Source organism: Rhinoderma darwinii, chromosome 5, assembly GCF_050947455.1.
Source record: "Rhinoderma darwinii isolate aRhiDar2 chromosome 5, aRhiDar2.hap1, whole genome shotgun sequence".
Lineage (NCBI taxonomy): Eukaryota > Metazoa > Chordata > Amphibia > Anura > Rhinodermatidae > Rhinoderma > Rhinoderma darwinii.
In genome coordinates this window covers 50,148,402-50,220,490 of record NC_134691.1, presented here as the reverse complement: position 1 = coordinate 50,220,490, position 72,089 = coordinate 50,148,402, and the positions used below count along the sequence as shown (strand labels likewise).

At 43.3% G+C, this 72,089-nt stretch overlaps 1 protein-coding gene across 1 annotated transcript; it reads left to right on the top strand.

The window, feature by feature from the left end:
- Nucleotides 1–12,541: 12,541 nt before the first annotated feature.
- On the top strand, nucleotides 12,542–70,871 carry SPAG1 (sperm associated antigen 1). The gene is made up of 19 exons (XM_075825949.1): nucleotides 12,542–12,674; nucleotides 15,228–15,351; nucleotides 19,765–19,924; nucleotides 22,467–22,574; nucleotides 25,637–25,701; nucleotides 27,516–27,628; nucleotides 29,240–29,345; nucleotides 30,778–30,908; nucleotides 32,681–32,787; nucleotides 34,921–35,053; nucleotides 46,663–47,055; nucleotides 47,342–47,441; nucleotides 52,625–52,777; nucleotides 59,426–59,571; nucleotides 61,216–61,357; nucleotides 63,812–63,938; nucleotides 65,331–65,477; nucleotides 68,905–69,237; nucleotides 70,603–70,871. Exons 2-19 carry the CDS (start codon nucleotides 15,230–15,232, stop codon nucleotides 70,732–70,734), a joined length of 2,718 nt encoding a protein of 905 aa, XP_075682064.1. The 5' UTR covers nucleotides 12,542–12,674; nucleotides 15,228–15,229; the 3' UTR covers nucleotides 70,735–70,871.
- Nucleotides 70,872–72,089: the final 1,218 nt, after the last annotated feature.

Sequence of the window (72,089 nt, the reverse complement as noted above, 5' to 3'; positions counted from 1 at the left end):
TGGCAGCCCCCATAGAGAAGAAAAAGTGTAAAAATAAGAAAAAGTAAAACACAAACACACAAATAAATATAAACGTTTTTAATAAAGCACTAACATCTTTAACATATTAAAAAAAAAATTGTGATGACACTGTTCCTTTAATGTCGTGGATATCGACAAACTCCAGCCTGTTGCACGGCATTTTCGCGAGTTCCACTCCTGTAATCCTAAGGGTTTTGAGGTACGTGGAATTGACAAGATCTCTCTGGGCTGTAGAGGTGGGGATGTACGTGTGGCGTTATTGAGAAAAGAGATGAAGTGGATCACGTTACTTAATACTGTAGCTCCATCTGGCTTAAATGAAGCCACTAGTTTTAGGCCTTTCTTGTAATTTTTTAACCATGCGTGAATTTTATTTTCTCTAGGGTTTTTTTCATGTGTTTTATATCTACTTTTGTATATTGCAGTTTATCTTGTCCAGTGAGTGGGTCTACTTCTCTATATATCTACGAGGATCGCATATGGCCTTTATTGCAAACCAGAAGTGGAGAAGTTATACACATGTTGTGAATATAATTTTGATGTATTTTGTATTTTTTGTATTATTATTTCTGTCAATATGTGTATTTTTCTAAATTTTTGGAGCGATTGCTGCGTTTTTCAACTAATTATATAGGAATATATTTCTATTTATATATATATATATGTATTTTGTAATATACACTATGTAGTATTTTATATCTATTTCTTGTATATTTGATTTTGCAGCATTTTGTACATCCACCAATGTATCTATATGTGTGTATTTATTGCCGATACTATGGATTCCATTTTATTATTATATTTTGGGTTTCACATTATCGGCTTTCCATTTGTTGTATATAATGGGATATATGGGATGGAGTATATTGATTTATTTTAAACATATATCTTGATGTATTTCACTTTTTTGTTTCATGTATATTTATTTATATATATATATGCATTCACTTGTCACTATTTTATTTTTATATATATTTTTCTGTATTATATATATTTATTTTTATAGGGTGTTTAGGTTTTGCCCATTCACATTAATGTATGTCCATTATTATTCTCAGTTTACCAATAATTCACTTTTCACATTATGTATTATATTTATTATTATATAAACATGCCCCTTTTTTTCACCTGTTTCACATATTTACTGGATTACAGTTTATTTATTTTTTCACTTTTTCCTATTGTGCACAGTCCTGTCATGTGTGCACTTCCCCCCGTTTTTCTCATTATATTCTATTATTTTTATATTTTTTATAAACATCCTGCTTTATCTGCATTTATCCTTTATCATTAGATTCCGTTGGATGTATTCCAATCTCGTAGTTACTTCCCACTCCTAACTGCCATTGTGTTAGTCCTGTCTTCTGTTGTCTCCCCTGTGGTGTCCGCACAGACGCTCGGTTGCGCATGCGCAGTGTGGCCTACATCCGGGAGTGCCGCTCAGCGTCCTACGTCGCCATGGTGATTTTTCATCATGCGGCGTCTCTCCATCTGACGCGCGGCGCGTCCCGTGATGTGGGCGTCACTGGGCGTGTGTTCCGAGCGCCGATTTGCGCTCATCACAGGTGAGCCTAACTTTATGTTCTCTATTTATAACCCTGGAGTACCATTTTAAATTAGTCTCCTGACGAAGCCGGTCTATCGGGCGAAACGCGCGTCGAGGCGTTTGTTCACCCAGATCTTCTGATCCTCCACGCTCTCTCAACATGTCTCAGGGTATGTGTATGTGCTTTTGCTAAACCTGTACTTACTTTTGGGCTATTCTGTTTAACTATGGCAGCTGTACTTTTCTATGGCTATCTGAGCTACAATATTTCTTGATATACGTCAACAGCTGCACTCTTTACTTGTGCTGACTCTAACCTAGCAGTATACGTATATCTATTTAGCTATACTGTGCTGACCTTTTACGCATTATCATATGCATATCTATTTAGCTGCACCTTTTTATACATTGTGCTGGCTTTGACGTATTATCATCATATGTATGCTGCCATATGTTATCCTGCCCTTCCCACGTATTATCACACTTTGTATAGGCTTTGATATTATATAGGCCACCTTTGCATTGCTATTGCTACATGTGGGATTTATATTACACACCCCTGGGCTTGTGTTATTATTGGATATTATTTGAGCGTGTTAGTGATCATTAGTATATGGTTGATTCTGTCGGTCATGGTCTTTTTCATCTGACCCTGCTGTATATGTCTCCGTATATGCTGTATTATTTCTCTTTTTCTATCATTGTGTTATTTTGTCATTATATTTAATAAAGATATTTTTTGTGCTTTTTATTTTGAGTACAATATTCTTTTTAGGGATATGTCCCAATTGGTTCGTTTTTAGGTTTAATTGCTATAAGGGACCCCACTACATGCCATTTCTTTGGTGCGAGGTTTTTGGTTAGGTGTGTCGATTAACGACACATACAGACATGGAATACGGCAGCCACAGTCCCATAGGGACTGCGAACTAGGCCCGTCCCATCCACTTCTGTGTACGCCATCTGTGTGGGAACTGCGCATGCGCCGCTCCCACACAGTCCAATTTGAAATGCGCGCCATCCGGCGCCATTTTCCTGTGGACCGGAAGTTGCGGCCGGACAGTAAGATTACTACTTCCGGTCGCGGCTTCCGGACTTGTGCACTTGGACCAGCGGCAGCAGACGGAGCGGACGGGCCGGAGGGAGCCGCGGCGGCAGGAGCAGGTAAGAGATTTCTATGTATGTTCGTGTTTGTGTGTGTTTACTACTGTATGTAAACCTACTACACTGTGTGTTAGCTCAAAAAATGGCGACACACAGTGTAGGAGGTTAGACCGTTCAATCCCCTCGTTTATCCCGGCACTAGCCAGGATAAAGGAGGGGGGGATTCTCAGAGCTCACTAGAGCGAGTGCTTTTTTCCCAATTTTGCAGCAAAAAGCAATGTGGTTGCTTTACCACATGCAATGCTGCAATTTTGGGAATAGCTCCATCTAGTGACCAGCAATGGGAAATATTATAAATTAGAATCTAATTTATAATATTTCCTGACTCGTGAAAAAAATAAAAAAAATTTGAACAATGTTTAATCACCCACACACTAAATGTTTAATTTAAAAAAATCCCACTGATGCCTTTACAAACGGGAGTCACGCCTCCCACCACCTGAAAAAGGAGAAAATAAGTATGCGAGCATAAAGAACACAAAAAAAACATAGAATCAACAAAAATCGTAGCGGTGTCTACAGATAACTGGTGTTTTGCTACGAACACAACTGCCTCAGGTTGCGCATTAATTCGACAAAGTGAGTGAAGTAAGCACATGTCCATGAGTAAAAGGGCCAACTTTTCCTCTCGAAAGGTAGTCACTATCCTTCGTCCTGCATTTCCAGATGGAGGCCCCTGCGGGTCAGGATCGGGTCTTCAAACATTAGCGTGCGGTCTCCCATTTGCACTTTCAGCTTGGCCGGGAAGAGGAGCTGAAATCGGGTGTTCTGTTCGTGCAACAATCGGCAAACTGGAGCAAAGGCTTTTCGCTTCTGTGCGACTGCCGCCGAGTAATCTTGAAAAATCAGGATTTTGGAGTCATTCACGTGAAGTTCCCCCTGCTCCCTGAATGCTCTCAAGACTCTTTCTTTTATTGCCCAATGTAGATATTTGGCAATCACTGGACGTGGCCTATTGTCTCCCGCATTCCCCCGGGCCCTAGGTGGTCCCAGCCTATGCACTCTCTCAATCATGAGAAGGTCCCGTCCAAGGTCAATGCTGAGGGCTGTGGGTATATCTTTGGTGATGTAGTCCAGTAGCTGGTCATTCGTCACTCTTTCAGGGATATCCACGAAACGTAAGTTGCTTCGCCGGTCCCTATTTTCTAGGTCGTCCAGTTTGTCTCTCAGGGCTAGGGATGTCGCCTGACTTTGTCGTAATGCAACCTCCATTGTGGAGATAGAGTCCTCTGCCGTAGTAAATCGTGTTTCCATATCTGCAATTTTTGGAGCGTTCGAAGTGATTAGCGCCAATGCAGAATTTATGGAGGCATGCAAGATATCCAGCCTTTTGTCGAATAGAGGCAGCAGAAGTTTGGAGACCTCCTGTGCCACTAAGGTCGCCTGAAGTGAGTCAGTCTCCGAGTCATGCGAAGGACTGTTTTGTGGGGATAGTCTGGGTGGCGTGACATCATCTCCAGGAAGAAGTTCTGGGGAGAACTGAGCTTGAGTGCCGGAGCCTCTATTGGATGAGGATTTGGGAGTCAGCTTATCCCCCTTCATGTGGTTTTTGGATTTCTGCATTTTGGAGGACAGGGTTATCCCAGACGTCCGAGCGGCGCAAGAGCGGGTAGGTTTATCTCTCAATGATTTTGTCAAGTATTTGTGCATGTCACGTTCCCCTGTCAGGGGAATGAAAAGAGAGGTTCTATAGGCAGTGAACTGGCAGCAGAGGCATACAGTAGGAAAGTAGCCCAAAGCGCTTTACATCTTTATAGATCCATCAGCATGTGCAGGATTCTGGAAGAATCGCTAGAACGAAACATAGTGGATTCAACAATCAATGTCCCGATGAAACGGTGGAGCAAACTAAGGCGTGTCAAAAGGGAAGTCTCTGAGGCGCAGTAAATCCCAGATTCGATATACAATATTGACGTAAGCCTACGTATTCCACAGAGTTAGGAGAGTCGAGTTGAATAGTCGCCGGCTAAGGAAAGGCACAATTAGGTTGGTGAGTTTGTTGTTCAGGAAGTGTCTCTTAAAAGGAGAATGGCGGAATTATTAACCTTGTGGCCTGCAAAGGTCCTACTTGCTGATTCGGGGGCAACGTCGCGCCCACACTTTGTCCGGCCGTCCCCCAGACAACAATACAATGGCAAAATTGCGGCCAGGCGTCATAGGGTCCAGGCCTGAGTAGTACAAATATGCCCAGTAGCTGATTCCTTTCACCTGGGGATTGCACCGCCGCTCCTCCCCCCGTCTGTGTGGTGTGTACGCTGTCCCCCGGTCGGTGGCAGCGGCCATCAGGCCCAGTAGTGCCACCAGCAAGATGGCATCCGAGTGTCCTCTCACGAGTGTTGTCTCGCACAAGATGGCGGCCGGGATCACAGATTGCCTGTGCGGGAGACAGCACTCCTCACCTGTGAATTGTACCACTGTTCCTTCCGATCCCTCCGCAGGCCGCAGCGATCCGTCTCGCTTCAGGTCTCAGGCAAGGGGCACGAGGTCTCCACCGTTTGCGGGAAGATGATCCAGGCCGGAGTCGGACAGTTACGTCCAGTAGATGGTGCCTCTCACCTGAGAAGTGCACCGCCACTCCACCCACCATCCGTGTGGAGTGCACGCAGTCCCGTGTCTGGCATCAGCAGTCGTCGGGTCCAGGAGTGCCACCCGCAAGATGGCGGCTGGGGTAAGTCCTCTCGCGAGTATTGCCTCGTGCAAGATGGCGGCCGGGAGCGTCTCTTGCCAAGCCAGCAGCGCTCGGCGGCGTACAATGATGGCCAAGCGTAGGACCAGGGAGCGGCCTGTATGGGAGACAGCACCCCCCACCCGGGAACCGCGCCGTCTCTCCCTCCACTCCCCTCACAGGCCGTGCGGTGCGGATGCAGTCAAGCGGCTGTTAGTTCGAGCAGTGCCACCCCCAAGATGGCCGATGGGAGTATCTTGTTCCTCTTCAGCCGGAGACCCAGGTAAGGTGAGCGCCAGCAGCGAGACTGCTCCAGGTATTGGGTCACACTCTCTCCCAGGGCTCAATCCAGGGCTCGTCAATTGCTGGGCGGCAGTGTACAATAACAGGACGGCGTCTGGGACCCTCGTGACACAATCGGCGTTCCACCACCCACGGCACCGGGGAAATCAAGAATAAGAGTCTCTCTGGGGTAAATACAAGCCCCCGAGTCAGGAGGATCGCCAACAATGTCTTCTGAGGCAGGATGGCCAAGATTCGTCCTGGATGGAATCCACGATGCCCCGCCCCCGGAAGTCTCCGCTCCTTTAATTTTTATTGAACTGCGCAGACGCCGAAAGTCCGAGGTTTGTCATGGAGAACTTCGGGGGACTTTCGGTCCCCCGTTCTCCTTATCGCTGCCAGCGATCACACATGTATCCCCTATCCTGTGGATAGGGGATGCATGCCTTTTGTAGGACAAACGATAGGCCATTTTTTTGGGGGACGACGACTATATGGCGTTATCTACAGAGGGGGTCTGTATGGCGTTATCTACAGGGGGTGTCTGTATGGTGTTATCTACAGGGGGGTCTGTATGGCGTTATTTACAGGGGGGTCTGTATGGCGTTATCTACAGGGGGGGTCTGTATGGCGTTATCTACAGGGGGGGCTGTATGGCGTTATCTACAGGGGGATTTGGGTCTGTAAGGCGTTATCTACAGGGGGGTTCTGTATGGCGTTATCTACAGGGGGTTTGTATGGCGTTATCTACAGGGGGCTGTATGGCGTTATCTACAGGGGGATTTGGGGCTGTAAGACGTTATCTACAGGGGGGTCTGTATGGCGTTATCTACAGGGGGGTCTGTATGGCGTTATCTACAGGGGGGACTCTGTATGGCGTTATCTACAGGGGGTCTCTGTATGGCGTTATCTACAGGGGGGACTCTGTATGGTGTTATCTACTGGGGGACTCTGTATGGTGTTATCTACAGGGGGGACTCTGTATGGCGTTGTCTACAGGGGGATCAGTATGGCATTATCTACAGGGGGGTCTGTATGGCGTTATCTACAGGGGGTGTCTGTATGGCATTATCTACAGGGGGGCTGTATGGCATTATCTACGTTCCACCACCCACGGCACCGGGGAAATCAAGAATAAGAGTCTCTCTGGGGTAAATACAAGCCCCCGAGTCAGGAGGATCGCCAACAATGTCTTCTGAGGCCGGATGGCCAAGATTCGTCCTGGATGGAATCCACGATGCCCCGCCCCCGGAAGTCTCCGCTCCTTTAATTTTTATTGAACTGCGCAGACGCCGAAAGTCCGAGGTTTGTCATGGAGAACTTCGGGGGACTTTCGGTCCCCCGTTCTCCTTATCGCTGCCAGCGATCACACATGTATCCCCTATCCTGTGGATAGGGGATGCATGCCTTTTGTAGGACAAACGATAGGCCATTTTTTTGGGGGACGACGACTATATGGCGTTATCTACAGAGGGGGTCTGTGTGGCGTTATCTACAGGGGGTGTCTGTATGGTGTTATCTACAGGGGGGTCTGTATGGCGTTATTTACAGGGGGGTCTGTATGGCGTTATCTACAGGGGGGGTCTGTATGGCGTTATCTACAGGGGGGGCTGTATGGCGTTATCTACAGGGGGATTTGGGTCTGTAAGGCGTTATCTACAGGGGGGTTCTGTATGGCATTATCTACAGGGGGTTTGTATGGCGTTATCTACAGGGGGCTGTATGGCGTTATCTACAGGGGGATTTGGGGCTGTAAGACGTTATCTACAGGGGGGTCTGTATGGCGTTATCTACAGGGGGGGTCTGTATGGCGTTATCTACAGGGGGGACTCTGTATGGCGTTATCTACAGGGGGGACTCTGTATGGCGTTATCTACAGGGGGGACTCTGTATGGTGTTATCTACTGGGGGGACTCTGTATGGTGTTATCTACAGGGGGGACTCTGTATGGCGTTGTCTACAGGGGGATCAGTATGGCATTATCTACAGGGGGGTCTGTATGGCGTTATCTACAGGGGGTGTCTGTATGGCATTATCTACAGGGGGGCTGTATGGCATTATCTACAGGGGGCTCTATGGCGTTATCTACAGGGGGGCTGTAAGGCGTTATCTACAGGGGGCTGTGTATGGCGCTATCTACAGGGGGCTGTGTATGGTGCTATCTATAGGGGGCGCTGTGTGGTGGAATCTATAGGGAGGCACTATCTACAAGGGGGGGTTGTGTGATACCCAGCGGAGTGGGGCCCCAGTCAATAGTTTGCTATGGGGCCCAGTCTTTCCTATTTACGCCCATACCTCCCAATCGCTGCTCCCATACTGTCCCGCTGTCCCGGCCGGTCTTCAAAATGTCCCTCTGGGCGCTGCAGCAGCGATCAGAAGAAGGCAGGAGTCTTGCGGCGGTGTTCTCACCGGGATCGATGCCGGCCCGGGAGTGGACCAGTCCAGTCACCTGACCTGTCACCTGACCTGTCATTTGACCTCACCGGTCAGGTGACTGGACTGGTCCACTCCCGGGCTGGCATCGACACCGGTGAGAATGCCGCTGCAAGACTTTACATACAGGGGGGCTGGGTGGCATTACCTGCAGGGGGCTGGGTGGCATTACCTGCAAGGGGCTGGGTGGCATTACCTACCAGGGGGGCTGTGGCATTATCTACAGAGGGAAGTGTGTGGCAACAAATTTAAATGAAATTCATCCGATTTTAAAATGGACAGGGAAAAAAACGGATGCAAAACGGGTCAAAATCGGACGTTAAAAACGGCAACACGGCCCGGAACGGAATCGGAACGGATGCAAAACGCCCGGGAAAAAGGGCCCAAAACGGCCGTTTTTATCGGCCGACACTCGGACCCTGTTGTGTTAGGCCTCATTCACACGGCAGGGTTTCCCGGCCGGGTGCGGGCCGTTCATAAATCGGCCGGCACCCGGCTGCATTAGGAATAATAGACCCCTAATGGGGCTATTCACACGACCGATTTTTTGACGGCCAGTGAAACCGGCCGTCAAAAAATAGGACATGCTCTATCTTCGGCCGGGTACCCGGCCGCCCGGCTCCCATAGAAGTCTATGGGGCCGGGTAATACACGGCCATCACCGGGATGTGTCCCAAGTGATGGCCGGATTTTCCGGCGCTTGCGCTCTATCTCCTCCTCCTCACAGCGCAGAGTGCATGTGAGGAGGAGGAGTTGATGCCATTCTGACGAATGGCATCGCTGTACACTGTGTGGCAGGGCCGGGGTGTACAGCAGGTGGAAGGGAGCGCTGCGCTGGCTCCCTTCCCCTGCTTGTTTTAAAAGCGCCCTGGCCCGGCGACACCTTCGATGGCGCCGCTAGCAGCAGCAGCTGCTGCTGCTGTGGCTGCTACTACTGCAGCGACGCCACTATAGCAGAGCAGGGAGGTATCTCCCCGCTCTGCTATGTGCTAGCCGCACTTTAGCTCCTTGAAGGAGCGGAATCCCCGTGTATTCGGAGATTCCGCTCCTGGACAGAGCGCTTGATGTCTCTGTCCATATCTGGGCAGTGACATCAGGGGAAACTCCTGAAGCGGAATCCCCGAACACATGGGGATTCCCCTTCAGGGGATGCCGCTGATGTCACTGTCCAGATCTGCCCGGCCCGGCACGGATGCAAAACTTTATGCAAACCGGCCGGGCAGAATGGCCGATTTTACCGGCTGGCACTCGGGCTCGGGCGCGACCCGTTCGTGTGAATCCCGCCTGAATAAGGCCTAAGGCGGAATTCACACGACAGGGTTTCCCGGCCGGGTGCGGGCCGTTCATAAATCGGCCAGCACCCGGCTGCATTAGGAACAATAGACCCCTAATGGGGCTATTCACACGACCGATTTTTTGACGGGCCGGGAAAACCGTCCGTCAAAAAATGGGACATGCCCTATTTTCCGCCGGTTACCCGGCGCCCGGCTCCCATAGAAGTCTATGGGGCCGGGTAATACATGGCCATCACCGGAATGTGTCCTGAGTGATGGCCGGGTCTACCGTCGCTCGCTCTCTCTCTCCTCCTCCTCCTCCTCACAGTTCAGAGTGCATGTGAGGAGGAGAAGGGTCTTTTTTTGCTCCCTGTAGGAGTCGGAATCCCCAATCCCCGGCCGGGGATTGGGGATTCCGCTACAGGAGAAGTGAGTGACTACACTGTTCATATATGGACACAGCGAAGTCACTCACTTCTGCAGCGGAATCCCCGACTCTATGGCCGGGGATGCCGCTACAGGAGAAGTGAGTGACTATACTGTCCATATATGGACACAGCGAAGTCACTCACTTCTGCAGCGGAATCCCCGACTCTATGGCCGGGGATTCCGCTACAGGAGAAGTGAGTGACTATACTGTCCATATATGGACACAGCGAAGTCACTCACTTCTGCAGCGGAATCCCCGACTCTATGGCCGGGGATGCCGCTACAGGAGAAGTGAGTGACTACACTGTACATATATGGACACAGCGAAGTCACTCACTTCTGCAGCGGAATCCCCGACTCTATGGCCGGGGATTCCGCTACAGGAGAAGTGAGTGACTACACTGTCCATATATGGACACAGCGAAGTCACCCACTTCTGCAGCGGAATCCCCGACTCTATGGCCGGGGATTCCGCTACAGGAGAAGTGAGTGACTATACTGTCCATATATGGACACAGCGAAGTCACTCACTTCTGCAGCGGAATCCCCGACTCTATGGCCGGGGATGCCGCTACAGGAGAAGTGAGTGACTACACTGTACATATATGGACACAGCGAAGTCACTCACTTCTGCAGCGCAATCCCCGACTCTATGGCCGGGGATTCCGCTACAGGAGAAGTGAGTGACTACACTGTCCATGTATGGACACAGTGACGTCACTCACTTCTGAAACGGAATTCCCAACCTGTGGCGGGGAATTCCTCTCCAGGAGAAGTCAGTGACTATACTGTTCATATATCGACATTGAAGTCAGTGACTTCTCCTGGAAGGGGGGGAGGGGTGGGTGCAACCTACAGGGGACTGGGTGGCATCACCTACAGGGGCCAGGGTGGCATCACCTACAGGGGGCAGGGTGGCATCACCTACAAGTGGCAGGGTGGCATTACCTACAGGGGGCTGGGTGGCATCACCTACAGGGGGCTGTCTGGTATCACCTGCAGGGGGCTGGGTGGCATCACCTACAGGGGGCTGGGTGGCATCACCTGCAGGGGGCTGGGTGGCATCACCTGCAGGGGGCAGGGTGGCATCACCTACAGGGGGCTGGGTGGCATCACCTACAAGGGGCAGGGTGGCATTACCTACAAGGGGCAGGGTGGCATTACCTACAGGAGGCTGGGTGGCATCACCTACAGGGGGCTGTGTGGCATAACCTACAGGGGGCTGTGTGGCATTACCTACAGGGGACTTGGTGGCATTACCTACAGGGGACTTGGTGGCATTACCTGCAGGGTGCTGGGTGGCATTACCTGCAGGGTGCTGGGTGGCATTACCTGCAGGGGGCTGGGTGGCATTACCTGCAGGGGGTTGGGTGGCATTACCTGCAGGGGGCTGGGTGACATTACCTGCAGGGAGCTGGGTGGCATTACCTGCAGGGGGCTGGGTGGCATTACCAACAGGGGGCTGGGTGGCATTATCTACAAAGGGCTGTGTGTGGCAACAAATTTTAATGAAATTCATCCGATTTTAAAATGGACAGGGTCCAAATCGGCCGGTAAAAACGGCAACACGGCCCGGAACGGATGCAAACCGGATGCAAACCGGCCGACACTCGGACCCTGTCGTGTGAATGAGGCCTAAGGGGCTGTGTATTGCGCTACCTACAGGGGGGCTGTGTCTGGAGCTATCTACAGGGGGCTCTATCTGGCGCTAGGAACAGGGGGGCTGTGTCTGGAGCTATCTACAGGGGGGCTGTATGTGGAGCTATCTACAGGGGGGCTGTATCTGGAGCTATCTACAGGGGGGCTGTGTGTGGAGCTATCTACAGGGAGGCTGTATCTGGCGCTATGTACAGGGGGGCTGTGTCTGGAGCTATCTACATGGGGGCTGTATCTGGAGCTATCTACAGGGGGGCTGTGTCTGGCGCTATGTACAGGGGGGCTGTGTGTGGAGCTATCTACAAGGGGGCTCTGGTGGATGATTTTTCCATTGACCGGTAGCAGAGTTACACAACTGGGAAAAAAAAATCCCCATCATGTAACTCTGCTACCTGTCAATTGAAAAGTCATCCACCACAGGGTCTCCCTCTTGACTTTCATTGTTCTCATCCTTTTGGTTTGTCCTGCAGCTGCAGCTGCTGTGATGAGCAAATGTTATACCCAAGATAGGAAAAGTAACATAAAGACTATATAACCGGATCCATAATATCTGTGATATCCAGACAGTCTAAAGATCCGCAGTGAGAATGTGCGCGTGTTATTTGCAGAAGGATCTGGCCGCGATTTGATGTGTTTATGCCGGATATTGGGCGTGGTTAGGGGGCGTGGCTTATAATGTCCCTCTTTTCCGAATTCAAAAGTTGGGAGGTATGGTTACGCCCCTGGTCTATACCATATATGTGGTTAATTTTTGCGGGGCGCCATCTAACCTAAGGCCGGCATATATTTCTAAATCCCAGAAACCATCTTGTTTTTTAGTCTTTTTTATTTTCTATTTCATTTTTTAAGGAAATGTTTGGGATTATTCATGGCAGAAGTAAAACTTCGTGGAACCACATGCTGCCTAAATGGCAGACACGACCAACACTAGAGGGCAACATTTTGACCAGACACATCCGATTAACTTTGGTCTCCAAAAAAATGGCTGACGTCCTATCACTCCATAAGTCGTTTTGTCAGACTACATGTTTCCCTCTAGTAGCGTCTTGAGGTTACGTGTTCTCCTCTGCTATTGGCTAACGCAGAATGGGCGTTGATCTCCATAGTAACAGCAAGCGGTCGGCAGTGTGTGCGTAGAGTGCAGAGAAACTTGTGGCCCCGTCAGCTAACCTCAGTATCTACCGGACTGTCTGCGTCGATACAGGTAGTAGATAGGAAGATACTCATTACATATCCGGTCGTGCTCTCAGTTCTGCTGGTTGCGCATTGATGTGTTGTCATGTCTGCTGGGGTGTTTAGAGTGTTGTGCGACATAATGTTACGGCTGTCGTGCGTCTTTTGTGCTGTCTCAGTTGGAGGCAGGTCAATAGAATTAAAGGGGAAAAGCAGGAAACAGCAGTATTTCCTGTGCCTAGCCACAACTTGTAGAGAGGGAGATCATTTACAGAGGATGATGGAGATCTGCTGTTGTCACCGGGGCATGCATGGGCTGTTGCTATGCAACAGTCAAATTCCAACAAATATCTCACCATGCAAAAAGTCTGAAGAAACAGACAACATGATATAAATTTTTCCTTACCGGAAACTTTATTTTACTGTTTGCTGTTTTGTTCCGGCCGCCGTTGGGTCACGTGACCTGCACTCTGACTCCCTGAATCCTGCTGTGTGGACCTGGAGTCTCTCATGGGTTTTTCCCATTTATGACATGTCCACAGGATGTCATAAATGTCAGATAGATGAGGGTCCCACCTCTGGGACCCGCACCTATCTCTAGAGCGGGGCCCCTAAAACCCGTCCTACCTTTTTCTGCTCCCGCTGCCACTTCCTGACTATGGTCGGAAATCACACGAGTCAGCCGGAGCACAGAGTGGTAGAACGGAGTTTACGGGGCCCCATTTTAGAGATCGGTGGGACCCGCATCTATCTGACATTGATGACCTCCTGTGTATATGTCATAAATGTCTCTGATGGGAAAACACCTTTACTGCAAGTAAGGGAGGCTCGATGGAGACAGGAGGCGATGTCTTTTCATTCTCCCGACACTCTGGTAAAGTTACTGTGGGAGTGACAGCACAGCGTGATCTCGCGAGATCACGCTGTGCTGTGTGTACCGCTGAACATGAATGAAGAGAAGTGTATGTCCACTTGGGCATTCAGAACAAATTTGCATAACACTTAAAATGCTCATAACTTTGTCAAAAATAAAAGTTTTTTTTAAAAAGAACAACACATGACTTATCTACATTACAGCACCTATTAGATTAGGTAAAAGATGGGACAGTTATGAACTGGTGACAGAGCCTCTTTAATCACGTTTACAAATGGAGGGTGGAGTTGAAGTGATTCTTTATTGTGAAAAGTCACATGGGTCATTTTAATTTTCTTTTTAAAGGGCTCGTCTCATAAAGACAACACCTTTTTTAATTGAAGCTGTCCGGTGATGAGCTGATCGGCATTGGTCCAGTTTCTGAAATAACTGGTGAACAGCTGATCTTGCTGGAGGGAGCTGCGGCTGGCCATACATTTACCATGAATGGTTGATCATGTAAGGCCATGTTCACATCTGAGTTGGAGGCTTTGCTATGGGCCTCAGTCACAGATCCAGCCAAAAATACCAGGAACAATAGCGCAGCATGCTACAGTATTGGTTTTGGTAAAACCACAGACCCCATGACGTAAACACGATAGTACACATTAAAGTCAATGGGCTTTGTCAGGCGTCGATGGTGTCCGTTATGTAACAGAACTGGCGCTTTCGTTGTTCTACTCTGACAGAGCAGAACAACGGAAACACAGATACATGTGCGACCTTAATACATGGACAGGCTGGGTCCACTAGTTCAAGAGCTATAATTTGTCAGCAGCTCACCTCTCTGGCTAATAGAAGGGGGTCTCAAGCAAAGGAACCCCTCTCTATGATATCCATATGGTCTAAAAGGGCCCATATGTAAGGGTTTGTCTGATCACAGTAAATCCCTTTAAACGGTGTCTGTCATCATATTTTCGCCTCTTAAACTTTAATATCGCTATATAGGAAAGGATGATAGGTTTTCAAACAGGCCTATAATGCCCAAGTCATCGTGAACCATAAAAAAAAAAGCTCTGGGAGCTGCATGCAAATGAGCACTGAAGTGTCCTGCAATCCAGAAAGTGTCCTGCATTCTAAGCAGCAGCCACGTGAATGGCAGGACACTTCCTGGACTACAGGACTCTTCAGGGCTCATGTGCATACGGCACCTGGAGAAATAAAAGCACTTTTTTATGGGTCACGATGGGCTGACTTGGGCATTATAGGCATGTTTGAAAACCTATCATTATCGCTGTGGCGATTGGCTGATCGCTATGGGTCCAGATCCTGTAACCCCCTGGCAAATTACTAATTTTCCCTTGGGAAGTTGCCATTGGCAGCGGATGCTGCAGGAGAGAGGTAGTAATACAGGACGGCCATTTATCTAGTAAATGGAAGGCATAAGTTCACAGGAGCCTATGATTGGTAGCGGCTCACCGCTCTGGCGCATAGAGGGGGGTTCTGAGTGGAGGACCCTCATCTTCGATGTCTACGTGCCCTATTGTTACCCGACAAATGCTATAAGGTTTGTTTTCTATAACATATTGGGGTGTTGCCAAAATCACATCACCATAGGTAAGCGGGCCGTGTATTTTAATTTAGGTCCTAGTATGTGAATGCTAATTTGTATTATAAATGATGTGACCTAATGAGAATATATAACATCCTAATCTTTCCATTTTGTCCAAGCAATGAGTGGAATCTACCAAGGAACGACCAAAACCTATGAAATGCCAATCGATCATCTGGATTACAAGTTTATTGAAGAATGTAAAGACATCAAACATCTCGAAAAAATCTTGAGCGTTCTAAGGTAATAATCCTTTATGTAACAGAAGATATTATTCATTATCCAGTATGTGAAGCAAATGGCATAGTCAATTTGGTTCTCAAGCATTGAGAGAATAGCTAGGTGAATAGATCCTAGCACGGTTTACAGCAGCACAGGGTATTTCAGGAGATAAATGCTCTAATTGGGGGTACATTTTTTTTTAAATAAAATAGTGCATCATTGTGATTGGTGCAACTTCCTAAATACATTTTATTAAAAATAATTTTTACTTTTTGAGATACAGCTGCTTTGTATCCTGTATACAGAGCAGCTGTATCATTCGCAGAGACCTTTTTTCAGGCAGGTCAGCAGGACTGATGGGTTCATTGACAGCGGGGCCTGCGGGTCTTCACCTCCTAGGTTCATAACTTAGATGTGATTGATTACCGGTGGATCCAACCTGTCAGAAGCACGCAGGACCTGCTGTCACTGAATCCGTCACTCCCACTGACCTGACGGATTCAGGTCTTGGCGAACTATACAGCTGCTCTATGTACAGGATAGCAAGCAGCTGTATCTCATAAAGTAAAATAAATTTTTAATAAAATGTATTTATAAAGTTGCACAAAACACTGATGCACAATTTTATTTAAAAAACAAAACTATTTCAAAGGTGTACATAGCATTTAAACAAATTTTCCTCTGTGGTAATGAGAACTCATCTCTAACTCCGTATACTGCCCCATTCTTGGGTTGGGCAAGCCATGTACGCCCAGTTTAAATGACATGTGAAGGGCAATCTTAAAGGGGTTGTCCAGCCCCTCTCTCCCACCCAATCTGACATTGGTCATGGAAAAACGCTGTTGCATGCCGGTCAGGACAGTTGTCGAGGTAAGTGTCTGACACCCAGCAAGTATCGTGCACGACTCCTATTCTAATTAATGGGACACATGTACGAAACTTGCTGGAAATAGGACGGTTCCCAGTGTGCAGCAGCATCTCTCCATTCCAATGTCAGATCAGGCGGGAGAGAGTGGCTGGACATCCCTTTTAACTCAACAAGATGGCGGCATTTCTTATTTTTTTCTATAGGGCAGAGATGGTGGAGTAGAGCCACTTCTTTGTTAGGTAATAAATACTTTATCTAACTGCAATTAAAGTCTGAAAATTTATATTCGAGTGCAGTTAAAGGGGTATTCCCATCTAAGATATCCATAGATATGCCGTTAATGTTTGACTGAGGTGGCTCCTAGCTCTTGGACCCGCACCTTTTTTATAATAGGCAGTCCCCCGTCCAACCTGGTGAGACACCCGATGAATCCTGGTGGCAATGAGTGGAGAGCAGGCCGTGCATGTCCGCAGCTCTCTCCATGGTAACACAAGCGCCACCCAACCTTCCAAACACACATACTAAAAACTTAATTAATAAATAAAGACCAAGAGACAATGCAGATGGAATAAAATGGCCGCGGTATTTATTAAGGGGTTACATAATAAATAGAATAAATAAATATTAAACTTGTAATAAATACCAAATATTTTAATAAATATTAAAAACCAATAAATATTATACCAATAATTCATGACCTTGTCCACCCATAAACTGGCCGACTAACCCCCCACTAACAATATACCCCGACAATAAAAGGGAGGGGGAGCGGGGCAATGATGTTCCTCTTCTTCATCTAACTCGGACGGGCAGCAGACCACTCCAAAACTTGGGAATATATATTCAAAATTCCCGCCTTTTTACCAAAGGGAACCAATGAAAACACCAGATTTTCCCGCCACATAGGAATTTTCCAGAACCTGTACGTGCCAAGACCAAGTGGGTGGGGCACCACTGACCTGAACCTGACCTCATACAGGTAAGTACCAAATAAAAATAGGGGAAAAAGAGGGTTAAACCAAATGACCATTAATTAATGACCATAAAAGGAACTGGAGGAAAAAGGAGAAAAAAAAGGGGGGTGGGCGCCGTGTTACCATGAGGGGCTACCCTGTAAACAGGCTAATAGCCCCTATTCAGTCTGTTCTATAGGAGTTACGAAATCGGCCGAGCAGGCGTGGGAGATTTAACAATTCTGTCCTAAAGATGAACAGGAAAAAAACTTGATAAGACAGGCAGAAACTACACCAAATGAATCACAGGGGTGCACGCTGTATGATAAATTTGACTCATCTTGTTAGATACTTTTCCTCAAGCCACCTCTTGGCTGGTATACTTTACACCAATATTTTGCATCAAAAGAATGTCGCACGCCATTATTCTGGCGCATTTTATGACTGTCGAGTGAGGAGTAAAAAGTCACATAATAAAGACACATAATAAATTTGGCGCAAGCATGTACGACGGTATTTTTTTCACAATTTGCCTTGTAAATCTCCCCCTTGTTCTCTGTCGCAGGCATAGGGCCCGATATAGCACGTCTCCAGAGCCCTGCCAAGCAGCAGCCTAGATCTGACCTTTCCGAAACCCCCCTGAATCTGATCGCAATCTGTTGTCATTGCCTCGCTATCCATTTGTTCTTGGAGAAGAAGAGGATTGGCCAGCATTGTTTTCACTCCGGTTTAGTGTTGCTGGAGATCACCCTCAGCTGCTCCTTTCTCCTCATTCTGCAGAAATAACATTCATGTATGGGAGAATCAAACGTGCATTAATGGGAGGATTAAAGTTTAGGCTGGACTCACATTGTGCGTTTTTGTTGTGTTTTGAAATGCTACCAGAAAAAAATCATCTTAAAAACGTTTGTCTTTTTTTTGGTAGCGTTTCAAAATGCAACAAAATTGCACGATATGAACCAAGCCTTAGGCCCTGTTCACACGGAGTATTTTTGCAGGCATAAGATTCTGCCTATAAAAATCAGCTCCGGTTTTTTTTAAAGTGGTTTTGCACCACAGGAGTTTTTCAAAGTGTTTTTTTTGCCACAAATTTTGCCGTTGCTGCGTTTATTTTATCTCCTCCTTCAACAGGCAAAGGAAAAAAGCGAGAGCGGTTTTTGCCCAAAAAAACGCGTCGGCCGTTCGCTGCGTTTTTTTCCATCTCCCACTGATTTAAATCGGGTTTTTGTGGCGGAAAACACCTCAAGATAGGGCATGTCGCGTTTTTTTTCCGCTCACGGGACAAATAAGCCTCCACCTCTTAATTAAATCAATGGTAGGCAATTTCGGCTGTTTTTTGTCGCAGTTTCCGCGGCAAAAAACTCTGTGTGAACAGTGCCTTAGAGGGGGGATTAAGGTTAACTGCACTCACATTTTAAAAGGGTTTTCCAGTCCTAAGAAATTGATGGCCTATCCTCCTGATAGGCCAACAACACCTAATCGGCATCAACACCTCCCGACACCCCTGCTGATCAGCTGTTTTGCTGGGGCCGCGGTGCTCATACGAGCACTGCTTCTCCTTCATTCCTAATCTGCTCATACTGTGAAATACCCTGACACACTTGTTGCGCCAGTTCACAGTATTACTTTACCTTGAATGGGAGAAGGCTGTAATACTGTGAACCCTTGCTACAAGTGTTGGCGATTCACAGTACGAGCACGTTGAAATGAAGGAGAAGCAGCATTCGGACGAGCACTGCGGCCCCTGCAAAACAGCTGATCAGCAGGGGTGGCGGGAGGTGTTGATGCCGATTAGGTGTTGATGGCCTATCATGAGGATAGGCCATCAATTTCTTAGGACTGGAAAACCCTTTTTAAAATGTGAGTGCAGTTAATGGTCACACAGAGTTCGGCCGGGAGTCGGACCCAAACCAATCAGTTATTGATGGCCTATCCTCAGGATAAGCCATACATCTTTCTTTCTTTTTTTTTTTTTTACAAAAACTTTATTCATATTTTAAATATTACAAAAATAAAAAATACATTACAATAGCATAAAAATGCTCTTAAATATTCCTCATAGGTCAATGCCCATACTCCCCAAAAGGAAAAAAATACATAGTAGAAAAAAAAGGGGGAGCACAATACATAGTAAAAATGTTTCCATTATTTTATAATCCAGAGTTTTAGTCCTTCAAAGATAGCCATCTAGCCCATTTTGTAGTAGTTTGTTGCGTATCTAGTATTCCAATTTCTGCTAAGCACACTTCGTAGGTAGAGCACTGGTTCACCATCGATTATTTAGGACTGAAAAACCCCTTTAAACGAGCTTTAATTGTTCCTTAGAGGGGTTCAATGTAAATACAGCTTAAAGGGGTCATATTAATTAGACATTGATGACATATCATGTGGATATGCCATAAATGTCTTCCAGGTGATAGTCCACCTATCGGGAGAATGAGCGTCCCCTGAATGCCAAGGATTCTGGTCTGGGCTGCCTCCAGGAGGAGACTTGGATTGTTTGGCTCTCACAATTTGAGTCTGTGGCGTTTACCGACGGTTGGGCAAGCTCTATACAAGGTTATTTCTGAGATGGTGTACGTGTACTGAAAGAGTGTGATTGTCATTGTATAGGTTGGGAGAGGAAGGGCACTACCCAGATCTGACAACATTTTGTGAAAAGAGGATTGAATCTTTGTCTCCAAACAATCGTGCCCTAAGGAAAGACAAACCACCTGCTACTGCCGCAGACTTCTCTTTGGAAGATTGGCAAGAGATTGATAATGATTTGAAGGTAGGCAGTGCCATTATATCACTTTATTTGTGTCTAAATAATTATTCATGTTTAAAGGGTTGTACATGATGCGGCCGAGCTGCAATAATTGCTGTGTGGCCTGTAAACACGTGGCAAAAATGGATTTGACTCCGCGGCACGTAGAGGTGATTTCACCTGTACTTGCCACGAAACCGTGGCAATTCGCTGTAAATCGCAAGTGTTTTTTTTATTTTTATGTGTGGATCCCAGCTGTACGGCAATTAACCCAGCTCAGCCGCATCCTGTACAGGCACCTTACGATGTAGGATGAAATCACAAGGGCCAGGTTTGTGCCTATCCAGTAGTAGTCTACAACATTTTTTTTTTTTTATTTTTTTTAAATATGTAAAAAAAATATTTAATTATTGCTGAGGCGTGGGATGCTGTTTGGCAAGGTTCTCACTGGGGACTTTATTTCCTTGACTATAAAATAATAAAGTGACTATACAAGGTCAAAAAAATTCAAATACCGACTCATTGACCCTTCAGAGTCACTATTTTGTTACCATGTTGTATGCGGCATGTCACTTCAAAGACCGCTACAATCTAAACCTCAGATGGACAGCTTTAAGTTTAAGGGCTTATTTACACGAGCGTGTTAAACATCCGTGGGACGTCCGTTGAAACAGCAGCCATCCCACGGACCTATGTAATTCAATATGGCCGTTCACAGAGCCGTTGCTTCAACGGACTGTGTAAAGGGTCCGTGCGAAAATAGGACATGTCCGTTCTTTTCGCGCATCACGCATCCCTCCATGGACTGAACTATGGGGGATGTGTGTCATCGCGTCCCGCAGCGCTGAGCACGGATGCACCTCGGACGTGAAAAATGGCAGTTCGTGTGAATCAGGCCTAACATGGGTAAAGGGAGTAGAAAATTGTGCTTAAAAGAGAATTCCACATGCATTTTTTTTATGCGGTTTTTACATTTTGATGCGCAAATGGGTTCAGTTTTTATTCTGCAGGTTTTGGTGTATTATTTAATAAATTAGTCAGATACAATTCGGAGATGGAAATTGACCTGTTGCGGGTTTTAAAATACGCACCGCAGGTCAATTTCGATGCAGAAAAAATTTGCAACGCGTAGATGAGATTACTTGGTATATCCTCTCCTTAGCTAGTACTGTATTACGCTGCGGATTTGCCGTAGAAAGTTTCGCCCTGCAAATCGGCACGTTCTATACATTGTGTGTATGTGCCCTAAGGCAAAATTCCATTTGATCTCAGGCAACCTGAATTTCATGTTTTGGCTAGAGTTGTTCTGCTGCACATAGAAATAAGAACTTCTTCTGCCACATATATTTTGTTTTAAGGGTCTGTTCACATCAGCGTCACCCTTCCATTCATGGGTTCTGTTCGACATTTTCATCGGTGGAAACCATAGTTTCCGTTTGCGTTACCATTGATTTCAATGGTAATACCTCCGTTACAAGTGGTTTCCATTCCGCAAGGTCTCTTTTTTTTTTTTTTTTTTTTCTTTGTGGAAACTATAGCGTAGTTGACTGTGCTATTGATTACGCACAAAAAAAAAAGGGATTTGCCCCATATTAGGAGGGCAAATTCCTCTATGAGTCTAAATAAGGCAATCAGAATAAATCTCTGGATCAATGTCCCATCTCCAGAATCTAGTACATATAAGGCCATTTTGACTTCACATATACATTGGGGAAAAGCTCCCGCTGTATACGTTAAACGTAGGCTGGGACGGATGCCTAACAGTGGCATCCGTCACCATACACTTTGGAGTCATGAGAGTTCATGCCGTATATGTTAAACGGATACCACTATAGTCTATTGGTGACGGATGCCACTATTAGTCAGCTATTTAATGTATATGTCGCCTATAGACTATAATGGTATTCCTTTAACATATACAGCATGAAAAGCTATTAAAAATCCCATGACGTATAAGTTAAATGTATAGCTGTGATGTATGCCATACAGTGGTATATGTCACCCATGGGCTTCCATGGTAAATATATACCTTGCAGATGTAATAGTGAGGTCTAATACGCTATTCCATCATTAAAAAAGGGTATACTGACATATAGTAGCCCGACGGTGGCCAAAAGAATATACTTTTGGCCTCTGTCAGGTTCATGGAGCCCTATGGACACGTTTACCATGTGCGTCAGGAGCTTCCCTGACGTACACGCCAAATGTAGGGCAAAAACATAATGTGAACAAAGCCTAACTTTTAATATTATATTTTTCAAGAAAGGCATTTGATCCCCTTTTGAACTTCTTTAACGAATCGACCATCACCGCATCCTGTGTGAGTGTCACATAGTCTCACTGCTCTTACCTTAAAGAATCCTAACTAAATAACCCCGTTTGATGATATTTCTTGGTACTGCAATCTAACCATTCCCCTAATTACCTTTGGTGCCCTCCTCTGCATGCACTCCAATTCAGCTATGTCCTCGTACATCGGTGCCCAAAATTGTATGCAATATTCCACGTGTTTATTTTCTTCATGGTTCATGCTACAGCTTTTTTTTTTTTCCTCATTTTCTTTCAGAATTTTATAACAGACATAAAACTTAAAGAACAGGAGCCCGTCTCTGAGCAAAACACGGATAATTTGCCACCCATTCGCAATTGCTCTAATGAACCAGCAACTAACAAGGTATTTTTTTTTGCTTATATGATAACTATATCATTTATAGGTACATATTTTATTATGTTATAGATCTGTTATCACTGGCAAGTTCTGCAGTTCTCCAGGGGACATTTAGGCCTCATGCACAGGGCCGTGGCTGTGCGCACGGTCCCTGATTATGGCATGGACAGGCAGCAGAGTGTCATCCGCGTGCCGTCCGCAATCACGGACCGTGCACACACAAAATGTGCATTCATTTCAATGTGCCCGGGCTCTGGGCATTGCATGGACCGTGGAAACCACGGTCGTGTGCATTGGCCCATAGGTTAGCATGCGTTTTTATACTATACAATTGCGGATAGTGTACGGCTGCAAATGCACGGTCGTGTGCATGAGGCCTAAGCATTACAGGGCAGCCATTGAAATCAATGAGTTTCTGTGTAGCGCAAGACATACGGATAGAAGTTATTTAAAGGGGACCGGTCACTTCTCCTGACGTGTCTGTTTTAGTAAATACTTGTATTCGAGAGAAAATAAAAATCCTGGAGCATCTTTTCTTAGAACTCTGCGTTGTGCATTTCCTCTGTTTATTCCTCCTAAACATTTATGAATAAATTGACAACTGGGTGTTACCAGTTGGGGGGGGGGGGGTTGTGTGTCTCTACACAGTCTAACACTGTCCAATCAGTGCTGACAAAGAGAAGGACTGCGTTGGGACACGTCCCCTTGAAAACTGGGATGGTAACAACCAGTTGTCAATTTATTCATACATTTCTAGGAGCAATAACAGAGGAGTGGCACAGTGTAAAGTTATAAGAAAATATGTTCCAGAATGGTTTCTTCATTGGCAACTAAAATAGACAGGAGCCTATTTTATGTCAGGAATGTGACAAGTCCCCTTTTTTATTGGGACATATGGACAGGGATTGTCTTTATAAGAAAATTCTTCAAAGAGGATCTGTCTGTTTTCCTGAAGTGTGTTGTAGTAAATACTTGTACATGAAAAAACAATTATGGAGCATCTTTTCCTGGAACTCTGCGGTTGACCATTTGTCTTGTCAATGGATCCTGTATCTACACATTATAGCACTAGTCAATTAGTGTTGACATTTTCAAACTGTATAGGGACACACCCTATAGACCAGGCGATCGGTAATGCCCAGTTGCCCTCTTTAACCCCTTGGCTACATGCCGCCAGCGTATGTATGAAGGGTAGCAGGTATGTATACAGCTGACACCCTGCTCTAACTGCCAGGATCGGAGATAACTCTTCTCACAGCCATTTAAACTACTTAGGTGCAGCGGTCAATAGCGATGGCAGCATCTAAGCCAATAGACGAAGGAGGAGCACTCTGCACCTCATCGGCCTCGCCGCAATCCACGGGGTGTCCATGGCTTGTCGTGACAGCCGGGGGCCCTATGAAGGCCCATAGGTCGCCTATCTTAGTCCTCCTATTAATCTAACTACCGCAAGTGCAAAATGTTCCATTGTGGGTCTAAAAAAAAATATTTAAAAATGAGTTTAATAAAGTTTGAAAATGTATAAAAAAAAATATTAACAGTAAAACAAAAAAGTGTTAAAAGTAATGTAACCAATACAAAAATAAGCATAATTGGTACTTCTACGTCTGTAACAATCCAAAGTTTTTTACAATATAACGTTATTTCTTCCGCAGTGTGAACGTTGTAGAGCAAAGCACACCCCCTAAAAATTTAAGAAAAAGTGTTTAAAAAGTCTTATGTACCCCAAAATGGTACCACAAAATAAACACAGCTTGTTACGAAAGAATTACGGAATAATAAAAATGGAATGTGGCAAATTTGAAACAAATTGTTTTTATTTTGTAACCGTGGTAAAACATAAAAAATATATACAATTGACAATCGTAAAGTTTACATAAAAATCTGTAAATAATTTTTAGAAACTAAAAAAAACCAAAAACAATGGAGGAATTCTTGACCGAAAAATAAAAAAAAGTTTTGGCTCTTGGAAGGCAAGGAGAAAAAAATAGAAAATTAAAAAAAAAGAAAACTCCTTTATGTGTACACTGTTTGTAGTTTTCATGTGAAGACTCAAGGCACATTGTTCTTTTTAAAGAGGCTCTGTCACCACATTATAAGTGCCCTATCTCCTACATAACGAGATCGGCGCTATAATGTAGGTGACAGCAGTGCTTTTAATTAAAAAAAACGATCTGTTTTCACCACTTTATTAGCGATTTTAGATTTATGCTAGTGAGTGTCTTAATGCCCAAGTGGGCGTGTTTTTACTTTAGACCAAGTGGGCGTTGTACAGAGGAGTGTATGACGCTGACCAATCAGTGACCAATCAGCATCATGCACTCCTCTCCATTCATTTAGTCAGCGCATAGGGATCCTTTTAGATCAGTATGTGCTGACTTATACTAACACATTAACAATGCTGAAGTGTTTAGACCGTGAATAGACATTCCACGGGATGTCTATTCACAATCTCTGCACTTCGTTAGTATTTCTGTGGTACTTACAGCAGAGCAAGCGTAATCTCGCGAGATTACGCTGTAGATGACAGGTTACGAGATTACACTTGCTCTGCTGTAACTTCCACAGAAACCGTAACGAAGTGCAGAGATTGTGAATAGACATCCCGTGGAATGTCTATTCACTGTCTAAACACTTCAGTATCATTAATGTGTTAGTATAAGACAGCACATAAGGATCTAAAAGGATCCCTATGAGCTGACTAAATGAATGGAGAGGAGTGCAAGACGCTGATTGGTCAGCGTCATACACTCCTCTGTACAACGCCCACTTGGTCTAAAGTAAAAACACGCCCACTTGGGCATTGAGAAACTCATTAGCATAAAGCTAAAATCACTAATAAAGTGGTGAAAACAGATAGTTTTATTAAATAAAAAGCATTACTGTCACCTACATTACAGCGCCCATCTCCTTATGTAGGAGACAAGGCACTTATAATGTGGTGACAGAGTCCCTTTAAGTCATGAGCATTGAAAGCAATTTAGTTCAGGACTGGAGAAATCCAAGTACCTAGGTAGTCACTCTGCCTAGATATCTGTAAATTACCTTTTTTCTTAATTCTTTTTTAGCATAAAGGTAAAGATAATGGATCGGCCATCTCTAGGATTCCTAGAGATTACAGAGACTGGGATAGGTGAGGAGTAATGTTTGTAAATGTTATTTCATGTCAATTGTCAATGCAATGTTTATCCCCTAGACGACCACAAGACGTAAGGTTACGTTCTAGCTGACCATCATCGCCCATGCAGCTACAGCAAAAATATACATGGCAGTCTTTAATGGCAGATCCCATTGCATAGGACTCTACCATTACAGAGATTGGGCTGACACTGTGTTACCCCGATTATCCTGAAATTAAAAATACAGTGGCCTTTACCACTGGGACCCAAATGCTGGAAGCTTCTTTCCTGCATTCAGGCCATGGAAAAGTTAAAAAAGGAAAATAAAATAATATTCGTAAACAAAACCCCTGTGAAATGTAAAAATTTGACTGCCTTCCCCAATCCAACCACATTACCAGGGACGTGTACACCCGCATTTTACATAGACGTCATAGGCCTATGTATAAAGTGTGTCCATATCACACAATATATATTCTATCATATCCACACATATGTATTTGTACTCCCTAGCCCTGCTCCTATCTGCCCCAACACTTACAATAATCATTTCTGTACGTGGTTTCCCACATACCACCTAAAAGCAGGAGGCGCTTAAAAAAAAAAAGTAATGGAGATTTATAGCGATGATGTAGGTTGAGCAAATACACATTCTTGGTATTGTTATACATGGGAGAGTGAGGGGCTTACATTTGTCTGGTGAAATTAATTACAATAAATTACACAAGGAAAAAAAAGTAGGACATTTGCATTATTATTCCTCTCCCCCCCTCCCCATTTTCCACTCTAAAGATACTGTTTCTGTTTTGGTATCATCTGTGCCACAAAAAAATATTAGTCCAAATTGAAAAACAAAAAATATATTCACCCTTAGGCCCCATTCCCCGTAAAATCCCCCTGTAATTACGGCCCCATTCATTTCTATGGCCGACGGACACCTTCCCATATGTCTACAGGAGGGTCTCCGTGCCGTAGAAACTTGCCGAAAAAAAAATAGGACATGTCCTATATTTTTATTTTACGGACCGTGCGCCTATACTTTATAATGGGAGCACGGCTCGTAAAAACGGCCGGCTGTCCGTGACCAGCTGTGCCCGTAATTATGGGTCGTAATTACAGGAACTGTCGTGTGCATGAAGCCTTAGAATGTGATTTTCCAAAAGATGAATAGGCATTTGTATGAAGATCCCTGATGAAACCGTGTCACTTTTTTTTTCTATTCACATAAGTTCATCTCCAACTTTTATTATCCTCCAATCATGTTTCACTTTTTTCCTGATACAGTGCTCCAAATCTCCATAAAAAGTCATTATTTAGTTTAATATATATTTTATTGCCCATACATTACGTAAAAACAAAAGACCTACAGATGTTCGGTGTCTACAAGACCGTAATAACCTGAAGAATTAATTTAACAGGTTATTTAGCATAAAATGTAAACGGTATAAAAAATAAGCCAAAAATGTCCCAGAAATCGCTTTTTTCTACATTCACACCACAAAAATAAATGACACAGTAATTTACTTGTTCCCCCAAACTGTGCAGGAAATTATTTTTTTTCCAGCATAAAACAATAAAATTTAGGACTCTTGAGAGGCAAAAAACTAAAATATTCAACTGGTCATTGAGGCCTTTTTCATACATGGTTATTTAAGGGGTAAAGGAAAAATTTGGTAAAAAAAGCAATTGCACAAAGTGGCGAATAATTGGCTGTTATCAGCCAGTCACATCATACAGTACACACCGTTTCAGTCGACAACAGGCCGGAAAGAGCCCTTTGGTTTATTTGCTGCCATATAAACGTTTTATTCATTGATTTTAATTTTAGATTTGATATCGAAAAGGAACTATCAGAAATCGAGAGCAAAGAAAACGATGAACAGTCAAAGACAGTCAAAAACCCGACCGCAACACAAATAAAGAAGACGGTAGAAACGATGGGTAATTTTGTAGAAGTGTAATATTTACATTTGTCGTTGTTTCACTTCAATGTTCATGCAGAGAAATTATAGAATATCTATTCTTCATCGTTATTAAAGAAACTCCAGTTTGTTTTTTCTCCCTTTATTCACTCCACTTTTGGGTAAGCAATGTTAATAAATTACTTTTATTTCCACTTGTAATGTCTAGTGCATTGTTTCCCAAATGTTGATTTCCGGGTCCGTCCGTCATCTTTCCGGCCCTGTTCTGAGTAGAGGAAGCGGCTCATTGTACATGCTGACACTGAATTACATAGGGGCTGGATTCCTTAAATTTCCCTGGGTAGAAGAGGTGCAGCGGGGCAGTGATTGGGTGGGACAAAGGAAGATAAGATGCTTGGCAGGGAGGAGCGGGGCGGTGCTAGTAGAAGATGTACGTCACTCTGAAAGTCAGGGATGCTAGAGAACACTGATCTGTGGTTAAAGAGGCTCTGTCACCAGATTTTGCAATCCCTATCTCCTATTGCAGCAGATCGGCGCTGCAATGTAGATTACAGTAAAGTTTTGTTTTTTTTCAAAAACGAGCATTTTTGGCCAAGTTATGACAATTTTTATATTTATGCAAATGAGCCTTTCTGAAGTCCAACTGGGCGTGTATTGTGTGTGTACATCTGGGCGTTTTTACTTCTTTTACTAGCTGGGCGTTGTGTATAGAAGTGTATGATGCTGATGAATCAGCATCATCCACTTCTCTTCGTTAACACCCAGCTTCTGGCAGTGCACAGACACACAGCGTGTTCTTGAGAGATCACGCTGTGACGTCACTTCCTGCCCCAGGTCCTGCATCGTGTCGGACGAGCGAGGACACATCGGCACCAGGCGACAGAGGCTACATCGACTTACCTGCAAACGCCGATGCTGCTGCAGAATCAACTGTAGCCTCTGTCGCCTGGTGCCGATGTGTCCTCCGTCGTCCGACACGATGCAGGACCTGGGGCAGGAAGTGACGTCACAGCATGATCTCTCGAGAACACGCTGTGTGTCTGTGCACTGCCAGAAGCTGGGCGTTGTGAAGAGAAGTGGATGATGCTGATTCGTCAGCATCATACACTTCTATACACAACGCCCAGCTAGTAAAACAAGTAAAAACACCCAGATGTACACACACAATACACGCCCACTTGTACATAACTTTAAACACGCCCAGTTGTACTTAAGAAAGGCTCATTTGCATAAATATAAAAATGGTCATAACTTGGACAAAAATGCTCGTTTTTGAAAAAAAAAAACGTTACTGTTATCTACATTGCAGCGCCGATCACATGCAATACGAGATAGGGGTTTGAAAATCTGGTGACAGAGCCTCTTTAACACCGTGACTCATGTAGCTGGCGGGTAGTCCGAGTTCCCGTCACGTGATACAACGGTCAGGAAGTACAGTATCGAAAAATACAAGGAAGTTACAAAAAGAGAAAAGAAGTACAGTGTTATCGGTGAATGTGGTACATGGGTAACCTAATAAAAAAAGGAGTGCTTCTTTAATGAAGAAATTAACATTTTGTCTTTCCTGTGAAATAAATCTTTTGTTCTTTGAAAATGCTCATCTTTATACCAACCTGAGAAATTCTTCTAGGTATTAGCCCAGAGCAGAAAAGGTTCCTTGCAGAACGTGAGAAGGAAAAGGGGAATGAAGCTTTCAGATCTAGGGACTATGACGAGGCCATATCCTATTATAGTAGGTAAGTTCATGATCATTTATTTCTTTTTTAATAGTAGTTTTATGTAAAGAAAGCCTTTTTTTTAGGCTAACTACCTACAGCAGGTTAGCAAGACTAGGGAATGCAGTAACACGTGACTGCATGATCAGACTACACAAGGTTTGTTTGTAGTCTGTAACCATGGAGACACCGAAGTCGTTCATACATTTTAGACACACTAAGCTATAAAAAGTGTTGCAAATGCCTTTAACTGTTACTGCTTCAAAAGTGTCACAGTCTTAGGAAAAATTGACACATGTGCCCTCTTCATGCAGCCAAATGGTCAAACTGACATACTAGGAATGCATATTAGCATATGTGTGCCCTGCGTTCATCTCCTTTTGGCAATTTGCAAGGGTATCATTTAGAGGTTGTACCCAGTAGTTCATTGGTGATCTGTGAGATTCCTTAATTGTGTCTAACGCCTCTTATACACATATCTCCTTTATTTTTTCTCATCTTACCCTTCTTCTCCCTATCATCAGCATCTGTCCTACCACCTTGAGCACTGACCAGGCACCACCTTTTTCTTCTGTAACCTGATCAATCATCTGTATTACACAAATATAACTTCTGGTGTATTACATGCATAGACAACGTGATCACTGACAGAGGTGTAACTTGAAACTCCTGGGCACTGATGCAAAATCTGTAAACGTTTCCCCCTACTATCGTGTGCCACTTATAATATTGGTGTCTTCTTATGTGGCAGAGGGGCCATTGAACCCCTTCAGACACCAAGGCCTAGGTACCAACCCAACCTCTATAGTTATGTCTCTGTTCACTGATACAAGAAGTAGTTGACAGCTGGGGGGAAGGAGGCATAAGAATATGTGTAAGGGGGTGTTTGTGTGTTAAATGCACAACTGTAGGTTGTAAGGTATAAATACTGATTGTTATTAGATGACATTACAAGTAGAATTGGGTTTAAAGGGACCTCTCTTTGTATTGGTTTCTCTTTGGCTTGGCTCAGACATCGTGGTCAAAATGTGTTGTAGTTTTTTTTTTTGCATCAAACCACGACAGAACCGTAACATTCTGACTATAAATATTGACAAAATGGCGTGGTTTTGCCACGGTTCGGGACAAGAAAAAAAACGCATTTTGTCAGACTTGTGAACCCAGCCTTAAAGAAAAAATAGTTAAAGTGCATGTACATGTGTATATGTGTCTATATGTCATTTTCAGGAACTTTAGAGAATTAAAGTTATGTTGCACGCTGTCTTAAAGGAAATAACTTGCTGGTAAGTCAAGTTCACACAAGCTGCTCATGAAACCCCTACTATAGATGGCAAATCCTCAGTGGGGAGTTGTCTCCTTAAAATTGTGTTTTGAGGGGAATAGATTTGGGATACAGTCTTCTAGTTGACAAGATGACAATTTTCTTGTTTTGTATATATATTTTTTGCTCTAGGAGTATATCTGTGTCACCCTCAGCAGCAGCCTATAACAATAGAGCCCAGGCCGAGATTAAGCTAAAGAACTGGCACAATGCTCTCAATGACTGTGAACAAGCTTTGGATTTGGAGCCTGACAACGTGAAAGGTAAGAACTCTTTTACACGTGCCAATATGGGCCGTGTAAACTAGCGCTGACCAATGAGACAGCTTGTTGGTCGACGCTCGTCTTCTCCTTTCACGAGGAGCAATGATCTGTTATGTATGGGGACGAGCGGTTGATATTACGATCATTCGTCCCTATACATTCCATCATGTCGGCAGCACATCTCCCTGATTACACAGGGAGATGTGCTGCTGACAATGATATTTATTGCTGCATAAAAGATACGATCAGCTGAGAAATGAGTGTTTGCTCGTTCATCGGCTGATCATTGCCCTGTTTACACAGGGCAATGATCGGGAACGAGCGTTCATATGAACGCTTGTTTGCCTGATCATTGGTCTTTTTTACTCACCGGATAACACCTTTTTAAAAAAACAAAAACTTGTCTAAAACGCAATGAAACCTCATTATACTTCATCCTATTACATTTAAATTAAAAAATTGTGACAATTTCATTTTTTTACCGAACGCCTTTTGGACGCCCACACTGCTGCTCATCTTCCTTCTATGATGTGGGACTGAGTCTTTCATCGCACACTGAAAAACCTACAAGTCCCGTCACCCTCCATTTCCCACTGCACGGCTTCGTTCTTTGCCTTTCAGACTGCTTTCGCTGCTAGGGAACACAGAGATTGGCTATGCAGACCTGACTGCAAGCTGCACGCAGTTATGCAGCTAAGCCTCCCTCACCTGTTCGTGTAGGGACATCACATGACCGCTGGCTTACTCTGTTCAGTCCCTTGCGGTCACGTGATCGGTGGCAAGCCGACACCAACAAGAGGGGAAGGCAGCCCTCAGTCACGTGGCGCTGTGTCAAAACTATAGTACTTCCTGTGCCACATGACTATCGGCGCAATGGGGCATGTTTTATAAAACATGTAAATTAGTAAGCGCACTATTTTTCAGAGATTAACATATTAGTAAAAAAAAAATCCCCCTGGATCACCCCTTTAAGGCAGATTCTATCCAGGTGTGTCCTTTGTGTTATTTTTATCGCCCATCAAATTTTGCTTTTCAGCGCTGGGTTACGTGTGTGGTTCAATGTGGTGTATAAGTAATATACCAGTGTGGGTTCACAATAAAGAATTAGGAATAGATGTGTGGGAAGGCTGTATAAGCATGTGCTTTTATAGCCAGTGCAATGGGGCATTTTGCATGGTTATTTTGGACCTCTTTTTTTTTGGGTTAATTAGTTGCCATAATACAGCCATTAAAATACCTTTTTATAATTATTTTTTATTAAAAAAATTTTATGCTCCATCTGGCTTTCTGTGGCTGCATGTAAAAATTGCTCATTTGGCCGATAGCTATTCCTCCTGACTTCACCATTAACATACATGCTCGGTCCAGAGCGCATTTTTATTTCAAAATAAGAGAGGGGAATAAGCCTGACCCATCTGGCAGCGGCTTATGTCTCATGGGAACAAAGGATCAGGCATGGTGAAATCCAACGTTCCTGTTGGGGGAGAGTCTGGAGAACCTCCATGCGCATTACATATTCTGCCGTTCCCTCTGAAATCGGACAACTTTATCTAAATTTATTTTAAAATAATACATTAGCCAGCTTTGCATTGATTTATCTACTGCTCTCTGTTGCATTTGTCATGTATTATTTTTGTTAATAGATTTACTTTAACTGCTTAGAATGGCCGTTCACACGTAGCAGTTCTGTCGCAGTTTTACCAAGATTTAAAAAAAATTGCAGCAAAGCCACGTGTGGCCTCACCCTAACATTAGTTATTTTATTATTGCAGCTTTATTGCGACGTGCTTTCGTCAACAAGAACTTACGCAATTTCCAGGCTGCGACCAAGGATCTGAAGACTGTCTTGCTTTGTGAACCAGAGAATCCAACAGCAAAGGTAAGGAGCCCTCGATGTATACAAGCCATCATTTAGGGGTCAAATGATTAGAGTAACATGAGTATAACATCCAAAACTCCATGATGAAGACCGCAGTAGTTGATGATAATATCTAGATCAGTATATTGATATTCTTAAAAATGATAAAAACTTGACTTTTAAGAGCATGAGATGAGCAGAATATATTGGCAGCCTGACTAACATTGATTTATATGGCTGGCACATAAAAAAATCTAGAATCTTTGTAATATATCCTTATTACTTTTTTTTTTTTTTTTTTGCTGTGTTCACGTTTTTTAGGTTATTTTTATCTGTATACCTGCATAAGGAATTATTGTGTTAGTGAGCCAGGCTGCAGGGGGTGTTATAAGCCAATCAGACCCATATCCCATTCCATACAACATTACATTCTCAAAGTAATGGTAGAGACCTATAATAAGACTTTCATCAGTCAACGGCAACTTGTTGATGGTTTCCAATTTGCAATAACAAATTGTGTTTTTGAGTAGAAACAAGTAAGTGAAAACAGAAAATCGTTAAATTACAGGATGCTAAATTTTGCATTTGCTGACTATAGATGCAATGTTAAAGGGGCGAGCTTATGAATAACACATAAAAGTACCTATGTATTTGTATGGTCACTATAGCTCAGAAGTATTTATTTTTCATTATCTTGTCCATCTCTGTGCAGCACTTCTTTTTTGATGCTGCCAGTGCTTGCTGTGAGCGGGATTACCATGTAAAGGACTACAGTTCCCATAATTCCTGTCACAGACATTGCCTCTATTTCCATCTACCTGCATGCCCCTCTATTACAAGGTAGTAATTACTCAATGTCCTCACCGACAACACAGATCTGTGAAACACTTCCGTTAGAGACTCGGAGGGAGGGAGCGGGGAGCAGTGGAGATTAGTAATGTGAGGTGTGACATCCCGTCCTACAGGGAGGGGGAGAGGGGAGATAATACTTATGATATTGTGATGTAAATGTTCACTATGTGTTTTCTTAATTTAAAATCCAGCATTCTTATATTTTTGGTATTCTCATAGTTCGGAATTGACCTATTCCACTGCTTGGTAATCCAGAATCTTGCAACACTAATAGGCAAAGATTAATTGGAGAAATAATGCCTTAAAGCGTAATTCCCATTTTATAAAGTGATCGCTAGGATATGCCATCACTTTATCAACGGCTGATGTCCGACCGCTGAGACCCCCACCTATCCTGAGAATGAAGGGGTTGTATCCCTGATTTAGCGCTGCGTCCACTTCATTGCTCTTCTCTGCACAGCTGCGCTGCGGTCTCTTTATTCTCAGCATTGATAGGGGTCCCAGAGGTTGCACCCCCATCAATCAAAAAGTGATGACGTATCCTAACGATATGCCACCACTTTATATGATGGGAATACCCCTTTAAATTTAAAAATATAAATATTTGATGTTAGAATTATTTCATTTTGATTGGGCTGCATGATTTTTGATCTCTACCACATCGTTTTTAGGCTGTAATCACACATGCAGTTTGTGGCTGCTTTTTGAGACAAACACAGAAGTGGATTAAAAAAAGAGGAGGCATATCCGTTTTTTTTCTTTACACATTTACTTATTTTTGGATCCACTCCTGGTTCAAAGAGTTGTCTCAAAACCTGCATGTGTGATTCCAGCCTTACTGTCGTTTTCTGTCACATAACCCATCTAATCCTGCAGATCCCAGTTTAAAGAAATTTTTACTGGGCATATTCTTATGCCTAAACTGTCACCGCACTCCTATGTGCCACATGATTAGGGTGTATTCACACGGGGTGGTTTTTACTGTGCGGCCGAAAACCGCCCTGAGAAAATGCATGTGTTTTTTCCGAAATTTGCTGCGGTCTTGCATTTAGCATTAAAACCGCAGTAAAAACACATTCATTTTTTGGGGGCGGCATTTTGGCCGTGCAGAAAAAAATGCATCAAAACCTCACCGTGTGAATACACCCTTATAGAGACTAATTATTAATTAAAATTAATGCAAGGGTTATATGGTAGTTACGTTGGAAAAATCCTTAATAAATGATACATTTTTGTATAAATTATGCCATAAACGTTTCTTCTTTATTAATTCATTATTTTTTTTTCATCCTTGCCACCCAGAAAGTTTTATGTGAAGTGGATGAGCTGCTGCAAAAAGAGAAAGATGAGACTCCCAAAAAAGGGAGAAGAATTATCATTCAGGACATTGAGGGCTCCGATGAAGAACATCAAGACACGTCGGTGGATGAGGAAGGTAATGTTAGTAATTCTTCTGCCTGTAATGTCCTAGAGGATGGATTCCCTTAGACTATGTTCACACAGGGCAAATAGGCTGCGTAAAAGCACACAGCGTATCCGCCCTGGGCATTGCAGGGAGTTCCAAACTAAAAACCGCACCAAATTATGGTGCAGTTTTTCAGCCAGAATGTCCGCTGCGGAAATCCTGCACTGGGTAAGTATAAGATTTTTTTATTTATTTGAGAGTTGCTGTTTTTTTTAGGTGGAATCTCTGCTTTTCCACCGCAAAAAAAACCACAACATCTGCTATTTGTTACAGGTTTTACCTCCCCATTGAAACAAAAACTCGCGACAAATAAGCAGCGTGTATGCAAATACAATTGACATGCTGCGGAATAAAAAAATTGCACCGCAGGTCTATTTCTGAGTGTATTTACGTAGCGCGTGGATGAGGTTTGTTCTATCTCCTCCACTTTGCTGCTACTGTATTTGCTGCAGATTTTCCACAACAAGTTTCTTTGCTGAAAATCCACAGTATTTACACTACGTTTGAACTCACCCTTACAATTATCCTAAAATATATTATTAGAAGTGTTAGTGCACCTCAATGTGTGTCTGATGCCTTCATGTAGGTTAGTGGTCCTCAACCAGTGGCTCGGGACCCCCAACTGTGTGGGGGAAAAAAACAAAAAACAATATTCAGCCAATCCGCTTACTAGGAATTTAATATAGATGATAAGAAACTTAAAATCCTAGTCTGTATTCCGTGTGTCTTTTTCTCTATATTCACACGATCAGTCTTTATTAGTTGTCTCACGGAGCTCCTAGGCCTAAAACTGGCGCCTGATCCTGCTGAAATTGGCATAAAATGCCTGAGTGGTCGTGAAGCTGTTGTCACCATGTATACTGGTTTACCTCACCAATTGATTGTCTCGAAGTGTTTGGTTAATGTACGTCTAGTGAAATGTTTTGTTGTTGATTTTTTTTTTTTTTTTTGGGATACAACAAGACCCACAAAATATGGTTGATATATTATGTATACAGTCACGTACAGTATGTATGATTCTCTTTCTTATAAGTTTTTTTAATTTTAATTCGTTTTTGGTGATATAATATCAATTAATATAAAATGTTCAGGGTTGGACTTGGGTAACTTGGGCCCATCCCAACTGTTGCATATCTACTATATAGGTGCAGGAATTCTTTCCCACTTGTGTCCTAAGTAAGTGCTTCCTCTTCCTCTGTGCTACGCTACGAATCTAATAATTCTTCTTCACAGCATCACATTAGCAAGTGAAGTCAGTACCGGCTCTACTTACTAAACTATGATCTCCTTCATTATAACTGGGGGACAGGAATCATCATCCGTAACTGTAATAGAAGTTTGTGCGTGTTCCTCCTGTGGGTAGTAGGTGTGGAACAGTCCAGACAGAGATTTATCCCCGTTGACTTGAGCAGAGAAAGTCGAGCCTGATTCTGTCTGTTGCTATCCAATGGCCCCAACGTGGTGGATCTGATATGTAGTGAGTGATTGAAGCAGCAAGAAAGAGAACACGTGTAATTCCAGGAATAGAAAAACATGGCTGCTTTTTTCCAAAAACAGTGCCACACCTGTCCACAGGTTGGGTGTAGAATTGCAACTCAGCCCTATTTACTTCAATAGAGCTGCAATGTAAGACACAACCCATGGACAGGTGTGGGGCGGTTTCAGGTAGAAAGCAGCCAAGATTTTAGAATCTGATGCACCCCTTTTAATGAATGACATGAAAAGCTTTAGTTTTGGATGGAATTTTCCTTTAAAGGGAACCTGTCATCAGAGTTTTGATCATTACACCGACCCCATGATGCTGTAATGCTTGTATGTACCTTTCTAGACATGACCCTGTTAAAATTTCCCATTTTACAGTGAGGGAGAAAAAAAAAAAAGTTAGAAATCGGTGCCTGCTCTATGTAAATAGCTTACCAGTAGTCAACTGGGTGGTGCAGGGGGGAGGAGTCACAGTGTCCTGGCCATTATCATGCCCATTCTTCTTTGATTGACCTCCCGGGGGGGCGTTTGACGTCAGTGCTAGCTGTGCCGAGCTCCAAGGTATGCTCCATTCACTTGTACACTAGGTAATGGTGAAATCGGGTGCTTTGAGCCTGGTAACTAACCCAAAAATTTAATCTCAACATCTGTGGGATCTGGTGAATGTGCAGTGCGCAGGTAAATACCGAGGACGGTACACCTCACTTCAACTTGCATACCTGGACTGTACAAGCGAATGCCGCATGCGTGGAAATTCCCACAGCCAGCGCTGACATCAAACGCCCCGTTGGGGATGTCAATCAAGAAAGTATGATAACAGCCAGCACATTGTGACTCCTCCCCCCTCCAGCACCGCCCAGGTGACTCCTGGTAAGCTCTTTGCATATAGCGTGCCGATTTAAACCTTTTTTTCAATCCCTCATAGTAAAATGGGGAATTTCAACAGGGGCCTGTCTAGAAAGGTATTTACAAGCACTACAGCGTCATGGCGTCAGTGTAGTGGCCAAAACTCTGGTGACAGGTTCCCTTTAAAGGGAATGATTATTGGTCAAATCTTCAGAAAATCGGCATCTTGTTTTATAGAATCTAGGAAATTCTCAGTGCAATAAGCTGAATATGAAATGGGAGAATAGACGCTGAACACCTGGTGCGGGATGTCAGGACCTTGCTGCAGAAGATACTCTTTATGGCTTATTTGTCTCTGTGTATGGCACCTTGTTTTTGATTGACGATATTAATGGAGAATTAATTTAATTGTGTTTGCTATCTATAGCAGCTCAGAAGACGGCCTCTCGTCCTGCACATGTAATCGCCACTTGCAGAGTAAGATTAGCGTCGAGTCTTCATAAGCCTCATCTGTCACGTGAGGCTTTAATGTCATCTGTGTAACGTGACCGCACCGTGATGGTGACCTCTGTAAGTCGTATAGTACAGCTTAGCTTCAATGATAACATTTTGGTCCCAGACGCTCTTCCAGAAAATGATCAGGATGTTCCTGTTGGCCTAACAGACATTTTCTTCACAGGTATAGTTTCCTAGATTAGGAACAAAAGAATTGCCCCCACAATAGCATAATGTGTCCCTGATATATGCAGAATTTTCCATGCCAGTCACTGTATACGCTCTTAGTGATAGAGGTAATTGGATCAGAAAGAGTTTGATACAGGTCGGATAATTAATGTATTCAATGCATCTGATCGTTTCAACCATAGCGACTAAGATATTGCATAATTGCGTAGCTTGGGTAAAAATTATATATATCCATCTAGTTCAACCTACGGTATACGGACAAAAGTCTTGGGACACCTACACATTACACCTACAGGAGCTTTTATGACATCCCATTCTAAATCTATAGGCAATAATATGGAATTGGTCCACCATTGCACAAGCTTCGTACAAGATTTTGGGGTATTTCTTTGGGAATTCTTGCCTATTCACACAGAAGAGCATTTGTGAGATCAGACTAGCCTGGCACACACACTCCGTTCTAGTTCATTCCAAAGGTGTTGGATGTGGTTGAGGTCAGGGCTCTGTGTGGCCAGTTTTTCCACACCAAACTCACCCACCCATGTTTTTTTGTTTTCTTTAATTTGTTTTATTTAAAGCGTTGCAAACAGGATAAAGATACATATTGACGTGGTTTTCAATGCACAAACCAGAGGATATGACAAAGCATAGACATTAGAAACATTCTAAGTGCAATAGCAACATTTCCAAAGATGTTTACAGTTATAAATCAGTATTAACAGAAAAAACAAAACAAGTTGTCTGTGCCACCTTATAGTATATGCCCAAACAGAGAACAGTACATACCCATCAGAACAGATAAGAAAACGGCATCTTAAAAAATCTCAAGGACCTCATCAAGAGTCTCCCGCATCAATAGAATCAGTGGTGTCCCACCAGCAGCCCAAAATTTTCTGGAACTTATCAGGACAGCCCCTGGTTGATACTAGTTTTTCATAGGGTATGATGGTATTCACCAACGTCTTCCATTGTGAAAGCGATGGCGGCCTGTCTGCCATTTAATGTATAGCTATAATTTTCCTAGCCAAAAATAAAGACTCTCTCAAAAACATGCGTGTATAATACGGCCATTGATCTTCATCTAAAATACCCAGCCAATTTTGGGAGAAGGAGGCAAAGGGATTGGTAAAAGGGACGTGAGAAAGTTAGACATGTGACCAAAAGGTAGAAATGTAAAGGCAATCCCACATAAGGAGCCAGAAATCCGCCTCTAAACCATAACGTCTGTGACATGCCGAGGTGGACAGTCTGCCCATTCTTTGTAGTTTGACAGGTGTTAAATATGCCTGGTGGATAATATATGATTGGATCATCTTATTACTAATCGTCGGAGAGACTGTTAAATGAGAGCTGAAAACATAATTTTTATCGTCCGGAGTAAGATCCGGGATTTGTAGTTTCCACCTATCATATACCGGTAAAGGTGTTGAGGACACTTTCGCTGATAACAAATGAGTGTACAATGCAGATATGAGCCCCCTCGGACCCTGTGACTTTAATATGCCTATCGGGGTATATAGATATAACTACTGCATGAGGTGGGAATTGAGATTGGAAAGCGCGGCGGAGCTGAAAGTAGCGGTACCATCGCAAATGAGGGAGACCATGAAGCTCCTGTAACTGAAGCAAAGTGAGAAATGACCCCTCCCTAAACACATCTCCCACCGTCGTCACTCCCTGTCTCTGCGAAAACTGAGGCTCCGGCATGGTTAATAAGGATGGTAAAGTAGGGTTATGCCACAAAGGTAAATCTGTAAGGGTATCTCTAAAGTGCAACACGCTCACCATACCATCAATGCTACTCTATGCAGAGGAAGAACCTCAGTTGATTGAGTAAATTGAGGGTATTCTAAGTAACTAATCAGACTATTACCAGTCACAAGGGAAGCCATCAGGCGAGTCCAGTCCAAGGAAGGCACCGCTAGAAAGCAGTCCCGCAATCCCCGCAACTGGCCCGCTAGGTAATACAGGTAGAGACCTGACAAAGCCATTCCACCATCTGCTTTGGGACGCTGTAGGGTAGCCAATTTATGTTTAGATCTGGAAGAGCTCCCTATAAACTTAATAATTAAGGAATTCAAGGAGCGAAAATAAGACTGGGGAACCGAAACCGGCATATGCTGTAAGAGGTATAAGCACTTAGGCTGAATGACCATCTTAATAACGTTAATGCGTCCTGCCACCGACAGAGGCAGTTTAGACCACAATTTTAATCTAGTTTCTACATGGGTTAAAAGCGGAGCAAGAGAAGTGGCTTTCATGTCAGTATGATTAAGAACTATAACAACTCCTAAATACGTAAATTTGGTAAACACGGCCAAGCCACATTGTGAAACCAAGGGGTCTAATGTCGGGTGAATGGCCGTATACATTATAGCAGATTCCACCCAAGTTTTTATGGACCTCAGCTTGTGCACTGGGGCACAGTCATGCTGGAACAGAAAAGGGCCGAACCCCAAACTGTTCCCTCAAAGTTGGATGCTACAATTGTCCAAAATGTCTTGGTATGCTGAAGCATTAAGATTTCCCTTCACTGGAACTAAGGGTCCTAGGCCGACCCCTGAAAAACAACCCCATAGCGTTAACCCTCCTCCTACAAACTTTACAGTTGGCACAATGCAGTCAGGCAGGTAACGTTCTCTTGGCATTTACCAAACCCAGACCCGTCCATCACACTACCAGGTAGAGAAGCGTGATTCATCCCTCCACAGAACATGTTTCCACTGCTCGAGTCCAGTGGTGGCTTTACACCACTCCAGCCGACGCGTGGCATTGGGCTTGGTGATGTAAGGCTTGTTTGCCGCTCCTCGGCTGTGGAAACCCATGCCATGAAGCTCCCAGGGCAGAGTTTTTGTGTGGATGTTTATACCAGAGGAGGTTTATATCTCGGTTATTTAGTCAACAGAGCGCTGGCGACTTTTATGTACTCCGCACTCGGCGATCCTGCTCTGTAACTTTACGTGGTCTGCCCTTTGTTGCTGTGGTTCCTAAATGCTTCCACTTTGCAATAATACCACTCACAGTTTATCGTGGAATATCTAGGAGGGAAGAAATTTCATGAATTGACTTGTAATGTTGACGTCCTATTACTGTACCACGCTGGAAGTCAATGATCTCTTTAGAATGGCCCAGTCTATCACAAATGTTTATAAAGGCGACTGCATGGCGAGGTGCCGATGGGTTCTATGGCAGCCTGGGGGCCTAACAAAGGCCCCCAGGTCTGCCTTTAGTAATTGCCTGTTAGGCCGTGCCAGAGGCATGACCTAACAGGTGCCTGTCAGTTTTACACTGACCGGCAATAACACACTGCAATACAGAAGTATTGCAGTGCATTATAATAGCGATCAAAAGTCTGCACAGTAAAGTGGGACTAAAAAAAAAAGGAAAAAAAATGTAAATAAAGTTTGAAATAAATAAATGTCCCAAGTAAAAAAAAAAGCCACTTTTTCCCCTTACAAAATATTTTATGAAAAAAAAGTAAAAAGTTACTCATATTTGGTATCGCCGCGTCCGTAACGAACCAAACTATAAAATGATTACATTATTTAACCCGTACAGTGAACGCCTTAAACAATATAATAAAAAAACAACGCCAGAACTGCTGTTTTCTGTTCATCCTGCCTTGAAAAGAATTTCATAAAAAGTGATTGAACCGTAGCATCTACTCCAAAATGGTACCAATACAAACTACAAGTCGTCCCGCAAAAAAAAAGCCCTCATACAGCTGCAGCGGTCAAAAAATAAAAAAGTTATGGCTCTTAAAATATAGCGACACAAAAACAAATAATTTTGAACAAAATGTGTTTTTACTGTGTAAAAGTAGGAAAACATAAAAAAAATTATAGAAATTTGGTATCGCCACAATCGTAACGACCCACTGAATAAAGTTATTATGTTATTTATACCACACGGTAAACGGCGTAAAATTAAGACGCAAAACAAATGGCGAAATGTAATTTTTTTCCCATTACCCCACTAAAAAAGTTATTAAAAAGTTAATCAATAAATTATATGTCCCTCAAAATGGTGCTATTATAAAATACAATTTGTCCCGCAAAAAAAATTGTCCTTATACAGCTATGTCCACGCAAAAATAAAAGTTATAGCTCTTTGAATGCGACAATGGAAAAACTTAAAGAAAATTGCTCGGTCAGTAAGTTTTAAATGTAATAACCCCCGTCGGATGTAGAAACCTTCATTCCTCCAGACGTAGTGGATGGTCCCTTATCATGGTAACAGGCCTAGGTATAAAAAGTTCCAGACAGCTGAGGGCCTAATGTCTCCCTTCTAATTCACCAGTGAGTGTGAGCCATAAAAGTCATCATCTTGGGTATTTAGGTGTAGTCTATCAGACAGAAGATGGTTGCCTTAAGGGGGCAGTGGGCCCCTTTACCTACTGTGCCCCTGTGCAGCAGCACAAGTTGCACCAATGGTATGTCCGTCCCTGAAAAGTTCATTGCATAAAGCCGTCTTTTCTCCAGACGAAATATCCTTAAATTAGGAAATTGTTCTGGGTACTGTTAAACTTTCTTTTTAAACTACATTTAAAGGCCACAGCACAGAATAATGTGACCAATCTGCAAGTAAATCACATGTATTAATATAAAGATTTAGATGTGGATTTTGTCCATTTCAAAACAAAAAAACGCAAGTCTGTCTTTCAATGGAATTGCTGCAGAACTTTTCTGCAACAATTCCGTTGTGTGGACAAGCCCTAAGGCCCCATTCACACGACCGTAAAATCGCCTGTAATTCCGGATCGTAATAGGTCCGTAATTACGGGCCCATTCATTTCTATGGCCGACAGACACCTTCCCGTATGTCTACGGCAGGGTGTCCGTCCTGTAGAAACCTGTCGCAAAAAATAGAACATATCCTATATTTTTATTTTACGGACCGTGCTCCTATACTTTATAATGGGAGCACGGCTCGCAAAAACCACCGTAATTTCTGGCACGGTCGTGTGCATGAAGCCTAAGACTACGGATAGCATCACGGATTTCTGAGGCACTTTTATAGTTTTGGAAGTGTTGGACATTGACATTTGTCATACCTAGTCAATGGGACGTAGATCTTTAGGATCTAAGAACAATCGGCTGTTAGAATTTTTTGGTTCCAGAACAACGGTCTGTTGATATTGAATGTTCTGCAATGATGGTATGTTGATATTTTGGGGTCTAGAATACTGAAGCACTTATACCTCAGCCTTCTAGAATGATGTGTTGTTGACTTAGAATCTGAGAACAGTTGGTCTGTACCTGAGAGAAATTCCAACAAATGACTAGTAGAAAGTTGTTGTATTGTTTATATAGTTCTATACAATATATTATTTTGGACATTCTCACCGTTCTCCATTATAACAGCTAAATATATGCCTGAATGGACAATATTGCTCACCTTTCCGTGTAGAGCGCCACTCCATTCCATACTCTGTTTTTGGTATTGCAGCTCCTGTACAAGAGTGGCCCTGTTCATGGAAAATATAAAGCCATTCCTTTTTATAATCTTGAACAACGCCTTTAACCCCTCAGCACCATCTAATGTAAATGTATGGTGTTGGGAGTTTGTACTTCGTGCCCAGCAACATACATTTATGAACCTGTAATTGCAGGGGCACAGCAGTTGTGCTTAGACAAACACCTGCGGGGACTGGCTGTGATTGCCTGCGGACAAACCGCTGCAACAGCCGGGATTGGAGAAAACGGTGATCATTTAACCCTTGTGATACTTCGATCAGTAGCGATTGTGGCATCACGAGGGATTTTTACTAGCTAATAGTCAGCCCCAGAGATAGATATCGTTGGGACTGATGTTTTGGAGGGACAGGCCTGAGTCTAACAAAGGTCCTTTGTCTGTCCTGTGTAATCCCCATTTTACATACACAGGCAGGAATGCATTCAAATACATAAGTATTCCACTGCATTATAATACAAAAATTAGAATGTAAAAGTCCCCTTGTAAGACCAACAAAAAAAATGTAAATAAAGTTTTTGTACATTTGTTTTGTAAAATATATCTGCACACGAAACATAAAGAATAAACACAATATATTATATATCCCCTTGGGGTCTATTCACACTGCTTTGCAGAGTATGTCGGAGGCAAGAGTGGGGAGTATTTCCTGATATATACCTCCGACATATGCCACTGTATACTAGTATAGCGGCATCTGCCGCGCATAAGCTACCATTTTTGCGAGATGCCACTGTGCTCGGCTGTCTACGTCCGTTCCATAGAGATGAATGGAGTGCCTGACCGGCGTTTCATTCAAATAGGGGCATGGGGCCCTGTTTTTGTGATCAGTAGATCAGTAGGGGTCCCAGATATGGGGGCCCCCAGCGATCAGACACTTATCACATATCCTGTGTTGTTACCACACGTAAATACTGCAGAATTTCTGTGAGTAATTTACCTGTTTTTAGACTCCATTGCAGACTTTCTGGTGCAGAGAATCTGCAGTGTATCCTGACTTCTATTTCCATACCTGGAGGGCATTATGGAATTTGTACTCCTCATTTCTGATCACAGTTATTAGAAGATAGCAAGCTTGCACTTGTTTCTCGTGTGCTGAACTTTACAGGACAACAAAAATCTTATTACAGGGATTTTCAGGGAATTTTTAACTTTGTTTTAATGGACCAGGACTGGCATTTCTTTGTCCACGGTCTTCCCATTAGAAAGCGTGACTGCTTTAAGAATGACAGTAAACAGCTCCTCGCAGGCCATAGTACATAGGTTATTTTGTAGAGTAAAAGCCTTTTATGTATGAATGTACTTAACTAATTACCACAAAGACACATTTATGAGTGATGTTACAGCGTGAGTCACCTCCATGGAATCAGAAGTAATGGCCTAGTGACCCAAAAGCCCGTGGAGCTTGTTATAAAAAAAATACTATAGAAATTTGTTATCGCCCTAATCTTACTAACCTGCATAATAAAATTAAATTGTCATTTATATTGCTCAATGAACGCGGTAAAAACCAAAACCCAAAAAACGATGACGGAATTGTTGCCATCAAAATACAACTTGAAGAATACAAAATAATACAAGCCGTCCTACAGTTATGTCCACAGGTACTGTACTTTATTGGAGGCCATCACGTTACATTGCATCTGGCAGGGCGCAGTTCCCACGTCATGGGTGCCATCAGGATACGCTATGTGACAGCACATTTGTGGCACATGTAGTCATGCCACCCCCTAATTTGATTGTAACCGGTTCAATTGATTTATTTTTTTTAAGTTATTTCAGTAGTGTTTTTTATTTTGTTTATAACTTTATAAACCTAGGCTCTGTTCCCATTTGCGTTGTTTTTCTCCATCAATCGAGCAGAACATCGAAAATTATGGCAGGGCTGAATCTGTCATGTGATGGACACCAACATCGCCCAACAGACCTCATTGACTATAATGGTCTTTGGTCCTTAAGCTCCAATTGTATCAACTAAAACCGATCAAAACCAATACAATTTTATGCGTTAGTTGTCCATTCCGTACAGCAGCTGATCCGTGAAGGTACCGGGAATCGGAGCCCCACTGGTCTTATATTGATTGTCTATCCTAAGGATAGGTCATCAAAAAAAAATGTCAGGACAACCCCTTTAAGAGATTTTATGCTACTGGGGAATATAGCGCATGCTCCTGAACAATGCCAGATTGCAGAGATTTCTGATAAATCAGTTGGCGGTCTTCACACTGAGAATTGAAAATCATAAATGTTCCCCAATATCACTTCCAAAACGAAGAAAAAACGTAACTAAAACGTACATAATACTCCGTGCACTAGGGACAGATGCCGGTGAAAATACGCACTTCCTGCGCTTCTTTAGCATAGAAGGTGATCTCCACTAGAGTATGGGGATTCTGGGTGACCACTTGACAGCCACAGAGTCTGTTGCTAGGCAACTTCCCCACCTCCTTAGAGTGCTGCTTGGCAAGCTCCGCCTCTGCAAACCTTTATTTCAGATTCTGTAAGACTACCTTTAACATAATTAGGGGGGTTCTGATTTTCACCAAAATTTCCCCGTTAATCTCCTTTTATACTACAAAATCTGAACTGTCTGATCAACAAATTATTTTAAGGGTTCAATAAATAACCAATTACAAGTACTATTGCTGGCCTCTGATAGGCCATACTGGGACTTGTGTTTCACATTGACTACAGTTAGATTTGCGGTATTAAGTCAAGGCTGTAGATTACATTCACGCCAGTATTAGTATGGAGTAGACTGTCTCAGGATCTGACCCTCTCTGCCCCCGACTGCTTCGGCATACAAATGGTCAGCTTGGAGAATGACTATTGTATTTGGTATGGTAATTGCTGAATAAGTAGGGGACTGGTGGCGGTTATATAATGTATGCAGCAGCCATGCCAGGTCTTATAGCACTCCTCTACAAGGCTAAACATCATTCGCTAGATTTGGTTTTCCATGCGTGTGGATTTTATGTGTTAGGCCAGCTGTACAGCTCTGGGAACCTCCTGTGTTACTACATCACACCCCTCCTGTAGGCTGCACAGTAGTCTGCTCTGGTGATGTCGATACTAAGCCTGTAACTTCCTTGTAGAAGCCGGTGTGACAGAGGGAGGAGGAGAGGCTGCAGCTAAGCTGATTGAAATGGGGAATGCTCAAAAAAAGTTTTCGCCTAAGAAAGGAAATGAGAAGGAGGAGGTCAACCAGACTCCCAGGCACAGCAAGGCGAACACTCAGAATGGAGTAAAGAAGGACAGCGGTCATGGGAATCCCGAAAACCACGTCCAACCGCAGGGAAAACCCGGACAGCCTCGTAGCAAAGCTGATCAGAAGGCTCAGCCGGGCAGCCAGGAAGCCAAGCTGTCATCACCGCCTCTTCCTCTTGCTGCACAGCTGAAAAATGAAGGCAACCAGCTTTTTAAGAATGGTCAGTTCGGCGGGGCTTCCATCAAGTACTCGGAGGCAATCGAAAACCTCAAGAACACAGGTTAGTTCTATCCGATAAGAATCGAGTCTCATCATAGTCATTATAATAATCCACATAGCAATTCATAGTAAAAAGCTCCCATGATGCAATCAATACTATTCTAGCTCTCGGCTCACGTCCTGCAGCTTTTATTTGCTGGGTGATTTCCCATTATGTCTTGGAGATCTTGCTGGTGGCTTGTCATGCTGGCACTACTACCTGTGCTGTGCTACTGCAGTGGGAGCAGTTTATGCTGCAGTGCTGCCTCTGCTTCTCTGCTAACTAAAGCTTTTCTATATCTCTCCAGGTTCAGAGGATGCAGAGGAATTGGGGGTCTTATACTCTAACAGAGCTGCGTGCCAGCTGAAGGATGGGAACTGCGCACAGTGCATCGACGATTGCAACAAGTAAGTTCTAGATCACGCCAATGTCATGCCTTACTGACATCAAGGGTTAATTGTTTGTGTTACGAAGAAGCACCATGGAATTACCTCCAGGTCTTCATATGTTACAGGATCACAGGGATCAAAGGTCCGGGTGGGGGGGGGGGGGGAGCAAGAATTCCCAATGTCGCTGGGTGACCGGATCACTGCATGGATACCTCCGTCATTGTATCTTTGTGTAGTGGTTTATATTGAGACGGGAGTCACATGTCAATGAAAAGGGTTTATGTAAGGGAATTGTCAGCATTTCTAGGATATTGCTCAAGGAATACCCAGAATGCACCAGGGCACTTGTTTTTACTAGTAAAGAAATGGATAGTCAGTAGGTTCATCCATTAGGACTTCCAGGTCTGCTGCAAGGGTTAATGAGTGTAGTCTGTATAGGTGTTTTACACCGTATAGGTATGTGTTCACATTCCATTTATTGCATCTGCACCCAGTAAAGCTATTTGCGCTTAACTTTGCTGAAATGCAGGTCAGTCGGGATTGTCGTTCTTAAGAACTAAAATGTAGATGTAGCTTAAAAGTGCTGCGCTCTCTAGTTTTTATTTTCCTGGTCACCCCTACATTTATATTCATTTATTCTATCAAAACAAATTAGATTTTAGTTTTTGTTTTTTTTGTCGGTAAAGGATGGGACTTTCCTGCTTCGCCAGGTTCAACTGATTCATGAAAGTTATTCACCATGTTTCTGAACAGAACACGGGGCGTATGTCTACTCCGCAAATTCTGACTGCATACATTACATCAGGTCTTCTTGAGTCCCCCCAAAGTATATTATGAAGGTAGAAGTAGCTCATCTACGAAAAAATGGCTGCTCTTCAGTCAGTGAGGAAAGGCCAGTTGCAAATCTCACTCTCTCACTTACACAGATGCCACCATTTTCCTGGAAACATGTACAGTTCCCTAGTGGTGGGTAGTGAATTGACGGGCTAAAACCTGGTTTTATGTAAAGCTCCACTCCATAAAGACTGTGCACATGGCAGGTAAAAATGGAAAATGTAGAAATCAGCAGCACATTACATGTACCGATATACAGGAGAAGAGTTTTCAGATGGTATGTATATACGGTGCAAGCAGTATCGAGTTGTAGCCATGTTCTCCCTGTGTTTGCGTGGGTTTCCTCCGATTGCTCCGGTTTCCTCCCATTACTCCGGTTTCCTCCCATTGCTCCGGTTTCCTCCCATTACTCCGGTTTCCTCCCACACCCCAAAAGCATCCCGATTAGGATCGGGGATGCAGAGAGAGACAGAGATAGCGGCACATGGTATGGTGCTGCGTTCCACACATACTACAGAAACTGAGACTAGAAACTACAGGACTCATAAGGTGGAGAAATAAGAAAAAAATTGATCTCAAAGTTTTTCGTTTTTATTAATTTATTACCATTAGAATGTCTCAGTATGTGTGTGCCTGTGCAAATCTCTCTTGTATTGATAGTTTGCTACAATGTATCAGTGTAGGTCAAATTTGACCCACAGGATTGGCTAGATTGGAAACAATTGTTGCAAACTATTAGCCCTGTACCTGGTTTCAGCCCCTGGATGTAAACGAGAATGTTCTCATTCACTGACGGCAAACAAATCTTGAAAATGGGCAGGGATTGGAACACAAAGTACATTACAAATTTGAGATTGTTTTCGTCAAGGATTAGACTATCTACATAAAACTGGATTATCTCTTTAAGGAAATATGTTATTTTTGTCTGCCAGGTGCTTTTACAGTTTATGTGACCTTAAGAAGAGCAGAGCTTTATGTGCAGAATCCCGGAATCACCTGGAGTTGGAAAATTGTTGTTAGAGATGAATTAGAATTGGGAGTACGGTGGTTTTACAAAAGTGGATATCACCCGTGTTTAACCACTTTTGACAAGCGTCGATTGACGATACTCCTTGTGATCGGCGTTTGTTTGCTCCAATCACAAGGAGCAGCGATCGTTCAGTATGGGAATGAGTGATCGTTACTACGATCGTTTGCTCCCCTGCATTTGCATTATGTCGGCAGCACCTCTCCCTTTTTAGACAGGTATATGTGCTGCCAATTAGCGGCCAATTTTTTGGTCACGTAAAAGATGCCGTTTGCTCTTTCATCGTCTGATCACACAGGAATGAGCGTTTGTACGAATGTTCATTCACCCGATCATTGCCCCGAGTAAAAGGGCCTTTACCTTCTGTGGTATTGATTGCATGATGGGAAACTTGGTTTTCTGTAGTCACCTGAGGACCTGCCTTGAACATCAGCTGTGATGCCTAATCCATCTTTTTACCCTGGCTTCAAGCATTTGCCTATGTAAAGGTTACGATGATTATATTATATATACTGTCAAAAAGACCACCTCTTTGAGAAGACCACCCTTTTACTTCCTCTGATATATTTTCAATTTTCTCATATACTGTGCACACTAACCATCTTCTTTGGGAGGACCACCTTTATAGAAGACCGGTTTTTAATGCAATTTTGAGTGGTCATTTCAAAGAGCTTTCACTAATATATATGTATATATCTATATGTAATATATGTGTATGTGTGTGTATGTATATATTATGTATTTGAATATGTTCTTTCTAAGTAGAGTGGAGAAGGATCTGTGGTTGATTTCGACCAGACAAGACCTCGGTAGCTGCCAACCAATCGCCTTTTAGAATGCCCCTTAGTGGGTCACTTCTTGATGACCACCTGTCAACACTTCCCCTATAAAATAAATATAAGTAAACGTCAGGGAGTGTCTAAACCTTGTTGGGGGTTATCTCTGTTCAAATTTCTCTATAGGGCAGATCAAAGTCCTGAAATCTTCCCTGCTGACAATGCAAACTTTTCTTGCAGGAGTCGGGAGGTCTCAATTCTTGTCATTTACATATTTTTAGCCAATCGCATAATAATTAGGTTTCGTTATTTGTCATGCAATTGACTCAAAAGTTGCACGTGGCAGTAGAGTGGAAGAAAGGACATATAGTTTTCTTTGTGTACGTTATCAGCAGGAGGTCTTTCCGAAATCCCACTGTACCCATAAATCACCTGCAGGAAGACCGGTGTTACCTCCTTAGTGCTTCAAAGGGCCTAAGATGACACTACGGGGGCTTACTGAAGACAGATTTATTGCTGAGTTCAATGGAAGTCCTATAAATCCATATTCAGTAAGCTCCCCTAGTGACCGCTACAGGCAGCTACATTATCAGATTATTAAAATGCCAAGAGCACAATCTATCATACCGGAATACTACCAGCAGCACCAGGCAATGACCAGTGGACTGACTGGTGTGACTTTGAATGTCCACTATGTGCCTGGATGGGGGATGGCTTTAAAGTTTTTGTTTGAAGCCCTTACAATGCTTTAATGACGATAGATAGATAGATAGATAGATAGATAGATAGATAGATAGATAGATAGATAGATATCTGAATTTTATTTTTTCAGCTGTTAATGTTGATTTATACATTACATTTGTATTGATATTAGTATTTAGACAAAGAGTGTATTTCAACCCCATGATCTGAATTCAGACTCCACACGTACCTTAAGGCAGTGTTCACACATTCAGGATTTAGTCGTGAGTCCACTAATTTTCTTCTGGCAGTGCATGTGAACTTTAGACCCCATTCACAAGATTGGTAAAATATCTGCGATGAAAAGCAGAAATTCAGGTGCAGATTTTAGCTGTAGTGTGTCTACGGAAAATACCTGCCGTGTGAACACGACCAAAGGCTTTTAAAGTAAACCGCCTCCATTGTCTTCATACTAATATTATCTTTCTGTTTTCACATAGGTTTGGTTTCATTTTTACTCTATACTTGGGCCCAAAAAAAATCTATGGTTGCTACCTAGAATCTGTCAGCAAGAAGCTGCTGTTGGTGGATCTCTTATTTGTATGTGTCTCTATTAAAGGGAACCTGTCATGTTGAAAATGCAGTCTGATCTGCGGGCCGCATGTTATACAGCAAGTGGAGCTGAGCAGATTGATATACTGAATGTTTTCCCACAAAACTATATAACTTGTATTTTATTGATCTGATCCTCTGCTCTTTCTATGCTTAAGAGTCCAGTGGGCGGTTCTACACTGTGATTGACAGCCTTTTCTGTATAAGTATGAATACAGAGATAGCGATCAATGGCTCCTAAAACCAGAATGAGCAGAGGTTTAAATCAAGAAATTAAAAATTATACTTTTATACCACAAAACTATTTATCAAATTAGAATCTGTAATTTTGATCTAAACCTCTGCTCATCTTGGTTTTAGGAGTGATTGATGTCTATAGCCGTCTACATACAGGGAAGGCTGTCAATCACTGAGTAGCACCGCCCACTGGACTCCTTAGCATAGAAAGAGCAGAGGATTAGATCAATAAATTACAAGTTATACTAAATATTTTCCCATAAACTATATATCAATCTGCTCAGCTTCTCCTGCTCTATTACACGTTGCCCTTGGATTGGACATCATATTCAACATGACAGGTTCACTTTAAGTACTTGCAACACAAGAGGATTTCTAGGCTGTGGGTCTGATTAACTCATTAACACCTTAATTCCCTGCATTCTAATTACACTGTATGTTCACATGTTATTGAACATCTAGTATTCATGTGTGCTGAATATTTTCACAGGCCACGATTGGAGTAAAAATAAAACCATAATCGGACCCATCCAATCTGTAATCTTTTGGGTGAGAACACACATCGCGGCAGCCGCATCAGTCCAGAAGCCGCGCTAACACATGGTGACGAATGGCTGCGCTATTTTGCTTGGTAATGCCACAGTTTTAATGGCTAAATCACACAGCCATTCGTCACCCATGTGGGCATGGTTTTGGCTGCTCTGCCGTGTTTTCCTTCCCTTAGAATACATTACTGATGGGTGTCACTAAGACAACCTTTTCCATATGCCCTATTCCCATAGGATTTAGCAGCTACCGGAGTGGGAAGAGGGTGGATACCGGATGTATTTCTTCAGATGAGTACCAGACTAGTGTGCACAAAATGATAGCATTCTTCTATGGGAAAAACATGTATCCTTTGTATTTTAAAAAAACTGTATGAGTGCACGGAAAAGTAAATTTCATCCTTTTTGGTGGGTTTTTAGAGTCCTATTTATAGTGGAAGATAAAGCTTTGTGTGTCAAAATATTAATACAAAATTTTTCTCCACAAAGGGCCCTGGAACTTCAACCCTTTTCACTAAAACCACTATTGCGACGTGCTATGGCAAACGAGTCCCTTGAGAAATATAGACAAGCGTATGTGGACTATAAGGTTGCCCTACAGATCGACAGCGGGATGCAGCTGGCCAATGACAGTATCAACAGGTAGGTTGTTTATAAGGTAGGGTGCAATGACGTCCGCATATAACCATCCCACACACTTCTCAATGACGCTCATCTGTCTTCTATTCTTGTCCATTCTTCCCAGTCCTCTGTGATCATGCTGTTTATCATTGTCATAGCTTCTAGCCGAGGCTGGAGTAGCTCCCTGGTGCCCAAAGCCTGGGGCCAAAATGTAATAAACCCACAGTACCATGAATGGGACATTCAATAGTGTTAATGCATGGGGGCCCAGGAGCTACAACCTACACTTCTGCTGTGCTTCTAATTGTATAACCCTCTGTACGTGAAATTTATTATTTTTAATGCAGCCTCCTTCAAATATTTTACACTTTTTGATATTATATAGCTTGTATGTTTAAAAGGGAATTCCAGTTTCCGCAAATAAAGATTTTTCTATGTATAATGAAAATTAATACAATTTTCCAATATATATTTTTTTGTATCAATTCCTCAGGGCTTTCAAGAGCTCTGCTTGCAGTCATTCAATAGTAACCTGTCCGGGTCATGTGTTGATCACACAGGTGCACGGCTCATTACAAGATACAGCTCTGATAACTGCACTGTAACGGACCGTGCCTCAGTGTGTCCATCACATGACCAAGGCTGATGACGATTCCTAATTATCGACAGCAAGCAGAGATCTTTGTTTGTTTACACATGCATCTCTATACAGTTGTCTCTGGGGACATGCTGCCTGATTGGTTTCCATGCATTAGGTTTATGTAAGTCAGCAGTAAAAGTTCTGCTTCTTTGTAATATATCCCTGTTAACAAGTCTGTCGTCAAACTGAGATCTCTGGGACCGAATTGTTCTAGCAAGTACCAGCAGATTTACAATAAAGGCATCAGTCTGGAGCTTTGTCTCTGGTGCTTTGCGGGACAAGTGTAATTTTTGCTGTTCACGATGCTCGTTACGCCGTCGCTGCGGCCTGTTTTTTTAATCTAGCCCCCGGCTTGTCTCTGTACTAGGCTGCCGTTGTTTTCCCCATGTATGATCTGCCCCCAGCCTGTCAGGTGTTGCCTTTCAGCCCATGACCTCTCTTCTAGTATACTCTATTGGTTGGAGGAAGACCTTCTCAGGAGGTGGGGTTTGGCGGCAGTGTTTAGGTCTGTGGAACGGCGATCTCCACTCCTGAGTGGCGCCGTTTCCAAACGGACTTGAGGACTTCATCTCTGCTGTAACTCATTTTCTGGTGCCATCCTTCCCCTGTTTTCATTCACAGGGATGCACAGATCTAAGGGTCTGGTAGGCCAACCTTTTGGCTGTACGGTTTGTTTGTTCGCTTTACTTTCCCAGGGATGCATTTTCTTGTTCAGACATTTCTGTTTTTTTATTTTTGTGGCATCCTATTGGGAGCACCGCAGCAGGAGTTTACTGAACTCGCTTCTCAGGTTATCCATGCTTCAAAGTTTGTTTTTGAGGTATCCCTGGAGGCAGTCCGTTTCAATGCCCGTGCTTCTGTTAATTCTATTGCCACCCAGCGTTTGGTTTGGATGAGATCTTGGGCAACGGATTAAGTGTCCAAGAAGGCCCTAATTTGCAGACTTTTTAGTAAACGTCTGGATAAGATTTCTGAGGCTACATGCAGTAAGAGCTCTCTCTTACCGCAGAACCACTCTCCCATGTACGTGGCCTTCTCTCCAGTAGCAACATTTTTTTTCTCCTCTCCACGAGGAGACATTGAGGAAATCATTTTCCTTTAGACCAGACAGGAGTATAAAGCAGTCTAGCTTGAAAGATGGCCATCTTGTCGTTAGACTGGCTTGGCAGACGCACCCCAGAGGCCTCCATTTAGCAAGACACCTTGAGCATGAAGGTGTCTCTCCACTCGCGGCGGATGACCGAGTGGGGGACAACTTCTTTTCTTTTAGAAGACCTGGCTCGCTCATGTAGACGTCACCTTCGTTTGAGAGTTGGTATCTATGGCATACAAGATAGAGTTTTTAAAGCTTCCTCCTAGAAGATTCATTCTCCCCACTCCTGACTGTTCGTTCCGCTCTCCTGCAGAAAGTTATTGTCCCAGTTCCTCAGCTGTAACAATTTCAAGGGTTCTACGCAAATCTTTTTATAGTCCCCAAGAAATTCATATCTCTTCGTCCAATCTTGGACATGAGGATGTTGAACTGCTTCATTCTTGTTCAACAGTTTTGCATGGAATCCTCAAGGTTAGCCAGCGCATTGCTATAACAGGGAAAATTTCTCTCTTACTTTGACATTTGCAATGCATGCCTCCATATCCCCATCGCAAGTACCCACTAACGTTTCCTTTGTTTCGTGGTGTGTCCTCTACATTTCCTATTTGATGCTCTCCCTTTTCGGGTCGCCACTTCTCCCCTGGTCTTTACCAAGATCCTGGCAAATCTCATGGAGCTTCTCCACGCCATGGAAGTCGCTGTCATCCCTTACCTAAGCTACCTGTGGGTGAAGGCACCTTCCAGAGAGGAAAATCTTCAGTCTTCAGATCTCTCTGGACACTTTAAGAACATTTGGATGGATCATTGAGAAAAAAAGCCTTATTGGTCCCAACTCAAAGCATGGAGTTTTTTGGAATGATACTCAACATCAGGATAGCAAGGGTCTTTCTTTTGGTGGACACGGTAGCCTCCATTCGAACCAGAGGTGTTTGTCTTCGCCAGGATACACCTTTATTAATCTATTTTTGTATGTAGGTGCTGGGCAGAATGGTGTCGACCTTTTGTAGCGGTCCCATATGCCCAATTTCACTCCCGGTCTCTCCAGGGAGCAATCCTATCACGCTGGGACAAATCTCATGACTCACTGGATAAATAGATTATTTTGCCTGCTCGGGTCCGTCAGGAGCTGCGATGGTGGCATACCTCACCGACCATCGCAATGGGTTTGTCTTTTCCTCTCCTACAGTGGCTTGTAATCTCAACAAATACCACACTTTCGAGCACGTGGGGTGCAATTTTCGGTCCACACACAGTTCAGGGAACTTGGTCGCAGGAAGAAAAGTCCTTGCAGATCAACCTCTTGGAATTAAAGGCAATCTTCCTAGCCCTCTCACGACGGCTGCTTATCTAACTTTACAGGAGTGGCACTTAGGCCTCGGGTGACTTTTGTTGGAATCCTCTCAGATCCTACTGTGAAAGTCGCAACATATTCCCATGCTGTCAGCGATCCACAAACTAGGAGTAGACAGATGGGCCGCACATATTCTCCACTCGAAGAGATGAAAGCCGGGAGAGTGGTCTCTTAACCCAGGGGTATTTCATCAACGGTGCCAGAAGTGGGGCTGCCCGGATGTGGATCTCTTTGCACCCCATCTCCACCTCGAGGTTCCGACATACATGGCCAGGGCATGGGATCCCATTGCGATCGCAGCCGCAGGCTGGTCATTCCTTGGAGACCGTTCTCTTCACTCCACTTCCACTCTTGCCCAGAGTTATCAAGAGACTGGAGGGAGGGCCTTCCTGCTATTCTTGTAACTCCAGACTGGCCTTATCGGCCCTGGTACACAGATCTAATTTACCTTCTCACAGACACGCCGTGGTGCCTCGCGCTTCTTCCAGACCTCCTTTCTCAAGGTCCGTTATTCCACCCCACTTTACCTCAGATGCATTTAACGGCGTGGCTGTTAAAGCTGAGTTTCTGAGGGCTGGAGATTTTTCTAAGCCAGTCATCCAGGCAATGTGAATGGATAGATCTTAATTTCCTTCTCAGAGCTCTTCACGTGACTCCTTTTGAACCTTTTGAAAGACATTTAGCTGCGTCTCCTTTCCTGGAAGGTAGCTATTCTGGTGGCGATTTACCACAATCAGGTGTGTTTCGGAAATTGCTGCCTTGTCCTGCAAGTTACCTTTTTTGGTCATTCATAAGGATGAGGTGGTGTTCCAAGCTGTTCCATCTTTTCTATCGAAATGTAGTCTCTACCTTCCATATTCATGATGAGATTGTTGTTCCTTCTTATTGTCCCTCCCCATCTCATCCGAGGGAACGGGCTTTACATTGTCTTGATTTGGTAAGAGTAGTCCGAATCTATCTGGCTACGACTGAGTCAGTTAGGCTCTCTGATTCTTTTTTTTGTTCTTTCTGAAGGACCCATACATGGTTTTAGCAGCATCCAAGGCCAAAATTGTGTGTTGGATCCAGCACGTGCACAGCCACTCTTTCCGCTTTGGGTTACTGCCCATTCTACAAGGGTGGTCAGGCATTAACTTGTAGTTGCTCAGGTCTGCAAGGCTGCTGCTTGGACTTCTGTGCACACTTTCACTAAGTTTTACCTAATTCATTCTCTGACCTCTGCTGATGCCAGTCTTTGTCGCAGAGGCAGCTGTGCGTTAGGTGGGTTGCATTGCTGTTTTTTTTTACCTATTTATTCCCACCCTCTGAGACTGCCTTGAAGAGGCTCTGTCACCAGTTTATGACTGCCCTATCTTCTACCTAATCTAATAGGTGCTTTAGTGTAAATAACAACAGTTTTGTTTTGTTTTTTTTTGTTTGTTTTTTTAAATGCCCAACTGGGCGTTTTTTTACTTTTCACCAAGTGGGGGTTGTAAGGAAAGGTTTATGATGCTAACCAATCAGCGTCATACACTTCTCTTCATTCCTTCCCAGCTTGTTTCACTGCACAGCGTGATTTTGCGAGATCACGCTGTGACGGGAATTCCTCCGACAGGTCCTTCACCGGAGCCATGGAAGACTGAACAGACATCACCTCCAGCCGCTGCAGATTCGGATAAACGTCCTGGCCTCAGTCTTCCATGGCTCCGGTGAAGGACCTGTCAGTGGTAGTCCCGTCACAGCGTGATCTCGCAAAATCACGCTGTGCAGTGAAACAAGCTGGGCATGAATGAAGAGAAGTGTATGACGCTGATTGGTCAGCATCATACACCTTTCTTTACAACACCCACTTGGTGAAAAGTGAAAAAACGCTCAGTTGTGCATTTTGAACAAATTAGCATAAAACTAAAAATTATCATAACTTGGTCAAAAATAAACGTTTTTAAAAATAAAAAAAAACAAACCCTTGTTATCTATATTAAAGCACTTATTAGATTAGGTAGAAGATAGGGCAGTCATAAACTGATGACAGCGCCTCTTTAAGAATTTCCATGGTGATGTGTCCCTCAATGATTAGCGAGAAAACAAGATTTTTGTACTCCCCGTAAAATCTATTTCTCGCTAAATCCAGAACACAGATCCCGTCCTCTTGTTTTTTTTGTTCTAGGCCCGGGACATGTAATTCTGTATAGTTTTCTCCCAGGATTGTGGACATTTTTGTATTCTTTATTTCCTACTGCTTTTGTACAAACTGAATTAGCCAGTGTTTTTATGAAGGGTACGCCTCTCCTAACTAGTGTCGCCTCCTAGTGGCAGGAACATATACCCATGGTGCTGTGTCCCCAATGGGTTTAAAGAGTAATCAAGTTACTTTTCTTATCGAGTAACATTTTCATATTACCCTATAGGAAGAAGACCGAATTCCTTCTAGCTAAAAGGAGAAAAAAAAACAACCAGGCCCTCCCCTATTGATCCTGTGCTGTGGTTTAACATACTATTCTTGTCACAATGCTGCCATTCTTGCTCATTTTCTTCCTTGGCAAACACATTTTTGCACATGATACTTTTGGAAGCTATTCCTATAAATATCACACATAAATACACCGCATGAGACCAGATAGATAGACAGGGGCCTTTTAAAAAGGGAACGATTGGCATTACAGAATTTGGCCGGAATATACATTTGGGGTCTGAATATTATCCCTTTCGTTTGCCTCGATTCTCCTATATTTTATAGTGTAATTTAAATCCAGAACGATAACCTAGATATAGACTTTTCCATTCTTTAGAATGGTTGTTCACTGACACCCCCCTATTTGTATTTATTTTTACTTTTAGGACCTGTGTTAGGATGATAGCCCCAAGTCCCTGCTTTCTGTAAGCGAGTTTGCAGCACGTGCACAGCCACTCTACCTGTAGTTGAACGGGACCATAGAAAACATCTAAGGCCTCATGCACACGACCGTAGCCCGACCGTAGCCGTGTGCACGCCCGTGATTTTCGTGTCGGCCGGCTGCGGACTGTCAGCGGACTGTCAGCCGCAAGCCGCCCGCACATGCACATGGCCGGGCCATTGTTTTCAATGAGCCCGGACCGCAACTCCGGACCATAATAGGACATGTCCGTACTTTCTGCGGTCCGGGTTCCCGGGCCGTGCACGGACCGCAAAAACTACGGTCGTGTGCACGGCCCCATAGAAAAGAATGGGTCCGCAATTCTCCCGTGGATTTGCGGGGGAATTGCGGACGCAAAAACACGGTCGTGTGCATGAGGCCTAAGTGCTCACATTTTCTGATGGTCCCATTCAATTGCATGGAGGATAGATTTTTTCCACTGGAAGTCAACAATTAAGGTTTCTATTTAATGACGGCAGAAATCTGGAAACTGATTGATACAGAAAGTATATGTGAAAATTGTATACATTTTCATTATACAAAGAATAACAATAATTGCTGAATCTGGACACCCCCCATTAATAGCAGTTTTGACTGGATATTAGATAAGTGATTTTGCACAGTATTGTATAATTCACCCCCTAATCACCCTTTAGTGGGTATTAGATGATATGTTTTATATTGACTGTTTTCTTTTTTATGTTTTAAACAGAATTACAAAAACATTAATTGATCTTGATGGGCCCAACTGGAGAGAGAAACTTCCCCCAATCCCATCAGTGCCTCTGTCCATCCAGTTACAGCATCAGGAAAAGAACGTGTCTGCCGCCAATCATGCCCATTCAGAAAGTGGGACAGGTATGAGGGTGCTGAGAGTACAATGGCTGTTCTCTTCTTTATCATTATTGATTTATTATTATTTAATACCATTTTTAAGTAAAACAATTCGTTTACTTCTTACTATACCAGTGTGAAGTATGTGTTGCTGCTTGTAGCGCATTTTAATTCCTAAAATATGTATTTTTACATATATTTTTCGCATGGTAAATTATGTTTTACCCACCAGTGAAAATCATTATAAAAGCATTTTCGATAACATATGGGATAATGCACCCTCTACTGTAAATGCTAAGAATATTAAAAGTCACAAACGAGTTCCACGACCATATTAAAGGACAAGGTGCATGTATCCAGGTCAAAGAACTCCAAGATGTCTTCTAATATTCTTCAATATGTATCATAGGAAGTACATTATTCTCTCTAATTCTGCCTCAGCTGCTGCTGAACCTGTTTGAAAAATAAGGGCCGATTTCGGTCCACGATTCCTTGATGTGAAAAGTCCTCAAAAAGGTCCTGAACATCTGATGTGTTTATTATGTTTGAAGGGGGTGTCGGGTGCTAAAAATTGCCACTACTCTGACATTTTATTAACACCCCCTCCTTCATATTCTGTTATTGTCCCCCAGACAAGATTTCGGGGGCCAATTTGTATTCACATCACTAAAAGTAAATCTATTGAAAAACGGCATACACAGAAGTCTACAGAAGCAACGAACCAGTATTATAATTGTATACGTCACTCTCTGCCCGCTGGGTTTATCAGCCGTATACCTGTTACGTGGTCAAGTTATTCAAATTTTCTTCCTGATATACGACACTTCACTAGTGACGTGTATGGGCTGTTCTGTTATACAGCCAGGAACGTTCATGCGCGTAAGCATGCCCCTGCTGTTCTCTCATTTGACAAGTGGACAAACGAGAGAACAGGAGGGACCGCGCATGCGCGTTCCTGGCTGTATAACAGAACAGCCCATACACGGCACGTCACTAGTGACGTGTCATATATATAATTTGACGACGTTTTCTTTGAACGCTCCTATTATCTAAAACGGCACAATATTTGGAGTCAGGAAGGTTCCGCCCCCCCCCCCCCCTTCCCCTTCCTCTGGATCAACATTGCAGGAGAATTGGTAGTAAATTGATAATTCTAGGTGGTCTTATGTCTGTTATTATCCTTGCACACTACGTTACTATGAATACATCATGGTGCCTGTAGCATACACATATTGTACCACCCTTTACAGGAAGGAAACCTGATCGCATATTTCAAAGTTTTTCATTTGTTCTTCTTTGGGTGACTTCTTTAAAGAATTTTTTTTGTGTGTGCTCTATTTTCAAGGTATGACCTGAACTGGTTACCAAGCAAAAAGCACAGCATGAGTGACTACTCTAGATCACACTACTCCTGTGGAGACCAGTGTAGTCACTTGCTATACAGCTGAAACCCAGGTGTCCTATAATGACCCGATACCACTCCTACCCACAGGATTTCTCCAGGGAATATGACCGTTTCTACTATGAATTTCTTTTTTTTTAGTAATTTTTGTTACTTTTTTTTTTTAAAGGGAAATCACAGAGAGATTTTGTCTCCCTGGCGGAGATGTACTAATACTAGATGAACCAATATTCCCTTGTAACATGTAATTGTTATTTCTTTTCTAGGTAAATCCATAGAGGAGAGGTTTTTGTCCCTGAAACAGGAGGGCAATGGCTTTGTAAAGAAATGTCAATATAGAGAAGCAGAGAAGAAATATACGGAGTGTCTACTGTTAAAACCGGAGGAATGTACCATGTACACCAATAGGTGAGGACAAATGACTACTTCTAACATGCGCCTGTGTTTAGAGCTATGTTATGTGCTTACATTTGCTGGTGACTACACTTTTTGGGTTGTTGTGAAACTTTAGGCAACTTTTTCTGTGTGGTCAGAAACCTCCAACTGTTCTAGGAACAAGACATTGTAATCTCACATTATTACACCAGGGATTTTTAGTTTTGTCATCATCACTTCCGGCTTGTTATATCGGGCAGTCTCTCCATATGTTTGTAAACTATTCCAACTACCATGGGTCTTCAGCTGGAATCCCAAACCGCAGCAGTATATGCGAGGTTGGATATGCAGAAGTATCAGTTGTGTTCTGAGCGAAGTGCCCAATGGGTGATAATGAAATGGGAATTTTTTTTTTTACAAATGGCTGCCTCATACCACTTTTATTAAGCAACTTCTGAGTTCACTGCTAAAATTCTCTAGGAGAATGCATCACAGTCCTGATATGATTTACGATGTATTCTCAGATACCCTGACCAATACCAGTGTTCGGGTTCGTTCACATCTGCGTCGGGACTCCGTTCATGGGTTCCATCTGAGCTTTCCGTCAGGGGAACTCATGAACGGAATCCAAACTGAAACAAACGGAAACCATAGTTTTCCGGCTGCATCACCATTGATTTCCGGAAACCATTTGCATCGGATCCGTCGCCATTGAAATCAATGGTGATGCAAACGGAAACCTATGGTTTCCATTTGTTTCAGTCAGGTTTCCATTCATGGGTTCCCCTGACGGAAAGGTCTGACGGAACCAGTAAACGGAGTCCTGAACTAAGCCTATAATTTGCAAAAATAAACTGATTATATCCAACACCGTTAGATCAGGTGGAGCAGTCAAAAAATAAAGTTCCGTAGTTCGTTATATTCCATTCTGAGCCACGGTATTGTAATCGCTCTTGCAGACTGCATCAGTAGCCGTTCCCTAAAGTAACGTTATCAGAAGCACTCCCTTTACCAGCGGGATAATCTTCTAATCTTTCACGGCTGTGGGGAATCTCCTATTCTCATCTCTTGCCCTGCAGGAGCCATCTTCAGAATACAGGCGGCTTATATCCTCAATGTAATGTTCACACACGCTGTCGTGATCCTGATCTCCTGAGGGGCACTATAACAGCAACTGGAAATTCCCCTTAATATTCTGATGTGGCCGAATCACTGTAAATTTTCTATGCTGGTTCCGCACAAAAAATTGGTGCCAATTTACAGTGAAATTCATGTGGATGATGTTTTTAAAGGGCAGCTTCATAAAACCCTCTACAGATTTCCAAAATGTTACAATTTGCAGAAGATCCGTCATCTTTGTTTGCCATGTTTGTTTTAGTAAATACTTGTATTTCCCATGAAAAAACAATTCTAGTGCATCTTTTTTTAGAACTCTGCATTCCTCTGTTTATTCCTCCTGAAAAATGTATTAATAAATTGACAACTGGGTGTTACCAGTTTGGGGTCTCTCCCTACACCGTCTGCGATTGTCCAATGTGCCAGACTGCAGGGAAACGCCCCTTTGATAAGGGAAACATAGTTGTTAATTAAAGCCTCATGCACACAAGCATATTGGTTTTGCGGTCCCCAAAACCACAGGTCTGTTGCGGACCATGTGCATGAGACCTTATTTATACATTTCTAGGAGGAATAACAGAGGAACAGAGTTTTAAAAAAAGCTCCAGAATTATTTTATGTGAAATACATGTCAGGAGAGCTGACACCTCCTCCATAAAGTGGATCAGTCATCAGTCTATGCTGCCCTATATAAGGACAGCATAGCCCTCCTATTAGTCAATATGGCACAAGAAAAAATATTTTTGGCTAATCGAAGCGATCAAAAAATACACCGGGCTCCCCAATATTCATGAGGGTATCGTGCCCCCACCTCCCCCCTGCTTTTCTCACAGTGACTGATAAACCTCTTTGCCTGCTAACACAGCAGCCAGCATCCATCGCTGCTGAGAGAGGTGAGACGAGCGAGTCCCCTCATGAATGTTGATGAGTCCGGTGTATTCTTTGATTGCTCCTATTAGCCAAATGGCACACTATTTTTTTTTTTTTTGTGCCATTTTGGCTGTGCTGCCCTTATATAGGGCAACAAAAACTGATGACAGATCCACTTTAACTCAAGGGCAAGGGATTTGCCATTCTATATTAAACCAATGAATCTCTGACCCTCATAATGATGTATTATGAAAAAAATCTGCACAGAAATTTGGACCAATTTGTATAAAAACATTAAAAGGTAAAATTTTGAATACACTGACCTACATGAAATATATCAAATTGGATTTTGGGTAAGGAAGGATGAGTAACACCGCACTGTTTTTACTTCTCCACTTACGTTTTGTATAGTTTAGATTTACTACCAGGATCCGCGCAGGATCACATACGGTCTGCTTGATAAATGGGGTGTTTCAGCTGAGCCGACATTTTCTATTGCAGAGCCCTGTGCTACTTGAAGCTGTGCCAGTATGAAGAGGCTCGGCAGGACTGTGAATGTGCCCTGCTGAGGGATACTTCCAATATAAAAGCCTTGTACAGGCGAGCTCAAGCCTACAGAGGATTAGAGGTAAATGGGGATATTAACTAACAAAACATTACCACACGGCTGCCCCGGAATTTCTGCCACACAAGCAACTCACTTTCTAATCTGGTTGAGTAATCGTCTGTTCTGCCCATTGACACGGCTGCAGTCAGGGTAGTGGTGGTGACATGGACGGGTGTGTCTGCAGAGAATATCCAGACATGCTGAAAAACACGTTACTCACCTAGATCATTAATACCTGAGGAAAGTAGCGTACAGACCAATAGGTGAGGATCAATGACTACATGTAACATAACCTGCACCGGTAGTCTAGAGAGAAGTCATGTCTTGTGCCTACAAGTAATAGAAAAGAATTGTGGATATCCCAGAGATCTAAAAATCAGTCTATTGCAAAATATAGATATATTTGTCATGGTGACTGTTTCCTGGCCGAACCAAATTGCTTCTCTGGTATAACGCTTAATGCACCATGACGTAACTGTCTGTCATGGATGGCCTTACAATGAGACACCATGAGTTACGTGATGTGATCGCATAGGCTTTGTGCTGTGCCCATGCGATAACTTCATACATTTTTGCAATTAAATTGAGTGAGTGCGCCATGTACACAAAAAAGGGGCCGAGATGTATGGGAATTTTATATTTTTTGAAAATGCCCAGGCACTGTGTAAACTTAAACCATTATTTTTAGTATACTGATTGTAAGTTTACATAGGAGCTTATGATTCCTACACAAGTATCTGCCCCTCAGTAAAAGAACAAAATAATGGGGAGATAAAGGACGTTTCATTGGGCAATAAACCCTTCTGGAAATTTGCAAGACTAGAAAGTGAGCCTCTTGCTTTCTTATGGTTAAGTGTCCAGCATACATTTTTTTGCAGGGACCTGGTGCTTAGACACTAGTACACTCGACACCAGGTAATGGCCCTTTTACACGGGCCAGTGATCAGGCAGACGAGCGTTCATATGAAAGCTTATTCCCGATCCTTGCCCTGTGTAAACGGCATCGACCAGTTGATTAACGCTGCTCGTTCATAGACTGAACGTATCATTTATGCAGTAAAAAATATTATTGTTGGCAGCACATCCTCCAGTGTAAGCCGGGAGTTATGCTGCCGACGTGATGGGAATGTATGGGGACAAGCGATTGGAGTAACGATGACTCGTCCCCCTGCATAACCAATCATTGCTCCTTATGAAAGGAGCAAACTAGCGCCGATCAACGAGCTGCCTCACTGATCGTCGCTCGTTTTCACGGCCCATGTCGGACCATGTAATAGAACCTAAAGCCGTGTAAATGGTGAGTTACTTGTGTACGTTAGACCTACATGCTGCTAGTAGTGTTTGCAGAAGATATTTGCTTACCTCTAAACTATACATATACTGTTAATAGTTAACCTCTTAACTCCATTTTAGAATTACCAAGATTGTGCCAGCGATCTCCGAAAACTTATCACACTGGATTCAGGGGTCACAGAAGCAAAATCTCTATTAGCAGAAATCACACCCTTCTTAACAACCAATGGAGAAGACAAGCAAAGGAAGAAGATCCTGATAGAAGAGGTGCAGCATGTTGTTATTCTGGGGCTGTGGTGTGGATGATGAGACTCCTCTGTGCTGGGAATGATAAAGGTTTCTATATATGTGAATATAAAGTTTACAGGAAAAAAAAAACAATAATTTGTGACGACCTTTAGACGCACGGTAATGATTTTATTTTACCACCATTTTGAAAAAAAAGTTTTTATCTACGATTATTTTTTTTTTTTATAGACCTAGAAATTTCTGCAAGGTCTTTTTCAGGATTGTATAAAAGGTTGACACCCATAAAAGCAAGGCTTTGCTCACATGGGAAACATGTAATACATAAAATGCCTTTCAATGGGTTTTTTTTCCACTTTATTTTTCCAGTTTGTTTTTTATAAACAGCCTCTAACCTGCTTGTTGATGGTTTCTAGGTAGCAACATCTTTTCTAGGCTTCGTTCACATCTGCATCGGGGCACCGACAGCTCTGACGGAGCCAATGAACGGTCAGGGAACGCATGAACGGAATACAAACGGAAACCATAGGTTTGTCTCCGTTGTGCAAGGGTTCCGTCTGTTTGACGGAATGAATAGCGCAGTCGACTACGGTATTAATCCCATCAAAACTACGGAACCCTTGCACAACGGAGACAAACGGAAACCATTTGCACCGGATCCGTCACCATTGAAATCAGTAGTGATGCAAACGGAAACCTGTGGTTTCAGTTTGTTTGTCAGGGTTCCGTTCATGGATTCCCCTGACGGAAAGCTCAGACGGAACCCATGAACGGTGTCCTGACGCAGATGTGAACGAAGACCTTACACTGCCCAGAATAAATATAAACTGAAAAAAATATGTAAACAGCAAAAATGGTGATGCAGAACTATTACAAATATATCTTACTTTAATTCGATCAGGACCGCTCATTGTATATTTACGGCTTGTGCGCCTGGTCCGGCTGCGCCATGGTATATCTAAGGCATGGGCTTTATCTTCCCAAGCGATCGGGCCGCTGACTGTCAGGTGGTCAGCAGTCAGGGACCCTGAAGAGAGGATAGAAGCGGTTTTCTCTGTTCTCACATAGACAGTTCGCAGTGATCGCTGTGTATAGACTATTGGTCCAGGTGATCATGTGACTGGTCACATGATCGCTTGGATGCCTGTAGGAGGCTTCTGCTTAGTCTAACTAGAGAAAGCACATCCTTATTCGTAACAATAGTCACTATAACAAGACTGATTTCCCCTGTTACAGTGAAAAAGTATATGAATAAATAACATGAAATAATAAAGTCCCCCAAAGGTATTTTCTCACCTTTTGAGGAAAGGACCATAATAATAAAAAATAGTAAAAAAAAAAAGATGAACTAAATTAAATAAAAAATACACATAAAATATCCCCACCCCCAACAAAAAACAAAATGCTCCCCTCGCCAGTCATTATTGTAACGCTAGCCCTGACTCAATTACCCTAAAATACACGTGTAATATATAAAGATTTACGGGAGACCATGACCATCACAAATAAAAACTCCATTTTAGGGTAATACTATATTCTTACCAGAAAAAAAATTGCTAAAATGTAAAAAAGCATGTTTTTAAAGAAAAAATATTTTCAAATTCCGAGCCTAAAAATTCAGAAAAAGCTAAAATTATGTGTATTAAAATAAGAAACTTTCAGCGTTCACAAGAATTTTCTTTAGAAAAATCACGTCAGTAGCCCAACAAATAAAGTTATAGCCATGTTAAAAATGGTGTCTGGTCCTGAAGGCTCAAACTAGCCTTGTCCTGTACCTGTTAAAGAAATGGAAAACTATATGTTTCCTTTATAAATAAGCAAGCACACACAAAAAACATACATTTACATTACTTTTCCTTACTTTTTCTTTTGAGGTCATTATGGGGAAAAAAAATAAAAATGTTTTAATTCTTCAGAAACAAGCAGCCCCAACGATCAACTGATATTGTTTTGGGGACCGGCAGGCAGTCAAACATTTATGGCAGGAAAAACTGAATGGGCTACCACGGCCGTGCCGCGTTCACTAAAGCAGGAGCTGCCCTATGCAGGAACTCTTCACTCTGGCTGATAGAGGTGGATCCTCCTTTATGATGCCCACATGCCCCAATAAGACATGGAAAGGGGTTGTCTGGCTGGATCAAACTATAGTCATAAAGAATGATGGCGTTCACAGTGTTTTACACAGGACGATTATCATGTAGACGAGCGTTCATAGAAAGCTCATTGCCGTTAATTGCCCTGTGTAAACAGAGCAGCGATCAGCAGATGATCGAGCAAACGCTCGATCATCTGCTGGTTGTATCGGTTTAAAAAAGTGAAACATTATCATTGTCGGCAGCAAATCTCCTGTGTAAGCAGGGAGGCCCGTTGCCGACATGATGATAATGGATGGGGACGAGCGATCGTAGTAACAACCATTCGTCCCCATCCATAGCTCCGTGTGACAGGAACAAATGAGCGCCGATCAACGATGTCTCGTTGATCGGCGCTCGCTGCACCGGCCGATTATCGGCTGGTGTAAAAGGGCCTTTAGAAGTGCTGTAATTCATTGTCTGATCAGTGATTGTGGAAATCTCATCCAGTGAATAGACTCCCGAGTGAAGTGCACACGACTTGCAATTCCCGGTCAGCCCATGTCAGTCTATATGACCGAGAAATAGCCCCATCCTGGATGAGCAGGAAATAACGTGATAGTCTGGAAATGGCTTCTAAGGCAATGGTGTGTCCCTAGCGGTAGCTGGTACCAGGTCCCTACACATCTGGGACATAGATAAAAGCTTTCTACAGTCCTGAACCTCTGTGATCACTGGATTATCAGAATTTTTATCTATTCATTAGGCCTTATTCACAGGAGCGTGTCCATTTTGTGCGCGCAAAAAACGCTGCGTTTTGCGCGTGCAAAAGGTCCGTGTGTCATCAGCATATGGTGCGCGGCTGCGTGATTTTCGCGCAGCCGGCATCATTATGACACTCTGTTTTTATGTTTACAAACAGAAAAGCATGTGGTGCTTTTCGGTTTTCATTCATTTCTTTTACTGCTGTTGTGCGAATCACGCGCGGCACCCGGAAGTGCTTTTGTGTGCTGAACGCGATTTGCACGCACCCATTGACTTCAATGGGTGCGTGCTGCGTGAAACACGGGCAAGTATAGGACATGTCGTGAGTTTCACGCAGTGCACATACGCTGCATGAAATTCACTGACAGTCTGAACGGCCTCATTCACTAACATAGGTCCATGCGACGTGCATGATTTCCACACGCGTAGCACGGACGTATTATACGTTCGAGTGAATAAGGCCTTAGACTTGGTCATATCTGCCCACTAGCACGCACGCGGCTTTATTAGGGAATAAGTCAACAGGCGCTGCTGTCAGCGGGTGACTCCACATTTATACAAGAATCATGGACTGCGTTGTGTACTAATATAAGTTTTTCATTTTTTTGAAGGTGGATGAAGAGTTAAATGCATCTAATCACAGAAATGTCAATAGACATGAAAAGTTGCTGAGGAAGACGGAAGGCGCTCACATCACAAAGCCCAGTAACGCTCTAGAGTTTGAGCAACTCCTGAATGAGATGAGGGCAGGGAAGGATCAGGAAAGTTGTGCTCGACTACTGTCTATTATAGACCCAAAGGATTTACCAAAGTTCCTAAGCAACAAGCTAGACACAGAGACTATCCTGCTCATTGTCCAGTCACTAAAGCACCATGTCCTGGAGAAGAACCCTGCCCTGGTATACCAACACCTGGCACACCTCAGCTCAGCGGATCGATTCTCGGTATGACACACTTATTGCTCCGTTAATGGCGACCTTCATACTGTATCCTATAGACTGACATTCACCCCCCTTGGGGATTTTTCTGTTTTGGTGCATTACAATCTTGAGGGGTTTGTACCATTTGATTTGCACAACACGCCAACCACTTTGATAAAAATAACTGTAAAGCAGAACATAAATAAGACACAAAAAAAACAGAGAACTTCATGTGCATAAGTATTCACCCCCTGAAAGTCAGTACATTGTGGAGACACCCTTTGTTGCAATCACAGATACAAGTCTCTTGGGGTATGTGTCTCCATTAGTTCAGCACATCTAGAAACTGGGAGTTTTACCCATTCTTCCAGGCAAAACTGCTCCAACTATTTCATGTTAGATGGGTGGTGTTGGTGTACTGCGCCTATTGACGTGCTAGAAGGTGAACCCCCATTCCAGTCTCATATCTATGAAGAATTGCCCTGTATTTATTGCCATCCATCTTTCCTTTAATCCTGACCAATTTTCCAGTCCCTGCCCCTGCCCCTCCCCCGCCCCCCCCCCCCCCCCCAGCATGATGTTGCCGCCACCACCATGCTTCACTGTGGGAATGGTGTTCTTGGGGGGATGGGAAGTGTTGGGTTTGCATCACACATAGCGTTTCCCATGATGGCCAAAAAGTTATATTTAATTCTCATCTGACCGGAGAACTTCTTCCATGTGTTTGGAGAATCTTCCACATGCTGTTTGGGGAACTTAAAGCATATTTTCTTAGGTTTCTCTCTAGGCAATGGCTTTTTTCTGGTCACTCTTCCATAAAGCTCTGTGGAGTGTACGGCTTATAGTGGTCCTATGGACAGACACTTCCATCTCCGCTGTGGGTCTTTGTAGCTGCTTCTGTGTTATTGTTGGGGTCTTTGCTGAATCTCTGATTAATGCCCTCCTTGCCCGGTCTGTTAGTTTTGGTGGGCAGCCTTCTCTTGTCAGGTTTGTAGTTGTGCCATAATTATATTGATACAGTAATGTCTCCTATCTGCCCTGAATATAAATGCCCCACGATTATGACATACCCCACCACATGATGTCATTCCCTGCTGTGTCCAGTAGGTATAGCCCTCTGCTATGGTATAAGGGTATAATCATACGTGGTGGCTGAATTTTTACCGTATTTTTTATTTCTTTTTACGTGAAATTGACCAGAACATATTTTGTGTCCTGCCCTCCATATTACATTGTCATTTTGTCCTGGCACACATACGAGTAGATGTAGCGTGCCACAAGCCTCTCTGCGCCATAGCCTTGGGCAATGTTGTAACCTTTTCGATTAGTTTGGTCTAGTTGCTACAGACGTGCTGCTTTTACCTGAATATATTATAATCTTCTCTTCAGGTGATGGTCTTACTACTCAACAAAGAAGAAAAAGACAAAGTCCAAAGTGTTCTCACAAGTCTGTCAGGAATGAAGAATGAGAATTTTGACAAAGTCGCCATAGCCAACCTCACAAAGAAATATGGACTCTGAACTCCTAAACCTACGGGTTATATGCACGGTTTGATTGATCATATCATTACTAAACGAGAAACTATGCAAATTGTAATATATCCGCTGACAGATCCCTATGCAGCATGACTGTCCATGACTCTTCATTCTCATCCCGGCTCACAGAATCATCCGGGTAAGAATTGTTCTCATCTGTCCATTATGGGCGACTAAACCTGCCCCTCTGCACAATTTTTAGGACTAGTCTTTACCCGGCCGGTGTCACATTCACATGGAGGCCGCAGTCAATCCTGTGCTGAACATGCCCATACTATTTGACCTGTTAAATAAATGTGGTCTGTGCATTGTGCTGCGGCACGGTCATCCAGGTGCCCTGTGTAGTTTTTGTTTTTCTACCCCATGAATACACGGTATTGCATTGCCATGTACTTCTGGCTGCCTTAACACTCGTTCCAACTGCATGGGAAACGCATTTTTGTCTTCATATGCGTTCTACCTCAAATATAAACCACATACGTGTACATCTCCTAAATAGACACCTCATCCGACTCCATTGTATCGGCAATTTCACTAGAACTTTCATATAGTCGTAGATCATCTGTTTAAAAATGGAAGGCTATTTGCTTAAAGAGGCTCTGTCACCAGATTTTGCAGCCCCTATCTGCTATTGCAGCAGATCGGCGCTGCAATGTAGATTACAGTAACGTTTTTATTTTTAAAAAACGAGCATTTTTGGCCAAGTTATGACCATTTTTGTATTTATGCAAATGAGGCTTGCAAAAGTCCAAGTGGGCGTGTTTAAAGTAAAAGTCCAAGTGGGCGTGTATTATGTGCGTACATCGGGGCGTTTTTACTACTTTTACTAGCTGGGCGTTCTGAGGAGAAGTATCATCCACTTCTCTTCAGAACGCCCAGCTTCTGGCAGTGCAGACACAGCCGTGTTCTCCAGAGATCACGCTGTGTCGTCACTTACAGGTCCTGCATCGTGTCAGACGAGCCGGCACCAGAGGCTACAGATGATTCTGCAGCAGCATCGGCGTTTGCAGGTAAGTCGATTGTAGCTACTTACCTGCAAACGCTGATGCTGCTGCAGAATCAACTGTAGCCTCTGGTGCCGATGTGGCCGACACGATGCAGGACCTGTGAGTGACGTCACAGCGTGATCTCTCGAGAACACGGCTTTGTCTGCACTGCCAGAAGCTGGGCGTTCTGAAGAGAAGTGGATGATACTTCTCATCAGAACGCCCAGCTAGTAAAAGTAGTAAACACGCCCCGATGTACGCACATAATACACGCCCACTTGGACTTTTACTTTTCAACACGCCCAGTTGTACTTTTGCAAGCCTCATTTGCATAAATACAAAAATGGTCATAAC

Bases quoted from the DNA above. Each gene is read 5' to 3' on its own strand.
- SPAG1 (XM_075825949.1), top strand. From the start codon at position 15,230: ATGAGTGGAATCTACCAAGGAACGACCAAAACCTATGAAATGCCAATC. The intron at 47,442-52,624 runs GTAAGTTCTAGA...TTCTCCACAAAG, and splicing joins TGCATCGACGATTGCAACAA to GGCCCTGGAACTTCAACCCT. The intron at 69,238-70,602 runs GTATGACACACT...TCTTCTCTTCAG, and splicing joins GCTCAGCGGATCGATTCTCG to GTGATGGTCTTACTACTCAA.